We start from the raw sequence: 70475 nt of genomic DNA, 5'->3' as shown, positions 1-70475 counted from the left end.
AATTAGTATAATGACCAACATATCTGCCTTCTGATAGAGAGGTGAAGGATTCAGATTTCAGAATGAGCAGAGTGAGTGAGTGTGTGTGTGTGTGTGTGTGTCTATAACATGGCCAATGCAGAAATTTGGTTTGTTTTACTACACACATTTGCAACAGGAGTTCTTCTTTTTCAAATGGGGTTGGGGGTGGGGGTGGGAAAGGAGCAGGAGGGAGGGAAGGTAGATTTTTTTCTCTGATAGAAAAGATTTTTTTTAAAAAGTGTCACATTCAAGAGAATGACAATAAAAAGGCGCCTTATACAATTTGTACACTTTGCAAGCTTCGTAAATAATTATATAAATGAAATCTACAGATCACTTTTTAAAGTTATGACAAGAATAACCAACTCTTTTTGGCTTTAAATAATATTTTCCCCAGTTACATGTAAAGAAAAATTTTAACATTCTTTTAAAAAAAATTGTGTTCCAAGTATTCTCTTTTCCTCTCCCCTCCCTGAGACAGTGAGCAATTTGGTATAGGTTATACATATACAATCATTCAAAACATATTACTGTATTAGTCATGTTAGGAAAGAAGACAGAACCAAAGAGGGAAAAACAAAAGAAGTACCGAAAGTGAAAAATAGTGGGCTTTAATCTGCATTCACTCTCCATTAGTTCTTTCTTTGGAAGTGGACAGCATTTTTCATCATTAATCCTTTGGAATTGTCTTGGATCATTGTATTGCTGAGAAGAGCTAAGTCATCCACAGTTGATCATCATATGATATTGTTGTCACTTTGTGTACTGTTTTCGTTGTTCTGCTCACTTCACTTTGCAACAGTTCATCTAAGTCTTTTCAGAGTTTTCTGAAATCATCCTGCTCACTATTTCTTTTTTTATTAGTTTATTTATTTTTAGCTTTCATCATTCACTTCCATAAGTTTTAAATATTCTTTCCTCTCCCCACTCCCTCCCCAGTACAGCATGCAATCTAATATAGACTCTACACATACATTCCTATTAAACACATTTTCATGTTAGTCATGTTGCATAGAAGAATTATAATGAATGGGAGAAACCACGAGAAAGAAAAACAAAACAAAAAAGAAAATAGACTGCTTCACTCTGCATTCAGATTCCATAATTCTTTCTCTGAATGTGGATGACATTTTCGATCATGAGTTCTTTGGAGATGTTTTAGGTCCTTGCATTGCTGAGAAGGGCTAAGTCTATCAAAATCGGTTATTGCACAATGTGGCTTTTACTGTATATAATGTTCTCCTGGTTCTGCTCACTTCACTCAGCATAAGTCTTTCTAGGTTTTTCTGATGTCTGCCTGTTCATCATTTCTTGTAACACAATACTATTCCATTATATTCATATACCACCACTTGTTAATCCATTCCCCAATTGATGGGCATTCCCTCAATTTCCAGTTCTTCACCACCACAGAAAGTTTTTACAAATATTTTTGTACATGTGGGACCTTTTCCAATTTTTATGATCTCTTTGGGATACAGCCCTAGACTGCTCATTATTTCTTACAGCACAATAGTATTTCTTTACAATCATATACCACAACTTGTTCAGCCATTCCTCAATTGATGGGCATCTTCTCTATTTCCAGTTTTTTGCTACCACAAAAAGAGCTGCTGTAAATATTTTTGTGCAAATAAGTCCTTCTGCTTCCCCCTTTTAAAAAATCTCTTTAGGATACAGACCTAGTAGTGGTATTGGTGGATCAAAAGATGTGCATAGTTTTATAGCTCTTTGGGAATATTTCCAAATTGTTCTACCAGCTTTGTTTTTTTCTTTTTTTAATCCATTAGAAAAAGACTGCATTTTCCAAAGTGTGATGATATGAGAGCATTTTTAGATTATTGTGGAACAGACTGATGTAATGCTAAGTACTTTATAGATATTCAAGTTAAAAGAAGAAACTGACTTTTTTGAGGGTGACAGTGAAGATGAAGCAAATTCATTTTATGATACAAATTTCCTCTTGAAATTTTACATCCAAAACAAACTCAGTCATCACATTATTAGTTATTGTTGAGAGACAGCATGGTAAGGTGGATAGAGAACCAGCCTCAAAACAGGAAAGAGCTGGAATCAAATCCTGCCTATGACCCTGGGCAAATCACAGTTCTTCAACACTTTGAGAAACTCTAAGACTTAAGTTTCTTTACAGATATTAAATCATAGGTTCAATCCCTATTGTTATTTTTATGTGATAAATATCAAACTGTGCAAGATTTTATTTTTAAAACAATTATTTTGTTGCAGAAAAATGGGCTAAAACTGTATAGCTTTTATAAAAAGTGGACAGCATGACTTTTTTTAAAGTGAGTGTAACTACATAAAGTTCATAAACTACTGTTTATGTAGGCACTTAATAAATATTTTATGAATTTTAATGAATATTTTATGAATTTTGTCTTGTTGAATATGTGACGTTAGCTCAACCTGAAGAAAAACAATTGTACCTCCTTTGTACTATTTCAAGTGTCATTCCTCTTCACCCAGACTTTGAGTGCCTCAGGGGTAGGGACCATGTTATTAAACTCTTCGTATCCATTGTCACATATCCAAGTTCCCTGTTCGAAGAAGTTGTGCCTGGCTGAATGCTACCCTGACAGCTGGGTTTATTTCACTTTCACCTATAGGCACAGGTCTGCTTCTAACCCTGGCTTGTGAACTCAGCATCCAGTTAGTCTTGCTGCTGTTCCTGCTTTATTTTATTGAGTCCCCTAATTTATGCAACCCCTCTGACTTGAAGCTTAACATAAAACAACAATAACAACAACTAAGATCTTGGCAACTGGTCCCATCACTTCCCGGCAAATAGAGGGAAAAGAAGTGGAAGTTTCAGATTTTATATTCTTGGGCTCAAAGATCTCTACAGACAGCAACTGCAGTCATCAAATTAAAAGACATTTGCTGCTTGGACGGAAAGCTATGGCAAATCTGGATAACATATAAAAAAGCAGAGACATCATCTTGCCAAGAAAGGCCTGTATATTCAAAGCTATGGTTTTTCCAGGAGCAGTGTATGGCTGTGAGAGATAGACTGTAAGGAAAACTGAGTGCTGCAGAATCTAAACCTTCAAATTATGGTGCTGGGTGCACAGCAAGGAGACCAGTAAACACTTAAAGAAATTAATTCAGACTACTGGAAGGTCAAATACTGAAACTGAAGCTTAAATGTTTTGGCCACCTAATGGGAAGACAGGACTCTTTGGAAAAGATACTCATATTGGGAAAGATTGAAGGCAAAAGGCAAAGGAGATGGCAGAGGATGAGACGGATGGATGGTGTCATGGAAACAACAAACATGAATTTGGAAATAGTCAAGGATAGAAGGGCTTGGTGTGCTGTAGTCCATAGGATCACAAAGAGTCAGATGTGACTGAACAATTTATGCCTGTGACTAGGTCCTAACTAAAACTTTTTAAAGGATCTCTGTGTATTAGAAGTTTGTCTCTGTGCTCTGCTCCAATAGAAGTTAGCATTCTTTTTTGGGGTTTTTTTTTTTAGCTTTTATTTAGTATTTTATTTTTCCCCAGATACAGGTAAAAATAATTTTTAGCATTCATTTTTAAAACTTTCAGTTCCAAATTCTCTCCTTTCCTCCCCCTCTATTGTCCCCCCTCATTGAGAAGGCAGGCAATCTATATAGATTATACATATGTAGTCATACAAAACATATCCATAATAGTTATGTTATGAAAGAAAACATAGACAAGAAGAAACTCAAGAAAAATAAAGTTAAAAAAAGTAGGCTTCAATCTGTATTCAGACACCCATTTTCATCATAAGTCCTTCACAGTTGTCTTGGATCATTTTATTGCTGAGAATAGCTAAGTATTGCTGTTACTTTGTACACAGTACATTTCACTCTGTATTAGCCCATGCAAATCTTTCCAGGTTTTTCTTGAGAGCATCCTATGATTTCTTATAGTACAATAGTATTTCATCATAATCACGTACTACAACTTGTTCAGCCATTCCTCAATTGATGGGCCTCCTCTCAACTTCTAATTCTTTTTTTAAAAAAATTAATTAGGTTTTCAGCATTCACTTCCACAAGATTTTGAGTTCCAAATTTTCTCCCTAGTTTTCCCCTCTACCCACCTCAAGACATCGTGCATTCTGATTATCCCTTCCCCCATCTGCCCTCCCTTCCATCATACCCTTCCCTTCCCTCATCCCCTCCCCCTCTATTTTCTTGTAGGAAAGATAGATTTCTATACCCCATTGCTTGTATGTCTTATTTCCCAGTTGCATGTAAAAACAATTTTTAACATTTGTTTTTAAAACTTTTGAGTTCCAATTTCCCTCCTGCCCTCCCTACCTATCCCCACTGAAAAAGCAAGGAATTCAATGTAGGTTATACATGTGTAGTCATGCAAAACACTTCCATAACAGTCATGTTGTGAAAGACTAATTCTATTTACCTCCATCCTATCCTGCCCCCCATTTATTGTATTCTCTCTTTTGACCCTATCTCTCCTCAAAAGTATTTTTTTCTAATTATCCCTCCTCCCATTTGCCCTCCCTTCTATCATCCCCCCAAGCCCTCCCCCTTATTCCTTTCCCCCTTACTTTCCTGTAGTGTAAGATAGATTTTCATACCAAATTGAGTGTGTATGTTATTCCCTCCTTAAGCCAAATCTGATGAGAGTAAGCTTCACTCTTACCTTCTAACTGCTCCCCTTTGTCCCCATTGAAAAAGCTTTTATGTGAGAGATAAGTTACTCCATTCTATTTCTCCCTTTCTCCTTCCAATATATTCCTCTCTCACCCCTTAATTTTGTTGTTTTTAGATATCATCCCTTTATGTTCAACTCACCCTGTGCCCTCTGTGTATATGTATATAATGCCTCCAACTACCCTAATACTGAGAAAAGTCTCAAGAGTTACAAATATGATCTTTCCATGGAGGAATGTAAACAGTTCAACTTTAGTAAGTTGAACTCTGGTCTTTTCATCAAGAATGCTTGAAAGTCCTCTATTTCATTGAATGACCATTTTTCCCCCTGAAGTATTATACTCAGTTTTCCTGGGTAGGTGATTCTTGGTTTTAATCTTAGCTCCTTTAACCTCTGGAATGTCATATTCCAAGTCCTCCAGTCCCTTAATGTAGAAGTTGGTAGATCTTATGTTATCCTGATTGTGTTTCTACAATATTCATATTGTTTTTTTCTGGCTGTTTGCAATATTTTCTCCTTGACCTGGGAGCTCTGGAATTTGGCTACAATATTCCTAGGAGTTTTCCTTTTGGGACCTCTTTCAGGAGGTGATTTGTGGATTCTTTCAATTTCTGTTTCACTCTCGGGTTCTAGAATATCAGAGCAGTTTTCCTTGATAATTTCTTGAAAGATGATATCTGGGCTCTTTTTTTGATCATGACTTTCAGGTAGTCCAATAATTTTTAAATTTTCTCTCCTACATCTATTTCCCAGGTCAATTGTTTTTCCAGTGAACTATTTCACATTGTCTGCTATTTTTTTATACCTTTGGTTTTGTTTTATAATGTCTTGATTTTTCACAAAGTCATTAGTTTCCATCTGTTCCATTCCTGTTTTTAAGAAATTATTTTCTTCAGTGAGCTTTTGGATCTCCTTTTCCATCTGGCCAATTCTGCTTTTTAATGCATTCTTCTCCTCAATGACATTTGGGATCTCTTTTGCCATTTGGATTAGACCATTTTTTAAGGTGTTATTTTCTTCAGCATTTTTGGGGTCCCTTTAGCGAGCAGTTGACTCAGTTTTCATGATTTTCGTGCATCACTCATTTCTCTTCCCAATTTTTCTTCTACTTCTGTTACTTGATTTTCAAAATCCTTTTTGAACTCTTTTATGACCTGAGATCAATGCATACTTTTCTTGGAGGTTTTGGACGTAGGAGCTTTGACTTTGTTGTCTTCTTCTGTTTGTATATTTTGGTCTTCCTTATCACCAAAGTAAGATTCTTTAGTCTGGGTTCTTTTTCATGTTTTTGATCATTTCCATAGCCATTTCCTTGACTTTTAAGTTCTTTTGTCAAGGTAATTCCTTCCTTCCAGTGGAGGTGAGGGGGATGTACTATCAGCTGCTAGGTCCCCACACAATCTGTGAGCCTGGAGTTCCAGAAACAGTTGCTGCCACTGCTTCTGCTGCTGCTGTAGCTGCCTAGGGCTCCTCCATTCCCTCTGCTGCCCTGGGCTGGGGGCCAGACCACTCTACTCTTTCATACAGGTCCCGACAGGTTTTTTCCACTGACCTTCCAATTTGTCCTTATATTTTGGGTTTTTGAAGTCTGCAAACTACTATATGTGCCAGAGATTCAGTCCCCCCACCCACATACCTGCTCAGGTCCCGTCTGTGCCAGCATGGCCCATGCTAGACTGTGCTCTGTTCCTAGTGTGGTGTGATAGACACTTCTTGCCAGCCTTCATTAGGAATGCTTGAAAGGCCTCTGTTTTATTGAATGTCTTTTCCCCCCTAAGGATCATACTCAGTTTTGCTGACTAGCTGATTCTTGGTTTTAATCTGAATTCCTTTGACCTCTGGAATATCGTATTTCAAGCCCTCCAATCCCTTATTGTAGAAGCTGCTAGTTCTTGTGTTATCCTTATTGTATTTCTACAATAACTTGAATTGTTTCTTTCTGGCTGCTTGCAATATTTTCTCCTTGACCTGGGAACTCTGGAATTTGGCTACAATATTCCCAGAAATTTTTTTGGGATCTTTCAGGATGTGATTTGTGAATTCTTTCAATTTCTATTTTATCCTCTGGTTCCAGAATATCAGGGCAGTTTTCCTTGATAATTTCTTGAAAGATCATGTCTAGGTTCTTTTTCTTTTTTTATCATGGCTTTCAGGAAATCCAGTAATTTAAAAATTTTCTCTCTTGTATCTATTTTCCAGGTCAGTTGTTTTTTCCAGTGAAATATTTTACATTGTCTTATATTTTTCATTCTTTTGGTTTTGTTTGTTTCTTGATTTCTCATAAAGTCATTAGCTTCCATTTTGCTCCATTCTAATTTTTAAGGAATTATTTTCTTCCGTGAGCTTTCAGAACTCATGCTTTTTAAGGCATTCTTCTCATTGGCTTCTTTTTGGACCTCTTTTACCATTTGGTGTAGTCTGTTTTTTAAAGTGTTGTTTTCTTCGGTGTGTGTGTGTGTGTGTGTGTGTGTGTGTGTGTGTGTGTGTGTATCTCCTTTGCCAAACTATTAACTTGTTTTTCATGATTTTCTTGCATCACTCTCATTTCACTTCCCAATTTTTCCTCTACTTTTCTTACTTGATTTTAAAAATCCTTTTTGAGCTCTTCCATGGCCTTAGACCAATTTATAGTTTTCTTGGAAGCTTTAGATGTAAGAGCTTTGACTTTGTTGTCTTTTTCTGAGTGTGTTTTGATGTTCTTGTTACCATAGTAATATTCAATAGTCAGAGTCTTTTTTTCTGTTGTTCGCTTATTTTCCCAGCCTATCAGTTGATTTTTAATTCTTTGTTAAAGTAGCTGCTTCCAGGATGGAGGATTTACTCTTCCAAGCCTCAGGGGTTTTGTGCAGCTTTTTTTGGAGGTATTTCTAGAGATCTATATGTTTTCAGTTCTTTCAAGGTGGTATGATTTAAGGAGAGGTGTTTACTACTCTCCTGGCCTGTCTCTAGTCTGTGAGCAACCACAAGCACTCTTTTCTGCTTGAAAAACTGGAAAACTTGGAAAACTGTGGAACCGTGAGGTGGGTCCCCCCTCTACTGCTGCCATGAGCTCTGCTGTTAGTGCTCTTCCTTACCATGGGACTGCCACCCAGGGCTGCGACCAGGGTCCAAGTATGGAAAAAGCAACAGAGTCCTGCCTCAATGCAACAGAGACCCCTGTAATCTCCTTCTGACTAGTTCTTCAACTCCCTTACCATCTGTGGGCTCAGAGCTCTGGAAGCAGCTGCTGCTGCTGCTGATTCAATCACTCCCAAGACCTACTTCTGGTTTGACTTCCTTAGAAATACTTACATCTGTATCAATTATCTAGCATCCTGTCAATTTTAATCATTCCTTGCCTTCTTTTACTTTTATCCCACCAAACCAACAAAAAGATCTCTCTCTTTCCCTCTCCCAATAATAACTGAGCCCAAACAGCCCTGTTGTAGTTGGCATCATAGACAACACTATCCACATCCCTCTTGTTAGCTAATTTTAAATTGATAAACATTCTAATTTCATACTCTCATTCCCCTTAATTATTTACTGCATTCAAAGATCTCAAAGTGAAGATCAGAAAGTAGAAATAGCAGATGATACCTTGTTCCCTACCAATCACTATTCTGGAACCCCTGAAAAGGAGGCAATATCTCTTAATGCATGCCAGAGTTAGGAATTTTATTGTTTGAAAAAGGGAAAGCTGGAGAGTCATCTTTAGAATTGTTCAGTTTAGATGCTGGTTGGGAGCACTGTAGTATCTTGTTCCCATCTCTAGGCTTCTGAAGCCTCAGTTGGCTGCACTGCATATCCTTTAACCAGTGTTTTGGACATATTAGTTCTGTGCATAGGCCTTTTCCTCTCCAGTACAAATACTGAGATATAACTTAACAATCATTCATTTGGAAGTGCCTTTGCCAGCAGATGTAGGAAGTCCCTTAGTCCTCACCTGTAGCTGAGTGGTCCTAATTTAATAGGTTTCACCTGGAGATAAGCCACTTCTAGTTGCATTCAACAAAGACAGTGGCAATCATGTTTTCAGTCTGCACTCTTGTGTTGTGAAGGAAGGTTCATTTGTTCCAAAAGCATTTCTGTAAATGTTTATAATCAGTTTGCCATGTTCTCTGAGAACATGTATCAGTCCATTTCTTCTAGCTTGTCAAGGAAGCTTTTCTGTGACTACCTTGGAGTGACAAGCCTTATGTTTTGTATACATTATACAGGTTTGTGTTTGGACTCTTATTATTATTATCATTATTGGTTTCAAGGCCAAGTAATTTGTTTTTATTATCCAGTATTTTGAATTATTTATGCCTCTATCTTCACTCTTCCCTATGGATAATTGAGAGAAGACTAGTAAGTCTGCATCTACAGAGGTAGGACATCTGTGGCCTCAAGGCCACATATGACTTTCTAGGTCCTTGGTACGGGCCTTTGAATGAGTCCAGGTTTTACAGGACAAATCCTTTTGTTAAGGGGATTTGTTCTGTGAAGTTTAGATTCAGTCCAAGAGCTGCATTTGAGGACCTAGAGGGCCGCATGTGACCTTGAGGCTGCAGGTTCCCCAACCCTGACCAAGGATCATAAGATCACAGATGTCAAGGTGAAAGAGACCTCAGAGGTTGTCCACACAGTACCCTTATTTAAAGGAAGAGGAACTGAGACTTGGGGAGTATAATAGATGGTCCAGTATCACACAAGTAGTAAGTAACAGAGGCAGGATTTAAACACCAAGTCCTCTGACTCTGAGCTGCTGATCTCTCCCACTACACCACCCCATTATCTTTGGACTTTCATATGTTTGCAGGCCCAGCCCACCAGATTCTGAAGTCCTTGGGGTCAAAGTGCCTCTTCTTGACAGTCCTGCTTATCGGACTGGGAGCTCCCTGAAGTTTGGAGGCAGTGGAGCATCCGTCATGGAAAGGAAACTAGACTGGAGATTAGAAGTGCTGGGTTGGAATCTGTGTAACCATGGACAAGTCATGTAACATCCCAGTGCTACAGTTTCCTCCTCTGTAAAGTGAAGGACTTTAATTCATTGCAACAACCTTTCATTAAATTTCTAGCTGCCAGAAGAGGCCCCAGAAAAAATGTGCAGAGTAGATAAAATATGCTTCTTGCTTCATAAAAAGATGAACTGAGATACACTTTATGCTTCTAGAAAGAAAAGCTAAAAGAGGCTGCTTCTGCCCTTGAGAGTTTAGTAGGATGATAGGACACAGATGGACAGATAGCATGTATTCTGGTGTATCATAGGCAAGTCCCTTAGGGCAGTATAAGCAAAGGGTTGTGTGAGGTTTGAGGGGGAAAACGCAATGAGTTCAGTTCCCTCTGACAGTTATGAGAGGGTGACCTCTGCCATTTTGGGCTTGAGATGAGGGAGTTGGAGTAGATGGCTGCAGAGGTCTCTTACAGTTCTAGATTTTAGATTATTAGCTTAAGCAGCAAAGTACCTGAGCCCAATAGCTTGGGAATAGCAGTGGACTCCATGCCATCAGATATGCTTCCAGCCCAGCCCCCATAACCAGTATCAATGGGAGAAATCATTGTGGAAGTGGAGGTGGGGGCAAGCTTTATTGCCACCAGAAGAAATGCTGACCAACTGCCACCAGTTGTTATAAAGGCACAGGAACCCTGAGAGTGGTAGCACCTCCTGCACCACAAGTCCTGACTCCAGCCCAGCCTTCATAGCCATCATCCAGTGAGTCAACTCTTGTGTAGTTGTGAACCATCCTCACTAACCACTAACCAGCTGGGCAGCCAAGCCCACCTAGCTGAAGCAGCAAGGCACACTGAAGGACAGCAGGAGGCAGCACGTGTCAGGCAAGTCAGACCACTGCCACAACCTTGACTAGCATTTCTCCTCAGGTCTTGATGAAGTCAGTCCAGGACTTAGAACTGTGGGAATAGTAATACTTTTATCCATCATTCTAGGAAACAACCCCTATGAAGACACAGCCAGGAACTCCTGTAAGTGCTGCAGCCATACCTACTGAAAACTCAGAAAAGAAGGTTCATGTCACCATAGTTCTTGACCGTATCAAATGATTCAGCTTCAGAAACTGATATGACTTTATCAGGGGAAATGACATTAAAGAGGCATCACCATCTGCTCTGTCTCTGCACCCTAAGACTGAGACTTTTCCATCTGACTTGCCTCTGAAATCTTTCATGTATGTTTTCTGCCTCTTTAGAATGTAAGCTCCCTGAGAGCAGAGACTGTCTTCTGTTTGTATTCCCAGTATTTAGCATAGTGCTTACAGTAAGTGCTTAATAAATACTTCATTCATTCCTCTCTAAGGTTTCCTCTAGGTCAGATATTCTAAATCCTGGGATTCCATCTTCCTACAACCCTTAGCACAGGTTCTTCCATACTTACTCCTTGTTGATAAATGGCCTTAATTAGAAAATGGGGTCATCTGGTACCTGTCCCTATACCAGAAATTAACCCAAAGTCTTAAACCAGATTTGATTCCCTTATAACAAAATACTTACATCATCAGATCTGCTAAAGTGACAAAAAAGTAAAATGACAAATGTTAGCAGAACTGTAGGAAAACTGGTACACTAGTGCATTGTTTATGTTGGAGAGCAATTTGGAACTATCCCCCCAAAATTATAAAATTGTTCATACCTTTTACCCAGTGATCTCTACCGCAAAGAAATCAAAGAAAAAGAAAAGAACCTATATGCACAAAAATATTTGTGGCAGCTTTTCATAGGGGCAAAAAATTGAAAACTGAGAGGATGCTCATTCATTGGGGAATGGCTGAACAAGCTGTAGTATATGAGTGTGATGGGATACTATTGTGCTGTAAAAAATGATGAAAGGGATGATTTCAGAAAAACCGGGGGAGAATCTCATGAGTTGATGCAGTGAAGTGAGCGGAACCAAGAGAACAATTTATACAATCACAGCAATACTGGAAAGAAAATCAGTGTTGAAAGACTTAGTAAGTCTAGCACAGTAACCTACCACAATTTCAAATGATTTTTTCCTTTTTAAAATAATATTTTAGCCTTCCCCCAATTACATGTAAAAACAATTTTTAGCATTTGGTTTTTTTTTAAATTTTATATTCCACATTCTCTCCCTCCCTCCCTCACCTTCCCCGTCCCTGAGACAGTAATCAATTTGATATGGGTTATTTGTGTAGAATCATGCAAAACATCTCCATACAGGGACAAAAAAACATGAAAAAAATTAAAAAGTGGAAAAATAGTATGCTTTAATTTTCAGTCAGACTCCATCACTTCTTACTCTGGAGGTGGATAGCATTTTTCATCATGGGTCCTTTGGAATTGTCAGATCATTTTATTACTGAGAAGAGCTAAATCAATCATAGTTGATCCTCACACTCTGTTGCCATTACTGTGTACAATGTTCTCCTGGTTCTTCTCACTTTACTCAGCATCAGTTCATGTAAGTCTTTCCAGGTTTTTCTGAAATCATCCTGCTCATCGCTTCTTATAACACAATAGTATTTCTTTACAATCATATACCTCAGCTTGTTCAGCCACCATCTCCAGTTGATGGACATCCCCTTAATTTCCAGTTCTTTGCTACCACAAAGAGTGGCAGTAAATAATTTTGTACGAGTAGGTTCTTCCCTCCCCCCTTTTTTTAAGTTCACAGACCTAGTAGTGGTATTGTTGGATCAAAGTGTATGCACAGTTTTATAGCCCTCTGGATAGAGTTCCAAATTGATCTCCAGAATGGTGGAATCAGTTCACAATTCCACCAACAGTGTATTAGTGTTCCAATTTTCCCACATCCCCTCGAACATTTATCATTTTCCTTTTCTGCCATATTAGCTACTCTGATAAGTATAAGTTAGTATCTCAGAGTTGTGATTTGCATTTCTCTAGTCAATAGTGACTTGGAGCATTTTTTTACATGACTATAGATAGCTTTCATTTCTTCATCTGAAAACTACCTGTTCATGTCTTTTGACCATTTATCAATTGAGGAATGACTTGTATTCCTAGAAATTTGACTGTTTTCTATATATTTGAGAAATGAGGTCTTTATTAGACTCATTTCTTGTAAGTATTTTTTCCAGCTTTCTGCTTTTCTTCCATTATTGGTTGCATTGGTTTTGTTTGTGCTATAACTTTTAAATTTTAATCAAAATTATCCATTTTCTGTTTTATAATACTCTCTATCTCTTGTTTTGTCACAAATTCTTTCCTTATCTATTGACCTGACGTGTAAACTATTCCATGCTCCTCTAATTTGTTTTTGGTATCAACCTTTATGTCTAAATCATGTACCCATTTTGACCTTGTCTTGGTATACAATGTAAGATGTTGGTCTATATCTAGTTTCTGCCATACTGGTTTCCAGTTTTCTCAGGAGTTTTTGTTGAATAGTGAGTTTTTGTCCCAAAAGCTTGGATCTCTGAGTTCATCAAACACTAGATTGCTAATGTCATATGCTACTGTGTATTGTGTACCTAATCTATTTTACTGATACGACGCTATTTCTTAGCCAGTATCAGAATGTTTTTATGATTACCACTTTATAATACAGCACCTTCCTTCACATTTTTTCATTAGTTCCCTTAATATTCTTGACATTTTGTTAATACTTTTTCTAGCTTTATAAATTAATTACTTGGCATGGTGTTGAATAAGTAAATTAATTTAGGTAGAATTATAATTTTTAGTATATTAGTTTGGCTTACCCATGAGCAATTTATATTATTCCACTTGTTTAACTCTGACTTTATTTGTGTTGTGTTTTGTAATTGTATTCATAGTTCCTGAGTCCAAAGGACTCTTGCTAAAACATGCTCTCTGCCTTCTTTTCTTTCTTTCTTCTTTCTTTTTGGACATAGATGATGTGATATTAGATAATGATTATTTTCTATTACTAATGTATATTTATAATAGTTTTGGTTTCTCTTGCTTCTCAAGAGGTGAGGAAGAGAATGGGGGAGGGAGAGAATTCAGAACTGAAAATATAAAATTCAGTTTAAAAAATAACAAATTAAAATAGCTAAGCAAAAACAACTGGTACAATGACTATATCTGGCAATATTTGCAACATTTTACCCTAGTAATAGCCTGCCATTCTGCCCAGAGGAGGTAGGTATCTCACTATCTATTCTTTTGAGACCGTCATTAGTTTTTCAGTTGCTCAAAGTTCAACATCCTTTCAGTGATCTTTCATTCACACACACACACACACACACACACACACACACACTTATGTATGTGTAATTTATTTGTTTCCAATTACATGTAAAAACAATTTTTGATCTTTGTTTTTTTATAGTGTTGAGTTCTACATTCTATCTTTCCTTCTCTTCCCTCCCCCCTTCCTGAGAGGAAGCAATTTGATAAAGGTTATACATGTGCAATCATGCAAAACATTTCCATATGAGTCATGTTGTGAAAGAAAACACAGACAAAAATACCCCACTAAGAAAAATAAAGAAAAAAAAACAGTATGCTTTGACTTGCATTCAGATTCCATCAGTTCTTTCTCTGGAGGTCGATAGCATTTTTCATCATAGATCTTTGAAAATTGTCTTGAATCTCAGTGATCTTTCATTTCCATTGCTGTAGTCATTTTATATATATGACACTGTATGTAGATTGTGTGCGACACTTGGGATGCTGCAGTGGTGGCTAGAGTCCAAATTGATTTTTGATCTGGCTTTCTAAAGTCTACAGAATGGCAGCATGCCACCATATTTATCTGTCAAGGGGTGTAATATTTGAGTTGCTCATCAGATGGTCCAATCTGCTTGAACCTCTAGCCTTGTAGTCACCTTAGTTCCTTTCTGGGATACGAGTGTCCAGAAGTCCACAGTATCCTCTCTTGTATACCAGAGGGCAGCAACCTGAAGACACTTAAACCACTTCTACATCCCCATTCTTCTATACCCCACACCCATACCCACACCCTTCTACATGATCACAGTGGTTTCAAAGCAGTGATGCTGAACAATTTAAACCCAAGACAGCTGGGTTCAGAATTTAGCTAGGGAATGATTTGGAATGTTGTTCAAAATGTCAAAATCATGGAATCTGATAACTCTATTCCACATTTGATTCCACATTTGAAATCTCCCCTCATAATCAACAATCCCCTATATTTCCAAAACATAGGACCACCTACAGTGGTCATATAGTTTATTGAATATAACAAAAATGAAAGGACAGAGTTAAGTTCCCTTTCATAATAATGATAACCAAAGCTAACATACTGTGCTTTAAAGTTAGCAAACAATTACATGGAGCAGTCTACTTCTAGCCATCTCACATCTCCTCCTGCTTGCCCTCCCTTGTGTTTGGGATGAGGGGAAGTTTCTGAAAAACCTAAAGATCATGGAAAGTTGGATAAGGTGTGAAGGATCTGGGTCTGGGACCTAGCTCCAGGTGTTAGACTGTACCAAAGAAAAATAGAGAACTGAGAGAGAGAGAGAGAGAGAGAGAGAGAGAGAGAGAGAGCTGTCTTTTCCTCTAGCTTACCAGCTAATGAAATTAATTTAGGATATGGCTTACTTCTATAAATCTGATCTCTGCCACCATGGTCCCTGGTCAGTCACTTGAATTTCTGCCCATAACCACATTGGCAATAGCTACTAGAGTGGCCTAGGCCATCCCCCATGTCATGGAAACCTGAAGTCTTAGTCTGTGCAATGCATACAACTCCCTGTGGCCTGCATGTTGGGCAGCATGAGCAGCAGAAGGAAACAGAGGGAGCTAATTCTGGATGGCAGTGCCTGAATTGCATTCCCCTTCTATTGAATGACTTCATGCCCATTGTAGATGCATTAACCCTACGTCCCAGCCCCTTCTCCAGTTTCCTTTTGAAGGAGTGAGGGATGAGATCTCCAGGCTTGCTTTCTTCCCAAATCATCATGATCCCAAAATCAATACTAATTTAAAAAAGAGATAAAAGGGCATGGTGTGGGCACATATATGAAATCAGGACCTTATGTGTGTATATGCATATATATTCACTCAGCATCTCCTATAACTCTAATACTTCTCTGAATTTTTCAAAGTAGGATGATATTCTATTACTTTGATGTACCACAGTTTGTTTATCCATTTCCCCAGACCATGGACATCCATTCATTTCTAGTTCTTTGCTACTACAAAACATGCTGTTGATATTTTGGAATATGTATGGAACTTTGCTTCTGTTTTTAACCTCTGGGGGGTAGGGGGCTGGGGAACACTCCCAGGAGTTCTCATATAAAGTTATCATATATGAATTTGTATTATGTTGATATATATTACATGTGGTCCCAGACCACATATTATAATATATATAAAGATACATATTATATATATATATATATATTAGCTTTCCTGTTAGACTGAGTATCCCAAGGTCTGGGACCACATCTTATTTCTCTTTGCATTTTTTTACTATGCCTACCATAGAGTAGGTGCTCAACAAATGTTTGTGTCTAATTCCTAGTTATCTTCCCCAGGTATCTTCCTAGGTATCTTCCCCAGGCTCATCAGAAAAAACACAAAAACCAAACCTCAGATGAATGAGTATTCCTGATAGAAGCCCTGGTGTCAAAGTAATTTACCTCTCCTTACCATCTCCTGGGAAAACTAGTTAGCTGAAGCCCAACCAAAATGAGGGGTGAGAGATGAAGCCAAAGTTTGGGTCTTCTCTTTGTTTCAAATTCATGGTGTGGCCTTTGGACTTTCTTTGTATCCCCACTACCAAGCACAGGTGCTTGGCACATAGGAATCATTGATTAAATACTTGTTAACTAAGACAAGTCATTGTCAGGTTCCTCTGTGGGCCTTAATTTTCTCCAGTGTAAACAGGTGAGGAGCTAATATTTCTTCTAGCTCTTGGCATGGTGCTTGGTGCATAATAAGTGCTTGATATTAAATGCTAGTTGACGATCATTCCCACCATCAAAATTACAGAATTGCAGTTCCTACAATAGTAAGAGCTTCAGAGGCCATTTCTGTTAAATCACTGACCGATAAGTCATCCTCTCTACAAGACCTCCCCCATCACAAGTTCATGCAGTCTTTGCTTGAAGACTTGTAGTAACAGGGTACCCATTGCTTTCTGTGGCCACCCATTCCACTTCGGGTGAACTGTAATCTTTAGAAATTTTCTCCTTAAACCAGACCTAAATCTGTCCCTTTGCAACTGCCATACGTTGCTCCTAATTTTGTAATCTTGGGCCAACCAGGGTCTACATGACAGATAAGTCTACATGACAGCCTTTCGGTTATTTGACCTTTCCTCCTTGTGACTCCCTAAAGAACCAGCTTTGGTTTTATTGATCAGTTCTTTGGTATTTTTGGTTTCTAGTTTATATTTTTTCTCATCTAATTTGTGCTTCCTTGGGATTCATCTATTTGTTGATTTTGTAATTTTTAAAACTACACATTTGATTTGTCTTTTTTGTCTATTTTTTAATGTATATTCTGAGATGAGATTTTCCCTTGAGGACTGTTTTAGTGTGCCCCACAAGTTTTGAAATGCAGTCTCATTATTATTATTCTCTTTCACAGTTATTGTTTTTTTGATTTATTCTTTGACCAATTCATTACTCAGGATGTCATCAAGTCTTCTTAAGTCTGTATCTTTGTGTTCTCTGTAGCAATTATTTTTTTCTGCATGATGGCTTGTAAAGGATATGTTTAGTATTTCTGCTTTAAAAAAGCTTTTTTTTTTTTACATTATGTAAAGTTTCTTTGTGCCTTGGTACATGGTCTGTTTTTGTAGATACTTTTAGTTATTTTTTAAATGTACATTTTAAAATGTTGCTATTCAGAAGACACCTTTAATTTTTCAGCTTTAAATTCAACAATTTCTTCTGTTCCATAGTTTCTTTTTCCCCACTTCAAGACTTCTCTGGGCTAAGCATCTCCAGTTCTTTCACCACTACTGATTGCCCCCCTCTGGACATTTCGTGTAATGTGCATTCAGAAGTGTACTCAGCACTTCAGATGCGGTGTGACCAGGTATAGGACTGTGGGGGAACCACCTTCCACTTTCTGACTATTCTAGTTATAGCCTGTGGAGTCATTTTTTTTAAAGATCGAAGCTCCGACATGCTATGCTCTAGGGGCCTTTCTATCAGATCCTCTCTAGTTTATTTAGCCAGCAAAATATTGAGTGAACAGTTTTGGATAGGGGTACGAGGGAAGCGCGGGCGTTATGAAAAGATGAGCACCGGGGAGAGGAGAGTGAGTGATGATACCTTCTAAAATTCCTTCGAACTCCAAGAATCTGTTACTTATGTGCAGAATTAACCAGTACTGGCAGCTTCCTAAAGCTACTTAAGAGGCACAGAGCTGGAACCTTTTTGGAGACAGGGAGAATCGGAACACGGAGGGAGGGAGAGGGAGGAGAAGCGCCAAGGAGGAGGGATCATTCTAGTTGTCATTTATATAACAATAACGCAGGCGGTGCCCAGAAAAGATACGGAGTTTGGAGATCCGGTTGCCTGACGGTGCTTTCATTCATTCATTCCCCATCTCCCACTGTGTTCTACGTTCTGTGCTAGGCACCGGGGAGAGGCGGAGGAGGGAGGGATACCGAGAGCCGTGACACTTATTCTCAGTCCCGGGCGCTTGAAGATCCGCTCTACCGTGGTCTCCCTAGCCGGGGTGAGGATTGCCCAGGGAGGCCGCAGCTCCCAATGGGGAGGGACAGAGGAGCTGCGAGGGCACGCTGTCTGGGCGGCTCCCCCGGGGGCGGGGGGGGGGGGTGTCGGGGGTCGGGCCGAGGCCGGGGCGGAGTCGCTCCTAGCTCCCCCCCGATTGTTTCTCCTTACGTCTTCTCTTTCCTGGGTTCCCTGGAGACGGAATCCTGGGTTTGGGGTTGGGGCTGTGCCTGCCAGTCTGGGAAAGCGGCGGCTGCAGCCTCTCCGAGCCACAGCCCGGAGGGACTCGGGCGGCAGGTATGTGAGGAGGCCGGGGAAAGAGGGATGGGACGGAAAGGAGGGGAGCAGGGAAGCCTGTGGTGAGCAGAAAGGGAGAGCCGCTGGGGCTGTGTGCCCAAGGCCAGTAGCCCTGAAAGGTTCAAGAAAGGCGGCGCGTGGCGCACATCTGGGGAGGCCGTGAACGAAGACCGAAGGAAAAAAACCACCGGAGAAAGATGAGGGTAGGAGAATGAATTTTAAGAGGTAGGAGGTGGGGACGGAAAGAGCCCCGACTCTTGTTCTCCGCCCGTGCACTTGGAGATCTTCTCCACCGAGGTCTCCTCAGCTTCACAGAGCACACAGCTGGAGCGAAACGGGGTCAGGGGCTTTAAGGGATCTGAGCTTTACTCGGGGAGGTGGCGGCGGGGTGGGGGCTGAGGGGTCTCAGCAACCCCTAGGAACAGCCAAACCCTACACACCCGGCATCCGATCCTGAGAAAGGAGTTTTTCAGGAAATAGAGAGATAAAGGCCTAGATACATGGATCCCTTAATATTCATAAATTCAGAGACATATATGTCAGAGCTGTGGGGTCTCAGGACAGAGGGGATAAGACACAGGTTTAGCAAGGAAAGAAGACTCAGAAGACTAACTTGTCCAGCCTCTTCTTTTATGGTTGAGACAATGGAGGGCCAGAGAGATGAAGTCACACAGCCAGTTAATGCAACTGACAATTGAATACACCTATGTAAAAGACCCTAGGAGGCCTAGGTGGGCCTCATGCCTACCTCGGGGGACCAGGGAAGTATGGAGAAATTTCCAAGGAGTATAAGCTCTGGTATTTCTGAGCAGTACATCCTAGGGGGTCCTGGAAGGCCTGGGATATTTTTTCCTAGAACAAGATGAAAAAAACTCCTGGATGGGGTGAGGGGTGGGGTGGGGTGGAATGTGAGAAATGACTGGAGAGTGCGTGACTAGTAAAGATTTAAAGAAATGATAGTCTCAAGGTTCTTGGTGTAGGACATGTTTCACTTTACTAAAGCCTTCATGTTTCCTTGGGCCCTGTGTGGCTTGGCTCAGAACACTGTGTCCTGGCTCAGAGAGGAGAGACAGGACAGCATCCTTTCTTCCCTGGGACTAATGCCAACTTCGTGATACCTTGACCGAGGATGCAGCTTCTCTCTAGACCTCAGTTTCCTTCATCTGTTTTCTCCTCTTTGGCCCTGGTGTGCATGTCTTGTGTCCCTATGGGAGACTGAATTTTGGGAAGCTGTTACAGGCTGGTTCCAAGCTCCCTAGAGAAAAAGACCTGCTTCTGTTTTCATTCCTCATATGCTATGTGATCCTGAGCAGCTCTGCTAGTCTCTGTGTCTGAGCTTTATCTTTCTTGGAGCATGCTGTAATTAGGAATTGAAGAATTATTCAACTTTCAGCTATCTGAAATTATTAGAGAAAATAATAATTCACGTTTACATGCATTCGTAACAGCAGGAAATTTTTTAAAAAATCATTATTTGGTTTTAGAATACATTGTGGGATTTACTTTTAAAAAGAATAGCAGACTTAATAAGGTTCAGCATGGAGGTGAGCCAGATGTTAGGTGGCAGGAGAAAGCTAGCCAGGCATTAAATTCTCTTTGCCATTTATAATCCACAGAATGTCTATAATCACAATTCAGATAATTGAGAATTGACTGGATAAATAGTTCCTCTTTTCTATCTCCCAAGAAATGCATCCTACTCGTTAACCACTATATACCCCTGCTAGAGCCCTGGACACCCCCTTTCACAGACCCTACCCACTTCATATTCTCATATTCTCATATTCAGAAGCCATATTTATGCCCTGCCCCCCAAGGGCTTACCTCTATCAGAGGCCTCTTGTACCTACCTCCAGGGACCCTGTGTGTGGTTTAGGTGTTATCTCAAACAGAGATAAGGGTAAAGTGGGGGTTGGGATGGAGAACAAGACTGATGAGATGGTATGGAGTCCATCAGGAAGAAAGGACACCTGGAGGTCCAGTAGAATCTGGACAGTGAGGGGTGGTAGAGGAAAAGTTTGAAAGTAACATAGGGGAACAAGGAATAGGTCAACTTTTCCTCCTGGCTCTAGATATCAGGCAGCATAAGAGCAGCCAGCATTGGAGAGGGTGTCAAGAGAGGGGGTGTTTTCTGTAGAAAGCTAGATTTCAGTGAGCACCAAAAGGAAGGAATGTGAGAAGAGGTCTGGTCTAATCTGAAGTTTGTTAACAATAGAGGAGGGTTCCAGAGAGTATGGCAGAAAGGGATTGGGACTAGGGAGGGCTAGAGTCCCCAGGCTGGGAGATGCATTTTGGGACAGCAGGTTCCACTTGTGGGACCTGTGGGGATGACAGCCGGGGGTTGGGCTGGGAAGAGAAGGCAAGAGCTCCTTTTTCATGTTGGTGCCTGGGTCAGAGTTCTGGCCGTCCCATGCTGCCTTCATGCATACGTGCCCCGTGTACTCCATGTGCCAATATTGGACACCATAGACAGCCACAGCATTATCAGGGCATGCTAATGATATTGCTAAACTTCGCTTTAAAGGTAAGATAAGCCCTTTATAAGGGTACATTAAATGAAATGTTCAGGACCTCCAAAAAAAAAGCCACAAAGATGTTTTTCAGGGAGAGGAATGATTAACTTAGTAGGTCAAACACAGTTTGTCTGTGTCTGCCTGAATTGAACTGTAAGGTGCCCTGGACAGGGTCATAGTCAGGTAACACAACACTGAATAACTTGGACTGAGCAGTGACCTTAGCACTGGCCCCAAATCATAAAGTCAAAGGTGTTTCCTCATTTATCCAAGTGAGAAGGAATGGCATCCAAGAGTCTAGGTTTACAGTGTGGAGAGAAGAGGCCACTGAAGCACACCTTCATTTTGTTGCTCAGTTGTACCTGACTCTGTGATCCCATCTGGGATTTTCTTGGCAAAGATTGGAGTGGTTTGCCGTTTCCTTCTCTAGCTCATTTTGTAGATGAAGAAACTGAGGCAAATAAAAATAAATGACTTGCTCAGGGTCACATAGCTAGTAAGTGTCTGAGGCCAGATATTCCTGACTCCAGGCCTGGCACTCAATACACTGTACCACCTACCTAACCTTCATTTTACAGATGAGGAAACTGAGACTCCGAGCTGTTAAGTGATTTCCCCAGAGTCACAGGGCTAGCAAGTGTCAGAGGAGGGTTTGGAATCCTAGTCTTCCTGATTCTCAAGTGCCCTTTCCACTACACCAAGCTCATCACCACATGTAAGTAGTGGCATGAGTACTGGATTTGGAGTCAAAGGACCTGGTTTTGTCACTTTACTATTTATGTTTGTAAAATTAATCTATTGACAAGTATTTATTATCTACTACCTGCCAAGCTCTAGGAATACGAAGATTAAAAGTAAAAGCAAAAATAAGCATTTCTGCCCTCAAAGAGTTGACAAGGGAGTGTGACAAAGGCTAAAGTTCTATGAGGATCTGGGTTTGAATCCTCTCTTTGCCATTTGCCACCTGTGTTATTTTGGATGAAGTCACTTCCTCTCTCTGGGTCTGTTTCTTCATCGTTAAAATGAAGAGGGCTGCATGAGCTGACTTATAAGATCCCTTTTAGCATCTAAGTCAATGGTTCCATGATCTCTTCCAGACACAGAACCCTCAGTTCCTAAGAGGAGCACAACCAGTACCACAACAGTATTCCCTACTGCCTTGCTGCCTATTGGTCAAAGTGGATTCAGGCAGTGCAGAATGGCTTTTCCTTGGGCCCCTGCCCAACTGGAAGGGTGAACTCTGATCTGCCCGTTCCTCACATCATCATGCAATGCCGCTATGGGAAAGGTTATCTGGAACATCCATTATCTTTGATTACCATACTTCCCCTCTGGGGTGGATCATCATCTGGGCCCTTGCTTGTGAGCTGGCTTCTGCTGGGGGTCTACACCTAGGCCTTTGCTAATTTTCAAGGCTGTGGGCATCTTGGGGAACTTTCTGAATGAACCCAATGAGCTCTAGACATGAACCATGCAATTATTTACTGAGAGATGCACTTGGCAGCCTCTTTAAGAAGTCCAAACCTTGGCAGCATCTCAGGCAAACTTCCTCTTCCACCCTCCCCCATATCTCCAAGGGTTTCCATCTGACTGAGGAGAGGCTTTCCAGGAATCAGAGTTCTGGGTTTTCTTTGAGGCCACAAGACCCTAGGGGATCAGTTGGTGCCCCAAGGCTTACCAGTCACTTAAGTCCTAAGGGAGATTTGAATCCCTTAAAATAGCTCCAACACAACCTTCTCTAGGGTTTTGGTATGGATATTTGATGCCTATCCCATTTGCAAGGCTGTAAGGTACAGGAGAAAGGACCCTTTGATTATAGGTGCAGGGCCCAAGTTCATATTGTGGCTGAGCATTTGTCTGTGCCAAATGAGGGGGTTATCCACGCAATTATCAAGTGATTCCAGAAGCCTGAGGATGAAGCCTGCTATCCACCTCCAAACAGAGGATTCATGATGCAGAATGAGACAAACATGTTTTGTATATGGAAAATATGGGAATATGTTTTGTTTGATTGTACTTATTACAAAGATTTTCTTTTTTTCCCCAGTGAGAGTTGGGAGACAAGGAGAAAAAAATACTTGATAATTGAAAAAAAATATATAAAAATGAGGGGGTTTGGACAGGATGATCTGAGTTCTCCTTTTGTTACAAATTTACTCCCATTTGCATGAATAGATTGGAAAATGCTTCTATTTTCCTATCCTGTGAAAAGAGTGTTGGACTGAGAGAGAATCTGAAGGCCTGAGACCTGGGGCTGTCTTTGCTTTTTACTGCTGGGTGCTTTGGGGTAAGTCACTACTTCTTCATACTTCAGTTTCTCCATCTATACATTAAGCCGATGACTGTGAATGGCATCTGCCTCCCCTGACCTCTTTCTGATATGAAAAAAGGTGGGGAAGTTTTTCAAGGGTATTCTCAGAGGCTAGTAGAGTGGGGATAGGAACCTCTAGGCTGATCCCTTCATTTACCTAAAGTTGAATATTGGTGGGCAAGTAGTAGGGCTATCCTCAGCCCCACCCTGTGTGACATCACACAGGACATCTCTGATCCCTGCAAACCCCACCTGTAGCAGTTTCTCATGTCTTGTAGCAGTGGAGCATCCTGGGAAGTTGCTCGTTCCCCTGGCAGAGATCATCTGCCCTGGGCTTGAGAGAACCCTCCCCTTACCCCCAGGTGACCTTAGCATGCTTTGAAAGTTTTATCAGGATCGAAGGGTGAGACATTGGGCTGGTATATTTACTATATTAATTGCATGGCCCAGATGGGTAAGGGCAGCCAGGGCTCAGCAGTCAGATTAGTTTGAGCAAGTTCCAGGGAGGCATCCAGATGCCTTCCTCCACTGTGCCCATCATCCCATGTCAGGTATCCAACCCTTATGACCTTTCTACCAAGTCAGTGTTCATTTCACCAGCATCTAGAGATGGGACATGATTTTTATAAAACAGATCCTGATTGGAAGAACATCCACCATGAGATGGACCCCCAGTAAAGATCTGAAGGCTTTCAATCCCAGGGCCTCTCCTTCCTGAGTGTCCTGTCCCTGTTCTCTTGGGCTTTTTCCTGGGAGAAGAGGGTGAGGGAGAAGATTCTTAGATGTTTACTGGAGGCCCAAGGAGATGGGAGCCTAAGGAGGTGGGTGTGCCTACAAGGAAGGCCAGGTGGAGTAGAGGGCTTCTGGGAAATTGTGTATGTGTTAGGAGGTTGTCTCTGGAGCTTATGGGATAAATTCATAGGCTTGGGAGCTAGAATGCAGTCTAACCACCTCATTTTACAAAGAAGAAAACCAAGGCCCTGAGGGAGTAGCTGCCCAAGGTTCCAAGTTTAGTAGGAATTAGTAAGTAGCAGCTAGGAGATGAAGAACTCAGGGCAGATGGGCTAAGAAGATTAAAAAAATGATTTCAGAAAATAAATGTACTAACTTGTAGTCATGTTGCATCAGTGACAGGAAGTAAGATTGTGGCTGAGGACAGAGTCCTTTTCTGGGGCTGAGCCCACTGTGGTGGTTGACAGAGCAAAAGTCCTGGCCATCCCAGAGCTTGGTTCTGTTGCCTGGGGACAGAACAAATACTTCCAAAATGACTTAGTGTTTATAAAGCAAAATCTAAAAGTCATCCAAAGTAATGAGAGCAAACTTGGCCCTTCAGGGCTTGGGATGAAGAAGCCAAGTTTTCAAGAGGGAGGGACTTGTCCATCTCAGAGGAGGCAGGATATGGAAGCCAAAGAAAAAGGGTGTGAAGTGGAAATGTTAGGTTTGGATTCTAGCTGTGACCCCTGCTATCTGAGTGACTGTGGACCAGCAACCTTAACCTGTTTCTCAGTTTCCTTTATTTGTTAAATAGGGGTCATTGTTACACTACTCATGCATCACAGAATTGTGGTGAGGAAAAAGCTTTGTTCACTTGGCAGGGCTTTAGAAATGTGAGTTGTGGTTTTATCATCACCACCATCGTGATTATGGGGTCTGTTTTCTTGTCTTTGGCTCTGCTGTCTTCTCTAGGCTTAACTTCTATGGACCTAGGCTTCTTCAGTAAAATCAAAGGGTTGGGCTAGAACAGATGTTTGAGATAGCTTAAAAGTGTGCTCCGATGAATTTTTCCTGCTGATCCTATGAGCTCTGGAGGCTTTACTTTTTTATTTGTTAAATGAAGGGGTTGGGCTAGGTAGTTGCAAAGATCCCTTCCAGTCCCTGAAGTCTCTTTTCTAACACTCTGTCTTCTAAGGCCCCTCTCCACTCTGACATCCTGTGTTCTAAGGGCCCTCTCAGCTCTGACATTCTGTACTCTAAGGACCCTCCTAGCCCTGACATCCTGTGTTCTAAGGGCCCTCCCAGTTCTGACATCCTGTGTTCTAAGGGTCCTCCCAGCTCTGACTTCCCTTGTCCAAAGATTCCTTTCTGCTCAGACACTGTGTGCTTCAAGATCTCTTCCAAATATGATATTCTTTGTTCTAAGGCCTCTCCCAGCTTTGAAATTCTAAGGTCTATTCCATCTCTGACATCCTATGATCTGAGGTCTCTTACAGTTCCAACACTATTGTCCTGAGGGACTGCCTTGTTGTAATCTATGATTTTTGTGATTGGTGGAGAGGAGGAGGCAGAATGTTCCATTGAAAGGGAATGAAATTGGGCCAAGAAAGTGGTGGGTTTAGTGAATTTGAATTAGAGAGTAGGTAATAAATTGTAGTGTTTATAGGAAATTAGTTGGTTAGGAGGCCCCTCCCTAATGTCTGAATACAAAAAAAGAGTAGGGATCCATAAGAACCACCAAGAATAGTTTCCTTGATGTAAAATGGCCCAATCCAGAGAGATAGCATCCCTAATTCTATGTACCCATATTACTGACCTAAATGTGAGGATTTAGGATATAGAAGAGATGTAGGTTCATAATCTGGGTGACCACAGGATGGTGTCACAGTGGTCTAGACTGGGAATTTGGCAGATCTAGAGAAGATGACTCTTTTTTTTTTGACATATTGCCTCTGATAGACATGATGGAACTGATGGAGTTGGAGATGCAGGGCTGGGATAGATGGTTACTTAAGAGGCATCGATAGAGGTAATAGTTGAGAGAAGACCTAGTATAGAGACAGAAAGGAGGAGGCCGGAGGAGTCTTGAGGAGTGTTCCCATTTGAGGGGTGGGAGAAGGGAAGTCAAGGGGAGGAGACAAGTGACTATAGAGGCACAGAAATTCTTCCAGGCTACTGTAAGGAGTAAGTTATCAATAATGTCAAATGCTGAGGATAGATGGAGGTGAGGTTGTACTAACATGTCAATCCTCCTTCCTCCAAGCTTTTGTGGAGGCTGCCTCCGTGTGACCAGCATCCTCTGCCTCCTCATCTCTTGGGATCCCTAGGTCCCTTCAAGGCTCAGGTCAGATCTACTTTCTATGAAGGCTCTTCCATCTTCTGCCCCTTTCCCCAAATTATCAGTGTTCTTTCCCTAATCCTCAAAATTACATTGCTGGAGTTAGAGGATCTCAGTTTAAATTCCACCTTTGCTTACAACCTGGGTGACTTTTGACAAGTTTCTTTACTGATTTGGGTTTTAAATTTCCTCTGTAAAATGCGTGGGGTTGGATCAGATGGCCTCTTAAGATCCCTTCTTGTCTCTAAATCTATGGTCCTATGACCCAGGCTGTATCCTTCCTCCAACAGAGTATAAGCTTTTTGGGGGCAGGGACTATTTCTTTTTTGTCTCTGTGTCCCTAGGATGTGGTATGGGTCCCTCTGCACATGGGTGCTTAATAAATATGCCTTTTGAATTGACTATTTCCTGATATTGGTTGTACTGTTTTTCAGATAGAATTTCCTCAAGGGCAGGGACTATTTCCTTTTTGTCTTTGTATATACCCAATGCTGGGCATGGTGCCTGGCACGTGATGAGCATTTAGCAAATGCTTGTTGGCTGTTTGATTGAAGAGGCTGTAGGATTTGGAGGTGAGGAGGTCTTTGGTCTGCTAGAGAGCTCTTTCACTAAAATGACCTAAGGTATTGAGGGAGTGCCCATTCTCCTTTGTGTAATGTTCACCCTGACCACTTCCCTGGCTATTGTGCCTTGTAAACTTTGAAGTGGCATAGACACAGAGACTATTTTCCTGATGGCTGTCTTTGTTCATTTCCCACAGCTCTCTGCCCTCGGCCCCCACCATGGCCACAGCCGTAGCCCAGAAGCTCAGTCGCTTCTTCCCTAGTGTCCGGCAGCTGGGACAGATGCCCAAGCTCCTGGGGGAGCTGGCATCCCCCCTGCCAGACAGCACCGTGGGCCGGGCTGAGGTGCCTCGCCTCTTCTGGAAGCCATATATCTACTCAGGCTACCGGCCGCTGCATCGCACATGGCGTTTCTACTTCCTGAGCCTTTTCCAAAAGCACAATGAGGCCGTCAACGTCTGGACCCACTTGGTGGCTGCCCTGGTGCTGCTCCTGCGCCTGGCATTCTTTGCAGGCACCGTGGACTTTGTGGGCGATCCTCACGCCCGGCCCCTCTTCCTCATTGTCCTTGCCTCTATCACCTACCTGCTCTTCAGTGCCCTGGCCCACCTCCTTCAGGCCAAGTCTGAGTTCTGGCATTACAGCTTCTTTTTCTTGGACTATGTGGGCGTGGCAGTGTACCAGTTTGGCAGTGCCCTGGCCCATTTCTACTATGCCATTGAACCTGCATGGCATGCTCGCGTGGCAGCCATCTTCCTGCCTGCTGCTGCCTTCCTTGCCTGGCTGTCTTGTGCCGGCTCCTGCTATACCAAGTACCGCCAGTTGCCCGGGCTGCTGGGCCGAGTTTGCCAGGAGATGCCCTCAGGGTTGGCTTACGCCTTGGATATCAGCCCCGTGATACACCGAATCTATGTGGCCCAAGCCCTGGGTCAGGAGGACCCTGCTGTGCTCTACCACAAGTGCCAAGTGGCTTTCTTTCTTCTGGCAGCCGCCTTCTTCTCAGCCTGTTCCCCTGAGAGGTGGTTCCCTGGCAAGTGCCACATCTTTGGGCAGGGCCACCAGCTGTTCCATGTCTTTCTGGTGCTGTGCACGCTGGCCCAGCTCGAAGCCGTGGCCCTGGACTACGAGGCCCGGCGGTCCATCTACGAAGGGCTCCACCGCCGTGCCCCCCACAACTTCTCTGCTCTCTTTCTGCTCACTGTGGTCTGTAGTGTCCTCACTGCCCTCTTCCTCAGCCACCGTGTGAAGCAGGAGCTCAATTGCAAAGAAGACTGAAGGGCAATGAGGAGAGGTGCTGGGTGGGGAGGGTGGAGGGACCTGGGCCCAGCACCCAGCTCAGGAGCGAGGCGAGGAGAACAAGCAGACTATCATAGAAGCCCCAGTAAAGTTGTTTGTATCTGGCCATTGGTGAATCTAAGAGCCCCCTTCCCCCACCCCATCCCCAATGTCCTCCTTTTCTCAGTTCCAAAGGGGTAGGAGAAGACAGTAGATCTGGACTCTGATAGGAAGATGGGGTATGGAGCTTTAGGATGCTAGGACATTTTCTGTCTCCAGCCTTGCTAACCTTGGCAGACCCCTCAGCCTTTCTACCCTGTCCTATATGCATTCCTCACCCATCTCTCTCTTCATGGAGCTGGAAGAAATAGACTTGTAGGAGAGGTGAATGTGCTTAACTTGGTCACTAGTTACTGTGGGTGAGAGCTATGTCATGTGATTCCTGTCCCTTGGACAAAGGGGGGCATACATCTGGGTGGCAGGTTGGGTCAGACAAAACCCAGGGCTCTAAGACTGACTAGGAGATGAAGACAATGGGGAGCCACAGATGGATTTAAGAGTGGAGAATGGAGGTTCTAGGATGATGTCCCAAGCTCAGCAACCGTCAGTGGTCATGAGATTTTAGGAGATTCTTGGGATTGAGGCCTTATACTCTTTGGGTACCAAACCTTCCTTCTCTCCTAGCAAAGCTTGTGGGTATTTTTCCTCCACAGAGGGTGCTCCAGTGGGGGGTTGGAAGTGAACAGAGGAACCAGAAGTTGAATTGAAGGGTTTCATAACAGCAATACTGTCTGTCTGCCTCCCTGTGGACAGCCTCTTCCCAGCTCCCGCCCTCTCATGCCTTTGTTTTCTGCTAGGGCGTGGGGGAATGGAACTTTTTGTGAACTCCTTCCCCCTTGCACTCAGAGCCTTTCCTTGTGATCCAAAGGTTTTTTCCTCCTTTGGGCTCCAGGTCAAAACCTGGATGAAAACTTAAGGACAGACTGGCTGGCCTAGCCCACCTCGGGCAGCTGCCCTGGGTCTCCCCCTCTCCTGGACCCTGTGTCTCGGATGATCTCAGTTCTTGTCACTCTGGGCTGATTTAGGCTGACTTCTCCCTGAGCTGGGGGTAGTGGGGCTAGGGAACTGAATCCTCTAACCCGCCTTCCTCATTGAATGAGGAAGGAGGCCCAGAGAGGAGAGCACACCTGCCCACGACACATGGCAGTTGTTCTCTGATCCTCTCTGTCTTTCTCAGATACCCTCACTGAGGCCCTGAGAACTGATGTGAGGCCCTACAGCAGGCACAAGGCTGTCCTGGAGGTTTGGGGAGGCAGTGTGAGTGGGCTGGGGAGACTTCGGAAAGCTGCCCTGACCACGACTTCCTGCCTCCTCTCCTCCGGCCACAGCCCCACAGAGAGGGCCACGAGGCTGGAGGGAGGAAGGAAGCCTGGCCAGCCCCTTCCTGAGACGCTGGCCTGGCTGGGCGGCATGGGGCAGGCCTTCTTCTTTCGTGATTTTCCGGGCCGGTCGCCTGGACTGCAGTGGGCCTTAACAAATAAATATCAGCTGAATCTGAATCTGTCTCCTGCCTTAGCAGAGCCTTTGTCTGGGGAAGGACGCGGTGTTCGGCTCCGGCTGCACCCTGCAGGGCCCACAGCAGGGGTCCAAGCCCGGGGACTGCTCGTGGGGGGGGCTGGGACTCGAGGTAGTAGTGGGGGCTCTAGGGGGCGGTCCAGAGGAGATGAGGACCCTAAGGGCTATTTAGCTTCCAAATCTGGGACGCCTACGGGAGGGGTGGAGGTCCAGCGACAGGGGCGGAGCCTAGTGAAGCCCCGCCCACAGGCCCGCCGGGCCCGGCCCGGAGGAGGGGGAGGGTGGAAACCGGGCCCAGAGGCTTGGGGGCGGTAGAAGTAATTGTGGGCGGGGCCTTCAGTTGGCGAGGAAGAGGTCGTAAGTCGTTTAGGGACCGGAAGCACTGTGGGTAGGGGGCCTATAGGCGGGGCTTGGAGGAGTGGAGGGCTGGGCCGAGGGGTAGTGGATGCAGGGGAAGTTTCCCTAGGTAACGGGGGCGCCACTGGCGGCGTGGGGGCGGGGCCTGAAACAATGAAGGCGTGGCTCAGAGAGGTGGGCGGGGCCATGACGTCGCAGGGGACGCTGTATCTGCACGCGCTTTTCTCGTTGGGTGTTGCGCGCAGCCCCGCCCACCGCGCAGGCGCGAGATCCAAACGACTGTTGGCACGCGCCTGCGGCCTCGGCGGGAACGTCTGTTTGGAGACGCGGCTGACGCCCGGCCCGGCCCGGCCCAGACGGCCAGCCGTCAGCGACCATGAGGAGGAGAGGTCCCGCCGAGGCCGACGCCTGCGGCGTGTGGCTGGATGCGGCGGCGCTGAAGAAACGGAAGGTTCAGGTGGTTTCCGTGGGCCCTGCGTGAGGACCTGGGTGAAGGGCGGGGGCTGCCGGGTGACCCGTGGCGGAAACGGCCCAAGGCTGAGGCTCGGCCGGCGTGACAGACGGGGCTCAGGAGAGGAGGACAGTGTAGGGTTCAGCTGGTGAAGGAGTCAAGACGGGGAGAGGAGGAGAGGGGCTCGAGCGGGGGACCCGGCCTGGCAGAGAGTTGGGGGTCGCAGCGCGACGGAAGTGCCGGGAGAGGAGGGATGAGGGGGGAGGGGCTGCGTAGGTGGGTGACGGCCCCCTGGGGGCCGGGGGGGGGGCCCGTGGAGCTCCTGGCAGGGGAGTGGGCCGAGGAGCCGGGGAGCGGGGAGAACCGGGGCAGTCTGGACCCAGCCGCCGGCGTCTCGGAACGGCCGGAACCTCCAGAGAAGAGGCTGGGGGCCTGGGGGAAGGGGCAGAACCTGAAAGTGCCCACGGCAGCAGGGGGTGTTTCAGCTTCCTGCCCCAGACCAGTGAGCTGACTTGAGCGTCAGCTCGGTTCTCTGTATTTTCTCGTTGGCGCTTCTGGGAGAAGAGCATTGGGACCAGAGAGAATAAATACGGAGAAAATAAATAGACTTTAGGGAATGGGCACCATTTCTTGATTCGACAGTAATTATTTATGCTTGCAGAGTGCTTTAGTTTTAAAGTGTATTACGTATGTTATCTAATTTGGTTCTCGATCAGCCCGGTGAAGTGAAGTGGTTCCACTATTATTATCCCTATTTTGCGGAAAACTGAATTGAAATGAATGAAAGTCACATAGCTTTGGGTGATGAAATTAAGATTTGAACCCTGTCTTCAGTTTCTACTTCCACCAATTTCCCTTAATACTTTCCACATTTAGACTGACTTTATAAAAAGAAACTTTGTTTTCATAGGAGTTAATAATCAGTTAATCATCTTAAGGCATGTAAAATGTTTCATTATAAAGGCCTAGAGGTGTAGATAGTAACAAGCATTATTATCCCCATTTTGCAAATAGAAAATTGAGGCTTACAATTCTTAGAATTCCTTTGTTGATAGAGCAAAAAAAAACCAAAACAACTTTACAATGATCTTATGGAAAGTGTAATATAAACAAAGAAGTGTAAGGGCTAGGATTTTAGTTCAGTCTTCTGACTCAAACTGTATCCTGAATTTTTCACTGTTGTGGAGATATTTTCTAAAGTTATGTTTGTTTGCTTACTTGTACATAAAAGGAAATTGACTACCCACTTCTACCTTGAAAACAGCCTACATAAACTCATAATAATAGTATTTGGGAGCATGACTCCCAGTTCTAGTGCCCCAGGGTAGATTCATGTAGATAGGTTAAGTAGTTATTAGATGCTTATTACGTACTGGCATTATGCTGAGCCCTGGGGTATACTAATACAATTAAGCAATACTGACTTAGCCTCGAGGAGCTTATATTCTGATTGGGGAAGGTGACTTTGGAATGCTTCGGTAATGGTGAGGAGAGAGAGTACTGTGGGTGCTCTTTTTTGGAGCTTGACTGGATGTGGGGTGGAGACCTCAGTTTTGACCAGGTAAGGCTTTTAAAAGCTCACCTGTCTGAACCTTGGAAGCCTGGTGCTGAGTACAAGGCTCTTGTGGGGAGCAGGTGTGGATAGTGGTCAAAGCCTGCTAAGGAGATGGACAGGAAGTGGTAGGTGCCTGGGTATTGACACCTTTCAGAGCTAAGGGACATGGTCCGAGTTTCTGGTGAGGACACGACAGATTAGAGATGGTGGTTGGAGTAGAGAAAGCACAGTGATGAAATGGCCAGTAATTGGCTGGAATGTAGTTCTGGTGGTTCAGTCCACTCAGTTAAAACTAACTGTAGAACAGGAGAGTTGGATTGCATTGCTGGCTGGGCCATGGGCCTGTAGATGATAATGTGTGGGATGGCTCAGATCCCTACTGAAATCAATTACTCAGAGGCTTCTCAAAGTGATGACAGAAAGTTTATTTACTAGATTCTCGAGAATTGGGACAATCCTACACTAGTTCACCTGGAGTAGGAAAGCCGAAGACAAAGGCAGTGATTTATATAGACCCTAACGCAAGTCCCTCCCCTCTCACTGACCATTATTCTCATTAGCTGAGAATATGATCTTACATTCCAGACACGAAATCTAACCAATCCCTTTTGAAATGAAGACACTGAAGAATTAGGTAAACTTTATCCAATCATTGAGACCCTAATATGCTACACAGTTTTATATCCTTATGTGGAACTATTCTATTCTAAAAATATTGTAACCTTGAGCCTCTAGGTCTTACCCCTGGGAGAAGAATTACAATCTGAGAAGTCTTCACTAAACCTATCCACTCAATAACATTGCAAAAAGCATACTCTATAAGGTCTACTTGATGACCTGAGAATAGCATATGCAGTCCCTGCCTTGTTTGCCCTTTGAGATCTAGGATACTTTTAGTTTTTCAAATCACTTTAGCTAGTGAAAGTCAAAGTGATGCTAGGGACAATACCTATCACGTCAAAATTGAAATCTTTACATAGTCATGTACTGTTTCTCAGGGAGATCTATGACTTCCCCATGATTCTACCACTTAATAAATAGACCTTTTGTCTTTGTATGTCCCTAACGTGCTAGAAGCGTGGGTCAGTGGCATGGGCCATCTCCTGAGTGACAAATACCTGACAGAGCTTTTTGGTGACGTTAAGGAAGTATCCTTCACAAACCCCAAAACACAAATTACTTAAGAAAGAACTTATTTGACAAAAATTGCTGAGAAAACTGGAAGGCAGTTTGGTAGAAATTAGATGGAGAGCACCTCCTGGTCATCCAGGTTCTTAATTCTCTTCATCTTCCACGTAACTGCCAGCGTGCTAAAGCATGGACCTAGTCATGTCATTTCTCCTCTCCCCTGTAATAAAGTAGTAGCTCCACGTGACTTTCAGGATCAGATCTAAAGGCCTTTGTTTGGAATTGAAAGCTCTTCACAACTGAGCTCCGTCTTTCAAATCTTCTCGGATTTCCCTCGACATATTCTGTTACCTAGGCATACCGGCTTATCTGCTTGTCCCTCCTTCCTCCCTCTGAGCCTTTGCCCTATCTCTCTCTCATGTTTGAAATGCTTTCCTTGCTCACCTGTGTCCCTTAAAATCCCTGGCTTTCTTCAGTACTCCAAATGCCACCTTCTACAGGTAGTCTTCCCCTCTGTGATTACCTGCCATGTACTCATTATGAATCCTGTGTGTACTGTTGACCTGAAAACTTGGTTACAAAAAAGGCAACAGGCTAAATGCATACATTTTATGATTTAATTAATTAATTGATCAATTCCCCATAAAGAAAACGGTAACATAATGCATTATGGAGCCAGAAATGTTCTGGCTACCCAGTGCAGAAATCTTCTGGCTTATATACATTTTGCCATGAGAAAGAAACTCTCCTAATTAAGCAAACCATAAATTCAGTAAGACAGGACAATTAACAAAGCAATGTTGGTCAGGCCTTGGGATTCCAGCTGGGTAAGAAAATCCCACCAGGCTTCCTGTCCTAAACAGGCCTTTGAAGTTGTTATCTTAACAGAGTTTGACAAAAGCTGAAGTTACAACCCAAGGTATCTGTGTTTTTCTCTTACCACTAGGATGCTAGAAGAAGGGTCTGGTAAGGAAGTCCCATTTGCTTGACATCAAAAGGCATCCTCTAAGTTAAACAAAGGGGACTATTAGGTTCAGGCTCTTCTTAATTCAAACTTTGGCCCTTATTAAAGTCTAAAATTTATATTAAATATTATCAGTACCTAGTTATTTATATGTTATCTCTCCCATTAGAATGGGAGCTCATTGAAGATGTGCTTTTTTTGCGTTTGTATTCCCAGTTTTTATCATAGTGCCTTGGCCCATATTTAAATGCTTAATAAATGCTTATTAATCGATATTTTATAATAAATTCAATGGATATGTGACCTAAATACTAAAGGTCATACCATAGAAAATTAGAAGAGAATCAAATCAGGTACCTTTCGTAGCTGTGGCTAAGCCTTAACCAAACAAAGGAGAGAGAGCATCACAAAAGATACACTTAATTTCAGTTATGTGAAATTGAAAAACTTTTGCATGAATAAAATTCACGCAACTAAGAAGAGAAGCTGTTGATTGGAAGAAAAATCTTTGCATCAAATATCTCTGAGAAGAGTCTAATATGCAAGATAGATAGACAACAGAAATATATGACCAAGAGCCATCTATCAGTTGATGAGTGTTAAAAGGATATAAACAAAATGTCTTGAAAAGAATTGCAGACTATTAGCAGCCATAGGAAAGATGACTGCAACGCTGGTAGTAAGTGCAAGTTACAGCAACTTGTCCATCAGATTGGCAAAGATGGTAAAAGATGGAAGTAGTTAATGTTGAGGTGGTCATGGAAAGACAGGAATACTAATGCCTTGTTTGTGGAGTCATGAGTTGGGCTAGGCATTCTGGAAAGCAGTTTGGAATCATGCTAAGAAATGACAAAAATTTCCACATTCTTTGAGCCAGAGATCCCACTGCTAAACATATGATCCTGGAAGGTCAGTGATAAAAGAAAGACCCCATACACACATACATACAGGCCACATGCACATAAAATTACATGTGCATATATGTGTATATGTAAAACTACTTTTTTTGTAATAGCAAAAAACTGGAAACAAAGTACATGCCCATCATTTGGGGAAATGGATAAGCAAATTGCGGTATTTAAGGTAAGGTACTATCACTGTTCTGTAAGAAAGTGATAAATCTGATGGATATAGAGAGAAACTTGGGAAAATTTTATATGCAAAATGAAGTAAGCAGAGCCAGAAAAACAATATGCTCAGTGAGGATGAGGGGATGGGGAAAGAGAAGGAAATAAACATTTATATAGCACTTGCTTGTACACCATCATGTCATTTGATCCTTATAATGATCCTGGGAGGTAGGCATTAATTATCCCCATTTTACAGTTGAGTAAACTGAAGCAAATCACTGTGAAGTGACTTGTCTGAGAAGGGACCGAACTCCAGTCTCCTTGACTCCAGGCCAGCGCTCTAATCACTGCCATTTAGCCGCCTGCAACAATGTAAATAGAGTAAAAGCAATGAAACGATGAAACTGAATGTTATTAAATATGACTAAGCTTGACCCCAAAGAAGACAAATGAAAAGTCATGTCTCTCTGCCTTTGTAGAAGTGGAGAACTGTGGGTGTGGAATACTTTATAGAATTTCAGGCATTTTTAGAAATGCTGGTTAGTTTTACTGAATTGGTTCCTTCCCCACCCCCCCACCCCCCTTTTTTTTGGATTAAGGGATAGCTCTTTGAGAAAATGAAGGGGAAGAGATATATTGAGAAATGTAGCTGATATAAAACAAGATATAAATACAAATTTACTTTTTGAAAAACATTCTTATAAGTGATCACTTAACTAGTAGGTAGTAGAAATAGTTGTTTAACGTAGATCCTTTTCTCCCTTTTTATTTTTAAAAATTATTAACACCAAATAAAATGAGAATTTCATATACATAGAAGAGAAAACTTTTTTTACAAAAAACTCTTTAAGTGCACTGTTCTTTTTAAGTATATAATAAATTCAACGTGTAATTTTCAAAGCTTCTGCTTATTTTTTTCTTTTGGGCTTTCCTTCTGTTTTTTTTTTTTCTTTAGCTCCTTCTAGGAAAGTATTTGTAATATAATACATCATGCCAGCTTGGGAGGTGGAGAGGTATAAATGATACTTTGTGACCAAGTAGTTAGTTAGGTGTTAGAACAAGGAGCTGTGGTCCAGAAGTATTGGTTTGCTTTTCCAAGTTGTAGTATTTTCATGGAGAACTCCAGCTAGCATCTTTCAGATTCACATTGCTAAGGATAAGCATTATTAGGTCAGAAGGAGTAGCTACTGATCCATTGTTACTGTTGGGAAAAACAACTCAAAATACATGGTTCTGCTGATCATGGTTAATAGAATTAACAGTATCATACCTGAAAAATTCTGGTTTTGTAATCAACTAAACTTCTAAAGGAAGAAAACAGAACTTGGCTATATTGGAATAAACTGTTCCCTAGAAAACTAGCTGTGAGGCAGGTAAGAAGTACAAGGTGGTACTTGAAGCAAACTGCCCAGAGAATGGAATAAAGTCCACTGAGTGGACCAGTTCACTAGACTGGAATAGAAGGGTTGTAGAGTGCCTTGTTTCTAGGTGATGTTTTACATCTTCTTCGGGTCTGATGATCTTTTTCCTCCCCTTTTCTTCTTAGACTCGATTACCCAATCCCATCACCAGAATGCTGCCTCCAGCTCGAGGGGAGAGAGAAACTATTGTTGGTTTTACTCAAAGAAGAGCTCAAGCTGTGGGTACCAGGCAGACTCTCATTGCATCATTTTTCACTTCAAAGTCAGGTACTGACTACTCTGGGAGGCACTTGGAGTTCATTTTGTTTAGTTCTAGAATCTAAGGAATGGAAATATGTAGGGAGCTATTGTTTAATGAATGTAGCACACACTGGAGTTCAAGAACAGGCTCTATATCTTTATTAGGTATGTGACCTTAAGTAAGCCACTTAAGATCTCTAAACCTCAGTTTCCCCATCTGTGAAATGGGGGTAATCTCATACTGCCCTCCTTTTGTATTGATTTGCATTACCTTGCATTACATTGTGTATAGGAATCAAGTAAGATCAATGTGTATAAAGTACTTTGTAACCACAAAGAACTATAAAAATAATAACTGTTATCACTGTTATTCTGTTGTAATTGTTAGTGGTGTAGAACTAAAGTAGCAGGGCTTTAGTGCCAGTGCTGCCTTTTACTCACTCTCTCACTTGGGTCAATCATACTCCTCTCTGGACCACAATTTTCCCATCTCTAAAATGTAGGACTTAGCCTAGATGATGTGTAATGTCACTTTCAGCTATTAAATTGCTATTGTAGTAACCAGAAATAAACTGTGTCACCAGAAAAGAGGAAGTGTGAGCGTCATTTGGAGAAGTTTGTGCTGGTGACTTTACTAACCAGGAAACCTTTGGGCACATTATTGGTATTTTCATGGTGCCTACTAGAGTCAAAGGCCCTTCCAAAGGTAAATATCCAGAGATAGGAGAATGTTAGACCTCATCCTCGTCTGTCTGGGAGCCTGACTGCAGATCATTCATTGCCTTTTATCATTGTTTAGCCGTCTTAACATGCTTAGCGTGTCTGCTTGGGTTGTATTTGGAATCTCTTTCCATGAAGCCCTGAAGGACAAAGGGGAGCTGGTGCTCTCATTCAGTCTGTTCATAGAGGGCTGCCCCAAATAGGATCTTTGAGACCTGATGTCATGTGTGTGTTCTTGGCATTTCCTGAGAGAGCACTAAGTAAAAATATAGTCACTCTCACTATTTAGCAGAATACGAAATTTTTGTCCTGAAACTCACCTTAGGATATCAATAAAGTGACATTTACATTTTAATAGATGGCAACTGTATCTATATAGTTTTGGAGTTAGAAGGAACCTTAGAAGATAAACTATTTGGAGCTGGAAGAGAGATCATCTAGTCCAACCCCCTTCATTTTATAGAGGTAAAATGAAGCCTGAGAGAGGTAATGTGACTTGACCAAGGGCTCCCAGCTAGAAATGACACCTGGACAAATAAAGCAGGGTGTTCTGGCTTTTAGGCCAGCTTACTTTTCACCTTCCTATGTTTCCTGTTTAATAAAGGAAAAATAAGACTTCAGAAGTTTATATTTCATTGAAATAAAAAAAATAGTTTTTTAGCACAATGGAGATGCTATTTTTTATTTTTGGAAAAAATTTGTTTTTCAGAATAATCTTGCTGCCATCTCATTTGGTAAAATGGGAATTTTAAACATTACAATATTTTGATTTATTTACAGCTTTTTGGGAACATCTGTTATGTAATGTGAAGTGTATGTGCATCTTATGAAAAAATCTAGCTCTGCAGGCTGACTCTGAGCAGGCTTTAGGGATTCAAAGACTTCCTGTAAAATGATAAAGACTTTTTCATGGTGGCTTATTTTTCAAATGTTAAGCATCACAGAGGCCATGCAGTGGCTTTGATATCCCCACAGTGATTAGGATGTGTAGCTACATTTCAGTGAGACCACTATACTTTTTCAGATATATTGTCTTTCAGAAAAGGCCAGTGATGGTGGGCAAGGAAGGCCTTCACCTGGTACAGCAAGTCAGAGAAAGAAGGAACAGAAAAGAGATATGATGTGGTTGGATTCTCCTCCATTGGTCCCGAGGGATGAATGTGCCCAGTTACCTGAAACTGCAGCTGCTTCAGTCACTAAGGAACCTCAGGAACTTATCTGCCCCTCTTCATCTCCCAAAGAGGTATCTGACTGTTGCAGAGAGGCAAGATCAGCTGTGCTCAGCCAAGACCAGAAACTGCCTCTGCCGCAGTTGGACATTGTAGACTCTACTGAGGTGGGTTTTGCCAGCTCCCAGAATTCTGAAGGCCTTGGTGTGGTAGCCCATAGAAGAAAGGGTAGGAAAATACATTCTAGACAAGGACAAGAGATCAAGTGCCTACTGGACAGGGCAGATTTGGAAAGGACAATATTTTCCAAAGAAAATGAACAGTTTTCTGTTCTTCCCCAAGCCCACCAAGAAGGCAAAAGAGGGAAGGGAGAAAACAAGGAGCCCAGATGGGGAGGGGACACAGAATTATTGGAACAAAGACCCTGCTCCAGTGAGGCCTTTTCTTGGGATAGTGAGAAGTATGACCCAGACTTGAGAAGCCAGTTGTTCACAGAAGATTCCCAGGGCCAGAGGGTCATTGCTCACCCTCCTCGAGCTGCTCTCCAAGATATAGCCAACCTTCCAAGAAAGCCCCTTAGTTCTCAGGTTCAATGCCAGGGTAGATCTATCTTGGGCACCTCTCAGTTAAATTCCCAGCCTGATATGCTCTTTACCCAGGACTCTCAAGGTAACAGAGTTATCAGGCACTACTTTTGAAACTTCTCTTTTGGTGACCGTTGGGGTATCAGACCCTTAAGAGTTCAGATGATAGAAAAACACTCCAATAACCTTGTGTTGTGTAGTCAGTTGGTGAGTGTGGGTGGTGGTCTTGATGTGCGCTCTAATTCTGGATTGGAGAGAATGGAGGCAGTGCAGTGTTTAGCTTCATCTTAATTTATGAGCTTTCTCATTGTGAATGTAAATAAAAGAGGCACTTTCAATTGTTGAGGGAGTAGTTTTGGAAGAGACAGCTTGGCAGACACCCTTTCTGAGGGAATTACTGGTTTCTTAGCTCTTTTTGCAAGGGATCTAACCACATTGGTCTGAACGTGGGCTACATCTCCTAAGTCCAACTAATATTAAAACTGAGTGTGGCCTATTACTGGCATACCTTTTCAGTGTATGCCTGTCATTTCCTTTCAAAGAGATCTGTGGAGGGACTGACAGTTATTCAGAGCAAAACATTCAAGTTCATTAGTGCAGGCATTCTTACTCTACAAGGTTTGACTTGGACCTTTCAAGTGTTTTGTGGCCAAACTCTGGCTTGGTTACAATTTGGTTTCAACTCTGGCTATAATTCTATCAGTATGTCCCTCATCCACAGACCTGAAGCCTTGATCCCTAGAACTTTGTGTTTTTTTTTTTTTAGCCGTGGATGAGAACTGACTCCGGGCTTTGAAGATCAGTTGAAACTCAGGTAGAAAGTGTGGTCCATGTTCCCCTCTTAATTTGTTTTAGATAAACCAGTTTCTGGGATTGAAGATGTAAGCTAAAGTGACCACATGCAGAACCAAAACAGTTCAGGCACTTTGAAATGCTGGGGACCATGCCAGCCCCAGGGAGAATGCTTGGGTTTCGGAAATGTGCACATACAGCTTTGTGAGGCAAATTAGGGCATATATTGTGTGAGGAGGTTGAGGTAGAGATGAAGTGACTTGTCCAGTAGTCACAACTGCACCTGTGACAAGACTTCAAGCCAAATCTCTTATTCTCATTATTTAGCAATACCAGATTTGAGGAGTGGGAACGTGGTTCAGGTCCTAAGTACAAAGTCTCTAGTTGTATATTTCAGACTTGTATGTCATAGAACTGTAATCTCTTCTCTGTTCTAACTCCATGCTGGTCTGTAAATGTGTAGCTTGCACAAAGACAGCAAAACTTTTAAGTACAAAGATCAGAAGGAGAAAAGAAATTATTTTGGAAAGTTTGTTTTTTAAAAATGTGCAGTTAGTTTTATAGTTTGGTTTGGTATTCAATTCCAAATTGTTGAATGTTAAATCTGTAATAAAAGTTGTTTTTTTTTAACTAAATAGTCTCCGGGGCTCTATCAGCTCTAACATTCTGTGATTCTAAATGCCCTCCACCTCCTCATTCCTGGCTTCTACCATTCTGTTGTTTCTTAAGATCCTATAACAAGCTCTAGCAGGGTCTTTCTAGTAGTTAGAAATCAGTGGGGGGTGGCAGTGAGTGGGGCCTGAATTCTAATGATGGAGGTTGGCAGGCCTTTTCAAGCTTTGGTGATGCAATTGCTCTACCTTAAAAGAATGGACACAAGGTAAAAATAACATTGTTTGAATTGGGAAGGTCATCTCATTTTGATAGATCTGAATATTCCTTTCACCAGTGCAGATTGCACTCCATCTAAGTAATGCTGTTTCATGGCCTTTCTCTGGGTCCAGAGAGGTTAAATTTCCTGTTAGATTTAGACGTCACCAGTTCAGAACTCTAAAATTGGCTGCTTGTAATTTTTCCTTGCCAGAAAGGTGGTCAAGTTTTTTCTAAGATCTACTATGTGTCCAGGCGCTGTGCTAAGTGCTTATTGCAGAAAACAGGGGAAATGACTTGCCCAGAGCTAGTATCTGAGGAGCTTAACTCTGTCCAGTAGGTTTACTGAGGTTGGATTTGAATTCAGGTCTTCCTGATTCCAGGCCCAGAGCTCTATCCACTGCACCACAAGCTGCCTCTGGGACTGCACTTTGAGTCAGATATGCTACTCAATTTCAGCCATACTTAGATCACATCAAACTGCTCATTGGAGGGGGGTGGTAGCATATTCAGAACTTCCTGCTCTGTTCTAGGTGGGAGGGTGGTGGGGTAATAAAAGTCTGAAGTCTGCCTGGTCATGTGAAATCTGCTTTTAAGATCACTTGAGGCTCAAGAAGGGGCCTTAGTTGCTTAATCCTGCCAGCTAAATTATTTGCAGGATTGCAACTTGTTCCCAGCTCGTTGGTTTTTTTTTTTTTCATTTCTATTTATGCTATGTAGAAAGAAGATGGAAGGTACAGATTTGGTAGGGATGATTACTTATCACATTGGGGAAAATCGTTTGACTGAGGCTGTGGAAGTGACCTGGATGAGTATTCCCATGTGCAGAAAATAGCAAACACGGTAACCCCTCAAAAACTTTCTTTAATACCAGGTAGTGCTTCAACCCAAACACCACACACACGTGCACATACCTTTACTAAAGAGGTCCCAAGGAAGGCTGGGTCATGCATTAAGTGTATTGGGTGAGGACTTTGGCATGACCTAACAGGTTCAGGTATGAGAAAAAAGTGGCCCCAAATGAAGCACAGCCCCCTCCCCCCTCCTCGATGAGATCCCTCAATGGCAGTGGAACAAGACGTCAATGCCATGGTAATGAGGAGGCCACAAGGATCCTGGGGGGTAATGGAAAGATTTGGTTTCTTTACAGTATTACAAAATGTATTTTAAGAAGAAAAAAAAAACAGCCCTGGCCTGCCAGCAGCAGCCTGTTCATGAGTTGGAGCTACAGGACCTGTAGGAGGCCTGAGCACAGCTGGGTGTTGGTACATGAGGGCAGGGGGCAAGTCTTGGTTTATGACTGGTACTGAGAAGACCTTTTGGGGCTCCCCAATACCCTCATCCCCTGCAAGGAAGCAGCTGAGTCTGAGGAACATATTGCATGTACCCAGTTGAGACCAGGAGCTGGGCAGATAGTGCAGTGAAGCTAGTCATCGGTCTGGGGTCTATTTTCACATGAGGAGGAAAACAAAAACTCCCATCTTGTTCTTCTATGTAAAACAACATGCCTGATTACCTGCAAACCCGCAACTCAAAACTACCTTTAGAACGCTGTCCTTAAAAGTTCTGCTAAAGGTTTGAAGTATGGGGAAGCAGTTCAGCTTTTCTCTCTTCTCCCCATTTCTAGCCTGGAAGTGTTTTCCATTGTGGAAGGACATTTCTAACTGCAAGGCAGAAGTTATCTGTTGTGAGACAGCTTATAAAGAAAGAGCCATATATAGGGTGCCAGAAAGGGGTCATCAGTTTCCTTTCACGCTGATATCCTCTTCCTTCAGAGCAAACTTTCTCCTCAGCACCTCTGAAATGAGGACAGCTGGGTCTTCTTCCTTCATCAAGCTCCGATTCCTAGAGGTGCAAAGGGTAATTGATCAGCAGGAAGCAAGATTCAGAGGCTGAATGGGGTGGGGTGTGATCAGTCCATGCAAGGAGGTACTTATTGAAAACCCTACATTTTGGTATGCTGGCACACTACTACCCACAGAGCCTGCAGGTCCTTCATTAATTCTGCTGTCAGTTTTTGGTTATCTCACTGCTCATCAGTTCTTCCCTAGGGGACAAACGAGAAGTTGGCTCTCCTATGCTATTTTGCTTCTCAGCAATTTTGGGAAAGACTATGATGATGGCTTATTCCAAGGGGATCCTGGGAGTTCGCTTAATAAGGAGGAGAATGCAGAGAGAAATAAACTTCATATCATGGAGAAACCAATGGGGAACTGTGGTGGAAAGAAGTCTTAGTAATTAGGCAGGCCAGGGCCTTAAGAGATCTATGTTCAAAACTTATCAGTTTTACTGATGAGGATGACTTGCCCAAGGTAACACACAGAGTCAGTAACAGAGATGGAAATGGAACCAAGGTCTTCTAAATCCACAGACACCTGGGAAATAGATGCTTCAATTAAATATAACCTACATATGTACAATGAGGTTGCAATGGGTAACGGAACAGGTTTAAGACTAAAGCTATATGTACAACAAAGAAAAACCCCAAATAGCTTCTAAGAATTTTCTGAGAGTGAGCCTCGGCACTTGGCCTCAATTTGCTCTGCGGACATAAAAGAAAAGCTCACTGCCTTGGGAGTCTGGAGAAGGGGCAGAGGAGATAGTGTTGGAAGAAGTCTTAACGAAGAGCTACAGATCACAAGGTGTCTTCACAACTGGCTGGAGACAGGAGGTAAGGATGTGGATGGAAGGTCAGGGAGAGGCATCATAGCCAGACACCTGGGCCTCTACAGGTTTGTTCCCATAAGCTAAAGAATCAGACTTTAGAGCTAGAAGGTCCCTGAGGGATGAGGACATAGGCTGAAAGACCGATCTAAGATGACAGTTACTTAGCAGCAAAGCCTAGACTAGAACAGAGGTTTCCTGACTCCCTGGCTTTGACACCATCTAGTCTCTCCTGGAAAGACACGAGGGGTAGTGATGCTGCCCTGGTGCTTTGTGCTATAGTTATTTCTTAAAGACTGAACTGAGGAACATGTGAGCACAGAACCTCAAAGCTGGAGTGGACATCTAGTCCAGTTTACCAGGATCAAGAAGTTGAATGCTTGAGTAACTGAAAGCCCTGGAGAAGGGCTGACAATCCATATCTTCCCACACCTCAGAGCAGAGAAACAGGGAGACTCTAAGGTCTCTAAGACTCTAAGATGTGGTCACTAGAGCTGATATTTGTGTTTGGGTGGTTTTCTTTGTTACAAGGTAGGATTTGACCTGCATGGGGGACTTCAAGAAATGACAGTGATATAAAAACAAAATCAATAAAACATTAAAAAAAATATAAAGACTTTTAGGGTCTAATAAATGCTCTGGGAAAGTGTGGGTTGGTTTTCCCAGTTAGAAGTAGTTTAGGAAAGAAACAGATGAAGGACCCATGAGCTGCTTGCTTTGGGCAGGTAGAATAGCAGTCCCTTCAGAAAAGCTCTACTGCACAAAGTAAAAAGTGATTCTCCCCTCAGCCCCCAAAAGCAATTTTACTTGGCACAGGCTTTTCCACCTAAGTAGGTATTGCTAAACTGAAATAAAATAGTTCTGAAATCAATGATGCTGACTTCCTCAGGGTGAGTGAGGCTCCTTGGTTAGGAGAGTGTCCCTAGTCTCCTTTGCTTAAAGGTACAGAACCTCATACATTTTTCTAGTTGAGAGACCTATACAACACTATTCAAACAGAATTTTCAACTCTAATTTTAAAGAATGGTAGAGATTAGGGTTGCCTAAATATGAAAGGGAAGGGGTGGAGGGAGGAAGAGAGCAAGAGATAGAGCAGAGACGTAACTGCAGGAACATATGCATTTGAAAGGATAAAGAAGATGCGCAGAACAAGCCTCCCCATCAGTGAAATACTTAAGCACCGACTGGATAACTACCTGTCAGGAATGCTTGTATAACAGCTCTAAAGTCTGAGACTCTACTTCTATGGCCACTGGAGGTTTCAAGAGCCTGTGGGCACAGGGGGTGGCTGGCAGGGCTGCCAAGTGAAGGCTAAATGGCACTGAGGAGGACAAGCAAGACTGAGTTTCCCACCAAAGCCACTTACAGGTCCTGGCTTTGCTTCATCCGGTGAATGTCCTTCAGGATGCCCATCATGTCTGCAAAACTGCTAGCCTTTGAGAGAGACACACAGTCGTCGTCTTCAACCAGACTGCAGGCAGCTTTGGAGTCGGTTTTACAACATTCAGAGCTGGCAGAACAAAGCATGGGAACCGATGGAAGCTCAGGGCCTTCTAACTCGGCCTCCTCTGTGATGTCACTAATGACAAAGGAAGTTGTAGAGTGGAATGAAGATCCAAAACAAGGTAAGGGAGAAGAGACATTCGAACTTCCTGAAGAGAAGAGATCTGGTGTCAACGAAGCCGAGGCTGAAAAAGAAAACAACAGGTAGTCACGGGCACTGGAGTCAAGATGCAGCATGGGTTATCACTATGACAACATGATACTATGGGTTCCGCTACAGCCCAGGAAGAATCAGTGACAGAAACCTCTAGAAGCACTCTTCCCAGTTACTAAGGACAGGCTGACAATGAGCTTTTTAGCTAACACTTGTAGACTGTTCAAAATGGAAAGGACTTCACATATCTTCACTTTACCGATGAGGCCCAGTAAGAGGACACATAGCTAACTGGCAAAGCCAAAACATGAATCTCTACAAGAAAAATTTGGCATACTTTTCATGACACTGTTCCTCTTGGGGATGGTAAAGAGGACTCCCATTCCCTCCACATTTCTCTCTGAAAGAAGTCTCTGCTTTCAAATTCTAGAACCTTCAACCCAACATATTTAATGGGCAACTAATTATTTCAGGTCTGCTGGGGGATCCCTGTCATAAGGGTCATCCTGGCTATTTCTCTCCAACTAAGACACCCTCTAACTTCCCAGTATCACAGAAGAGAAAGAACATGAGATTTGGGGAGTAGGAGAGAATGTGACTTGTAGGATATGGGAAAGAAAAGAAAAGCTAGATACAGCAACTAGAGAGATCCACATGGTGTTTCTGGCTATTTTAGCTTCGTGGGATCCTTTCCCCTCTTGACTCTGTGCGCATTGTGTCTAGATGAGCCCACCTCTATAAATTTGAAGCAATCAAGAGAAATGGTGTGATGGGGACTGGATTTCAAAGGGGCAGTGGTAGGGAGGAGGTATGTGTAGAGAGACCAGGATATAGGTATCTAAATAACAGAGCTGACCAAGGGACAGAACCACTGTCAAATCCGAAGTTTTGGGTTGGTCTCTTGAAGAGTTCAGCTTGTACTCATATTGTGATTGGGAAGATGGCCTCCAACAGAGTGAGGTGACCTCAAACTTGTATCCTTGTTATGAAAAACTACAAAGATGGGGATTATCCAGGCTTCAGGAAACCCATCAGAGACCATCTGTTCTGTGACTACCACTGCTGAAAGGCCTAGCCTCCTTCTGGGGCCCAGGACTCTGATTCTGCTTCTTGGATTTGGTTATCTTGTTCCTTGGCAGCTTTTGGAGCTCTTACCTGCATCTGCTGCCACAATCTTGGCAATCTGACTGCGCAGATGACTTAGCTCATCTTGTAGTTCAGTGGTTCGGCTCAGGGCTGGTAGGCCAGGCTTCTTTAAGGCTAGGAGCCTCTCCTCTGGCCCTCGAAGGTTGGGTACCGAGGCATTGCGCTGCATGACAAACAGTGGGCTGGGCTTCCACTTATGCCGTAAGGGCCGAGTGTCACTCCTGAAATTTTTGGGGAAAATTTTAGGTAGCTGGACCCATTCCACTTGGATCTAGAAGTCCAGGTATTCCTGCTCATGCCTCCACCCTCAAACACAAACTATTCAACTCCACCTTCAAACACAAAGTATCCAACTAGAAAGAAATGAGAAGAGCTTTGAGTCTTTCCTTAGGCCCCAGGGCTTAGGTAACATAGGGCCCTGCTGCTCCCGCTCCCTCCTTGGTCCAAACTGCTTCCAGGGCAGCCCCTCCCAAATTCATTCTTTACAAAATTGCTCTTTTTCAGTACTTTGGAAAAAGGCTTAAGGTTGAGGTGAAGACTGATTGGTATTCAATAAATAAGTCCAATCACTAAATTAAAAGTTGTATACTTCCATGCGTAATATCCACTTAAGTCACATAGACCAGTGTGTCTGCATTTTGTTACGTCATGGTCATATTATTATTAATAATGTTTACATAGCCCTTTTAAGATTTGCAAAGTACTTTACAAATATCTGATTCTCACTTGGTGGGGGGAAGTGAAGGGTGCTATTATTATCCTCATTTTACAGATGAGGAAACTGAGGCAGACAGGGATTAAGTGATTTGCCCACAGTCCTACAGCTAATAAGTATCTGAGGCTGGATTTGAACTCAGATCTTTTTGACCGTAGGTCCAGTACTCTACCCACTGTACCATTAACTGCTCAACGACTAGAAAAAACTAGCTTCTAATAGTACCTTGAAATAAGATACTAAGAGGGGAGAAATGCATAATATTAGAGCTAATATTGTTCTCCTTGACAACAACCAGCTTTTGGTGATGATAATATAATATCCTAGAATTGATGAAATTCAGAAAAATGTTTAGCCATCTAATTAAGAAAGAACCCCCTAGAATGCATTTTTTATTAAAATTCTATAAAATGCATTTCTGATCCATGGAATACTACACTGATGGCTAAGCTGTGTATGAATTAAATTTCCCAAGTGTCACTTTGAGCTTGTCACTCTGCCACTTAAAAATCTTCAAAGGTTCCTCGCTGCCCAATTCCAACCTCTATGTTCAGATTTCTCATTTTACTTCCCTTCACATATTCAGTGTTTCAGTCAAACTGTAACGCTCTCTCCTTCTATTCCTATGCTTTTGCTCACAAGCTTCAATGTGTGGAATGCCTCACCTTCAATTTCTGCCTGCTAGAGGACACTCCCAAACCACCCCTTTGTGGAAGCGGAAGGTCCACAGATGTTACATGTTTTCAGAGTTTTTCCATGTATTGATCAGTTATGCTTTTTTCCTTTTAAATTCTATTTGCTAAATGGGATAGCTCTATGGGAGAGGGTGGGTGAAAGATACTGGACATAGCTATGATAATGTAAAAAACAGAAGACATCCATAAACTTACTTTAAAAAAAACACACACAGAAAAGCAATTTCTTGAAAATTCTCAGAGCACTTTGCCCAGGCCTCTTTTATGCACTTCTTTCATTCACTTCTATATCACAGTGTACCACTTATTTTCCCTCTCTTAGACTCGAAACTCTCTGATCTCCAGCAATGAGTACAAAGTCTTTACAATGTTTTTTGAATTAGTGAGGGCCCAGAACTATCTCTCTATATGGCAAAGAGGCAGAGAACCTAGATTTCTCATACCTTTTCCAATCAAATTCTAGGCTCTGCTACACCAAGGCCTAGTTCCCAAGCTTTACCTGACTCGAGCATAGGTTTCCTCTTCATCTGCTGCTATCCAGGCAATATCAGCCAAAGTAGGGACAGGGGGCACATCGCTCAGATATAGGTCAGAGATGTTCGGCAGTGTCTATGGAAAGAAGCAAAGAGGCTCCTTGGTGGGGCTGGACCAAGTAATCTCATCATAGAAACAATCAATCAAGGTCATTCTGATGACCTTTTCGCTGAGAGAGAAGTCTGGTGATAGCACTGATAGCACAGGTGTTCAGTAGTACCACAACATTGTTATTTTCACCATTAAGAAATAGCAATAGCTTGTCACCTCAACAAACACTTCTATTTAAATACGTCATTGTTTGAACAGTATGTCTGGACAGCTGAATCTACTTGCCACAGGTGAATATGGCTTTACACAAATATAATACTGTAATTAAGGAGGATTTTGTTACTCCTTCTTAGAGTTTAGCTTCTCTAGCCATGACAATCTTTAGTAGCCAGGTGCTAGGTAATAATTCTCATGATCATGGTTCAAAACAGTTTCCACGCTTGTGCAGTGATATAGGGATGAGGCAATGTAAAATTGCGAGGCTACTGCTGGCAATACGCCTTCTTTGTCTGTCGCCTTATAAAGCCGGCAGGCACTGCTCAGTAAGTGAGGACCCCGCAGGCTAATATGACAGTGTAATGCTGTATGTGCCTTGATTGGCCCCCAACCTCCACCAGCTCTCGCTGGCTTGTGTGGATTCAGGGGACTGCACAAACTGGAATGCTGTGCTTGTCTCAACTGACCCCATCAGTTGAGGTAGCTGCTCCCTTTCTTGTCAGCCCCTCTGATAAGGGTGATTGGGGACCCTGTAGGAGTTAGTGCTCCCATTATCAGGAACGAACCCATTGAGGAGACCAGAATAAAGTAAGATTATCAACCTTCCAAAGCAGTCTTCCTATCTGCCCAAATCAAGAGGAAACCCATTAGAGGCTGGAGTCCAAAACTCCAGCTATGTTATTTGTGAAACAAATATATACAAAAACTCCTATTTACACAAATGAAATTCTTCACTATTTGACAGACCTGTGATCTCCTCGATATGAGCATTTCCTTCAGTGGTGCAGATCACAGCTCGGCGGTGTCTCTGTCCTGCATGTCTCCTGTCTTGGTGCTCATGTACCTTTCACAAAGGCTTGTTTGTCATGCTGTGGGGCCTTCCTGAATATGCCCGCTGTCTGCTCACTACCCTTGGAGCTTATTACATGACTGGCCCACCTTCTTTGGTCGGCCATCCTTCTCTCTGGTGATATCCATGAAAATCACCTGACAAAAGGTCACCTCAAGATTCCTTAAAATAGGAGACTTGATGTAAACCATGCTTCCTATTGGTCTATTCATGAACTTTCTTTGTAAATCAGGATGCAGCCTATATAGCAAAGACAGATGCATGAGTTTGACAGGTTTATAACAGACAGCCACTGCTCAGTGACTTCCAAACATCAAGTGGCCTCTGGACATTTCAAAACATCCAACAGAACATGTGTTTTTATAAGAGACAGAGATATAGCCCCTCAAGTACACAGTGCTCTCACTGCTTTCTTCAACCTTTCTTAACACCCCTCCAAAAACAAAGAATCTGCTCTCTGTTCCATTTTACAAGGCTGGGAAGAGAAACCCAGTCACCTGACTCTGGCCAAGACCAGATGAGGCACAGAACCTTGGCCAGAGGGTGGGAGGAGTGGAGAGCGGGCTGAATTACAGTCAGTCGGGTTCCAGGGCCAAATGCTGCTGTGGAGGTGCAAGGTTTGGAGAAACCCCTCAGGTGCTGAAAACACCACCCACTTCCCCTGGTTTCCCTTTCTTCCTAATGTCATTCTTTACTCAACAGCTGTTGATGACTTCCAGAGAGCCTGGGGATGGGGGAGGAAGGTAAGATCTGCTTTAGAACTAGCTAGGTAGGAGCAGGAAGCAGCTGGTAAAAACTACATGCTGTATTCCCATCCCAGATGAGCCTTCAAAAACAAACAGGCCCATCAGAGAAACTCCTCCTCAGGGAAGGGAGTTCAACAGAAGTTTACTTAGAACAAGTTCTGAAGCCCAGCTTAAACATAAGCTCCTCCAAGGAATCTGCTTCTGATTCTGTTGGGTCACTCTTGTACTCAAAACAGTGAAGCTTGTTTTGAGGCCAAACCTGAAGATGGAAGTCCCTCAACTTATTAACACAAACAGCCCTGGGGTGTGGGGGTGATGTAGCTTTCCCCTAGTCCTGGCTTGAATACATGACTTGCCCCTCTACAAAATGCAGATGCCTATCTCACAGGTTGTGAAGAAAATACTTCCAAACCCTCAAAGCATACTAATATTCATTTCAGTTGTTTTTCAGTCGTGTCTGACTCTTCATGACCCCATTTGGGGTTTTCTTGGCAAAGGTACTGGAGTAGTTTACCATTTCCTTCTCTAGCTCATTTGACAGGTGAGGAAACTGAGGCAGACAGGTTCATGTGACTTGCCCAGGGTCACACAACTATTAAGTGTATGAGGCCAAATTCTGACTCAGGAAGATAAGTCTTGCTGACTCCAGATATTAGACCTTAAAGCTGCTGCCTCAGCATAGCTCCTCCTACCACCAACTAACCTTGATTAGTCTCCTTAATTCCCTAGTTGGGCTGTCAGTAAACTCTTATTACTGAATCAAGAAGCTTTAGCACAGATTTAAAGGGAAAGGATCCTGTAGTGGCATTACAGGAGCTAGAACAGTTTTTCCTCTTGACCCTGTCAAAGGGATCATCTGATCAAGCCCGACTGTCCTTTGCCCCCTCCAACCATGAGAGCATGGTGAGGGTAGGGAGGGAATGCATTGCTAAATCTCCTTCTTTCCTGTTTGTTTTGTTACTGACACTGTTTTACATTAGCTATTTTCAGATATACACCTGGGTGTGCGTGTGGGGGGGGGGGGGGGGGCGTTCCCCCCAATACATATACTGAGCCCTTCTTTGAAACAGAAAAACAGCTAAGCAAACCCAAGGTGGTGTCTGCATCTGACGGTATATGTAACATTCCTCATCCTTCCTACATTTGAAAGAACAATGGGAAAAGCTCACACACCTCTGAAGAGGAATTTTTACATGTCAGTCATCTCTAAAGATTTTCTGGCTCCTCACTGGGGCTGTACACAGGAGAGAGAAAACACCAAGGCCTGCACTGAGCTGGCTCAGCCTTCCCCAATGACATATTTGTGACATGCTTGGTCAGGTACTGGTCAGGCTCTGTGCAACTGGGCTAACTGGTCTTGATGGAAATCAAGCATGTGGCCTTGCTTTTCCTGGTCTCATGGTCTAATCTACTAAGCTGAGGGGCTATTCTGACAACGTAATTTCTCCAGTGTTCACCTATGGCTCTGTCTCTTTCCCTGCCATTTCCCTCCTTCCTTACATTTCTTAAAAGTGCTTTGCCTTTATCACACTTTCTCTTGTATCATACTTATTTGTAAACCTATTGTATCCCCTCTCCCTGCCCCAATTAGGTCAGGAGGACATTTAGAAGGACTGTGTCCTTTTTCATCAGTGCTGTTCCTAGCAATGGGCACTGGGCCTTGTTTGATGCTTGCCAAACTGAACTGCGAGTCACTGAATTCTTTGATGAATTACGTGTATACTTTAATCTCTTAGGGCTTGAGGATCCTTATCTGTACAATGTTGGGGCTGGTCTAGATGGCTTGAGGCCCTTTCCAGCTCAAGCTATGCTTCTGTCATCTATGACAGTGCCCTGGACCATGTATTCCTTGCAGATACACATGCTTCAATATCCCTAACAAACCTCCTAGCTTGGGACTCCCTGTTAGACTGTCCTAGGGCCTGACAAGGGAGGCCCTGAATAATGGCCAGTGTTTTACTCCTGAGGTCAGTGAGGCCAGAGTGGCAAAAGCCACAGGGAATCTCAAAGAGGGAATCCAGCCCCACTCCACAACATACCTGTCTTTAACTCCCATTCTACTTTTGGATAACTCTCAGAGGAAGCTTTTCCTTAAGCATGATTAAACCTGTTTTTTAATTCAACAAGCTTTTTACATGTCTAATATATATGGGGCACTTTGCTAGGCCAAGAGGATTCAAGGACTCAGGAAAGTTACATTTTACTGAAGAGAAACGTGAATACAACAAAATACAATGTTTTTCACGAAGAACAAAGTACTAATATGGAGGGGAAGCAGACAGGGGAAGGTCAGGCAAGGTCATGTGCTGTTGGGAACTGGCACCTGAGTCACCCTCTGGAGGAAGCCAGGGATTCTATGAGGCAGTAGTGAGGGGAAGTGTGTTCCAGACCTGGAGGACCCTTTGGGTAAAGGCAGAAAAGGAGAGGGACTGTCCTGTACTTAACTTTCATACTTCCACATTCTCTGCCCCTCAATGGGATATAAGCTCCCAGAGAGAGAACTATTTCTCTGTACTCCTGAATTCTAGTACCTAGCATGGTGTCTCATATACGGCAGTAACTTAATAAAAAGGCAGCTGGAGCTGGGCTATGGAGGGCTTGAATGCAGGGCTTAGTTTGTACTTTCCCCAGAGGCAGTAAAGTTGCAAAGGAAGAGGGAAGTGGGGATGTCCCATGGTCATATCTCGAATTAAGGAACAAACCTTTGGCAGCTGTGTCTAAGAGGGATCAGAAAAAGGAAATCATGGGGACGGGGATACCAACTGGGTTACTACTGCCCAGCGTGAGCAAGAGGTGCTAACGGCCTAAATTAGCACAGAGACTGTAGGTATCGTTCTGTCCTCAACTCACCCTCATAGCCAAGCTGCTGCCCAAGTCTGTTGATTTTATCTTTGTAAAAGTCTCTGGAATTTGCTCCCCTCTCTCCTTTGACCTGCCACCTCTCTGGTGCAGGCCTTTATGGCCTCAGACTTGGGACTGCAATAGCTGATGGTGGACCAGACCTGCTTCAAGTCTGTTCTCACTCCAGTTCAGCCACCATTTAGCCACTGAAGCGACCTTCCTAAACTAAAAGTCAGATCATGTCACCCTCTTTCCCCACACCCAACTCAAACTCCAGGGGCTTCCTATTACTGCTAGGAACAAATACAAAATGCTTGGTTTGGCATTCAGAGACCTTCCTAATCTAGCTCCCTCCTCCCTTTCCAGACTTCTTACACCTCACTCCCCACCATACTCTTCAGTCCAGTGACCCTGGCCTCCTAGCTGTTCCATGAACAAGACAGCTCATGTCTTGCTTCTGGGCCTTCTCTCTGGCTGTCTGCCATGATTAGAAAATGCTCTCCATTCCTCTACTCCAACTCCTGACCTTCCTGGTTTCCTTTAAGTCCCAACTGAAACCCCACCTGCTTCAAGAAGCCTTCCTCAATCCCTCTTAATTCCATTGCTTACTTTCTTTTAATTATTTCCACTTTTCCTGTGTATGGTTTGATTTGTAAATATTTGTTTGCATTAGATGGTTAGCTCCTTGAGGGCTCTTTTTGTATCCTCATGCCTAGCACATAGCAGGCACTTAATAAATGTTTACTGAATTGAACTGAGTGAAAGGGAGAGGATGATTGTGAAAGATGCCATGAAGGTAGGACTGACAAGATCTGACAGCTGAATGGATATGGGGGATAAGACAGAGGGAAGAATTACAGATGGCTAGTTCACAGCTCCAACAGTGTATCAGAGGCAGCTGGATCTGGAGTCAGGAAGACTGGGGTTCGAATGTGACCTCAGACTTCCCTAGCAGCATGACCTTGGGCAAGTCACTTAATCTGTTGGCATCAGTTTTTTCAACTGTAAAATGAGTCTAATAGTAGTACCTGTCTCCCTGAGTTCTAGAGATAAACCTGTAGTGCTTAGCACAGTGTGCCACACAATGGGGAGCTAATAAATGCTCCTTCCCCAGTCCTGTGTTTGTCTTTTCACACACCCGATCTAACAGCGACTATTTCAGTCTTTTTTCATCACTGGCCAATCTGATGTTGAGTTAAAACCTCATTATTTTAACTTGTACTTATTATGATTTGGACCAATCTTTCATGTGGTTGTCAGTAGTTTGAAATTATGTTGAGGACTGTCTGTTCATATCTTTTCACTACTTTTCCACTGGCAAAAGACCTTTGGTCGTACATGTTCATGTTGAACATCATTCCTTTATCAGAAATATCTGACAAAAAGATTTTGTCCACAGTGTCTCAAGGATCACTGACAGTGCTGGGTCTTTCAGAACTCTTTCAAGACTAATAAGGAGGTTAGCGTTAACGGTCCTGGGTTAGGTAACAAACTCATCCAGGACATCCAGGTACTATTACCTTAACTTGTCTTAGGTATAACTCCATAATACACAGTTTTGTTCTCTTTACCAGTCTGAGGAGGACAAGGAGGAGAGCTGGGCTGCAAGCCTTGGGAACTGGGAGGATACTGGTGCCCTTGACACTAATAGGAAGTTTGAAAGCAGGGAAGGTTTGGGGAGAAAGAAAATAAGTTCATGTTGAGCTTCATGTCTAGAAGACATACAATTGGAGATGTTTAATAGGCAAGAGGAGATGCAACACCAAAAGTCTGAACAAAATCATCACTATTTTGAATTACATGGTGAGCAGCACACCTTGAAGCTCCCTCCTACCAAGAGTCGCTAGGCTTATTATACAAATAGTTCTTGCTTTACATAAATTTACATTATGCAAATTCAAAGGTCCTCTACTTCAGGAACCAAAGCTGGTCTGGCAGGGCTGCAGAGGGGGAAGTCTGCAGAATTGTCCATTTATGTTCATCGAAAATGGGCTGTATTCTAAAGGTAGGTAGGAAAGAAATTATTTTATTTTAGAAATAGGGAAAATGAGATGCAGAAAGAGCCTTATTCCCTCACAAAGGGGTCAAGAATAAGTAATAGTAGATGTTTGCACAGCACCTTAAAATTTATGAGGTGCTTTACAAACATCATCCCTTAATCTTCACCACAATGCTGTGACAGGTTCTACAAGTGTTCTCTCTATTTTGCAGATGAAGAAACTAAGGCTTTGCTCCTGGCCACCGAGCAGGGAGTTCTACGTCTCTCAGGGTTTCAAGTTCACTTTTCCACTATACCTGTTGCACTTCTCAGTTTAACAGGGACAGAAACCAGGAGATCTATTCAAAGGTGGGGGTCCATGAGTAAAGAACACTGGATACTTTAGATTTTTAAAAATGTATTTATCAGTCTCGCTAAATTTTTTCTTTATTTTTCTTTCAGAAAAATTGTTTTAAAGGATGTATGTCAGGGAGGGGGGAAATCTAGGTAATATAAGAAAAAACCCACTAAAATCTGTTTTCTAAAAAGAAATGGGAAATGATAAAATATTGTTCACGGAATCACAGATTGGAAGGAACCCAAGATATTACCTGATCCTTTCTCCTTAGACCCAGAAAGGTGTGGGGACATGATGGAAACTTAACAGACAATAAGGGCCAGGATTAAGAGCCAGGCCTCCTATCCGATGGCCCAGTGCTCTTTCTTTATCATGCTGCCCCACTTGACAACAAGACAAACTTGATTTCTTGCCAGTGTTCATGCCCCTTTACCTGAAAGGAAGCCCTAGGACACGGCTTCAAGGGCAGGTTAGTCCCAATCCTCCGTACTACACTACGAGCAGCTCCATGTGGTTTGCTCTGCCAGAGTGGGACAGTCTATGGAAAAAGAAAACCACAACAACTCAGTTACTTTCCCTAGAGTCTGGGAACAAGGTCGGCTCACAGGAGAAATCAATTCTCAATAAATTATGTTTGCTCAGGATTATGCACAGAAATATTTAACTCTTGCATCTGAAATCACCTTTTTTTATGCTTCAACCCTATGATATAACATATAACATATAATATGATATAACATAGTATCTGCATATGCATAAGCAAGCCAGTATGGCTAGAGTCTGTGAGGAGTAATATGTAATCTGCCCAGAGAAAGGCTGTAAACAGACTGTGAAAGCCTTTACATGCCAGACAGAGGAGCTTACGTTTTATTCAAGGGCAACAGGGAGCGACTCAAATTTCTTGAGCAGGGGAGTGACATGGTCAGACTACACAACCGGATACAGCTGTGAGGATGATAGAAGGGACGAAGGAAGAATCTCCTGGGTAAAGAGAGGAATGGTGGTGTCCTCAACAGAAAGACTGGGTTTAAGGAAGCTTAAATTTAACCTTACTTTTAGACATGTTTTGTTTGAGGTGTCCAGCAAGAGGCTGGAAATGCAATCTTAGAGCTCAGAATAAATAAGTGTGGGCTAAAGGATCTGCAATCTATCCAGGCGTGAAGATGGGACATGGATGTTTCTAGAAAGATAAACCAGGAGGGATCAGTGAGATTATGTGCAAAGAGAATTAGGGCAGAGAAACGTCAGTAAAGCATATGGAGAACTATTCAGAAGAAAGGGCTGGCCAATAGTGCTAAAGATGCAGAGAGGTCAAGAAGGTTCAGGAAAGGCCGTGGAATTTAGCAATAAAGACAGCCTGAGTGGTAGTTACAGAATACACCTGTGCAGGAGAGAAGAAATTAGAGGCAGTGAAGAGTAGTTTTTTTCCAGGAGTTTGACTGTGAAAGGGAAGAGACAGAGGGTGACGGTATTAGGGGACAATAAGGTTTAAGGAAGGAAGAGGGTCTGGGCAAGCTGTAGGGCAGCAGGGGAGAAGTCAATGGATGAGAAGAGACTGAAGAAAGGGGATGACGGGCTCCTGGGGGGCAGGAGGAGACAAGGACAGGGGCGAGTGTCGGCAGTCCGGGCCAGCTCTTCTTCTAAAGCTGGGGCCAAGGAGGAGAGGATGGGGCGCCCCTGTGTGAAGTACGGAAGGGTGGCAGTGCTCACAGCCCCCCGGCCTCCCCCATGCTTCCTTGCGCCCCCCTGCCAACCACAACTTACGGAAGCTGTTTCCATCTCCGCTCTCACAGCCGGCTCCCACCTGGCGGGGCTTCCTCATGTTAGGCCATCCCTGGGGACAGCGGCCTCCGACTGTAAAGCAAGCGTCCCCCAAAGGGCATTTAGCGGAGACGAACGACCAGCGCGGGCTCCAGCGGCCGAGGCCACGGAAGGTGGGCTTTGCGCAGGGCCAGGCCGCTTTACAGAGACCCCCCCGGGAGGCTGCGCCTTCCTCCGGGGCCCTCAGCGAGCTGCCCTCGCCGGGCTCAGCGCCTCCGCCGGGGGGCTCTCGGAGACTCGTTTTAAGAGTCTCCACCGATGGGACACGAGAAACTTGTGCCACGGAGGGGGCTCGGCGGCCCTCGGGGACCCCGGCGCGCCCCGGGCCACGTCCCCGGCTACGGCAGCCTCGGAGCCCGCCCCGCGGCCCTTCCCCCACGGCCCCGCGGTCACTCACCGCGCGCAAGGTCAGGGCCGGCCCCGCGCCCCCTCCGCGCCCCCCACCCCCCGGCGCCCCCGATCACGCAGCGGCCCCGGGCAGCGGATCGGGACCAGAGGAAGGAGCCGCCTGCTCGGTCTCCCCACGGAGCAGCCGGGAAAGGCGGCGGGCAGCGGGCCGCGCCGGGGGCACGCACGGCGCGGGGTGACCGGCGGGCGGCCTCCCTCACCTCGCGGCTCCTCCTCCCCGAGTCTCCAGGACGCGGCCCGCCCGGCCCTGCCGCTCACTTCCCCTTCCGCTCGCCACCGTCCCGCGGAAGTGCCCCTTCACGCCTGCGCATTGCGATGTCCTCGCCCGCTCCCGGGCGCTCGCCGCTCCGGGTGGGGGCCGGACCGTGGCGCGTCCCGCTAGCCGACGTCTGCGGTCGCGCTCTGGAGGGAGGAGCCGTGACCCCCGGAGAGAGGAGCACGTGGGGAGTAAACAAGGAGGCGGGGCCAGGCTCGGGCTAGGCCACGCCCTCCTAGAAGCCACGCCCCCGGATCGGCCCCGTTTTCCTACTGGCGGCTCGGCCCCGCCCTCGCTCAGCTACCCCTGGGCCTGGGATGGAGGTTCTCGGGTGGCAGCTCCCGTTTGACCTTCTTTCCCTCCCACGTGGGCGCTACCCCCCGGGGGACCCCTCTCTCGGACGGCTCGCACGGCTCCGTCCTCCTCGGCCACGTTGGCCAGCTGCGCCTCGCCCGTCCCGGAGAGCTTGCCCCCGCCCCGCAGCCCCGATCCTCCCCTCCCTCTCCCCTCCTTTGTTACACGTTCCCCTCCCCCGGTTCCCAGCCTCTCACCCCCCGGCTTCGGGCACGTGTCGCCCCCGGGCTTCGTGGAGCCGCCCCGGCTGGCCTCCCTGCCCCAGCCTTCCTCCGTCGGCCCGTCGAGCTGCCCGAGGCCCGCGGGGGTCCGAGAACGCGGCCGGGGCCGTGTAGGCGGCGAGTGCCGGAGCCGGAGGACTGCCGGGGACGTGGGGAGGGTGGCTGGACTTCCTTCTTCGTCGTCCCCGTGGGGGGCGCACCTTAGTGTCGGGGCACTGCCCGAAGGAATACGAAGTGTGATCGTTTATCCCTCGGCTGGCCATCCTGATGCAGCTGGGGACCTTGGCCTTTTCCAGCTCAGTCTGACTGAGGCAGCACTCATCAGTGATGAAGGCTAGCTAAGAAGTGAGACAGAGAGTGGCTTCTTTACCTAGTGCAAGAAAAATCAGTCTTTGAGGGGCAGACCCTCTGGGTTCTGTCCAAAGCAGAAACACTTGCTCTTTACAGTTCACTCCGAGCCAGTCTGGGCCCAAACAGTGACCAAGTTGGGTTGGCCAGTCGGTGAGAACCAGAGTGATTTGGGTTAAAAGCAAAGTCCTTCAAAAAGTTTCAGTTGTCAAAAATCACATTCTTTTGGGCAAAGTACCTGAAGGTAAGGATATGATAGCCTATGTAGACAGAGAAAAGAAAAGAGAAAAAAAGGAGCAGTGTTGCCCAGTTGGCCCGTTACAGCTGGGTCCCCACTGGGGGAGCTCCTCTTTTTACTCACCGAGGTTGTGGTTGTGTCCTTTATTCTCTGAAGGGGACTGTGACACCAGGGAGGTGAGGCCACGCCATGAAAGTGAATGGAATTTACGTGAGAGAGGACTGTGCAAAGTCACCAGCCTCACTTTCTCCTCCTGAGCCATCCTTCAAATCATTGGCAGAATAAATCTTAATGACCATCAATGGTCCAGTGGACAGAGTATTGGACTGGGAGTCATAGAAGACTCAAGTTCAAATCCAACTCCAGACATTAACTATCTATGTGACCCTGGGCAAGTCAACCTGTTTGCCTCAGTTTCCCCATTTGTAAAAATGTGGATGATACTTTTACTACTTATTTCACAGGGATATAGAGAGAGCAAGCCGCAGAGCACTACAGAAGTGTGAGATCTTTTCAGTCCTCCTCTTCACATGCCTTACTAAGTTACTCAGCAATCTAGTCATTGGCTTGTTCTCTGCCAGATGAGTGAGATGAGGAGATTGTAAGGACTTTTCATAATAAAAATATGGGGAATATTGGATTTTCTAAATACAGTTTCTCTTCCATAAGCCCTCTCTCCCTGGATACCTGAGTTTCAGGTATCCAGGGCTTGTGGACAGTCAGTTGGTTCCCCCCCCCTTACCAGCTACCGGTTTTCTTTGTAAAAGTGCTGTGGGCTGTACTCGAAACTTGGAAGTTACTCAAATCTCCCTTTTGTTTGTTGTACCAGTTCCCTTTTCTCCCCCTCCCTACTTTTCTAATGCCACATCAGCAGTAAGTTAGATATTAGATGAGGTAATTGTGTTGGGATAGGTGAAGATTTCCCTAGTTTTTCGTGCTTAGATTGTGAGCCCGCCTCCCAGCCAATGGAGAGGTGGGGTAGTGGGGAGGTGGGATTCTCTGTGTTAGGGTATAAAAATCGTGCTTCAATTTCTGTAAGTTGCCTCCCTCCACCAGATTCCCCAACCTGGTGGAGGGACGTCCCTTTCTCGAGAATTGTAATAAGTCTTTTTCTTTCTGTGTAACGGGACGAGTTAGAGCCAACCCCTGTCCATTGCAGGATGCCACACTGAGAGCCTGCCTAGAAAACCTGGGGGCTTGTCAGTAGGGGTGGAACTAGATGGATTTCAGGAGGAAGGGTCTCGTCTTTGTTGGCAACATGGCAGTTGTTTGTCCAGTTCCGGATGTCCAGTGGAGAAGACACCCATGTAAGGAATAATGTTAGGTGATAGGTTCAATGTATAGTCTTAGGAATGTTCACGTAATTAAGACTATATATGCATGTGAGCTAGCTGGAATAAACGGAGTTCTCACCACCTTGTCTCCCACCTCATTTCATTACTCACTAGATCAAGGCCTCTTGCTGGACAAGAGCCTTGGGTCAGGGTTTAGGGATCCCTGAAATGGTCTCGGGGACCCCAACAACTGGCACCCATACGCGGGGCAGAAAAAAATCTACGGAACACAGTGCAGGGCCTAAAGTGTAGTCCTTTAGCAGGGGAAAAGACACACCTGCGTGCCCTGAGGAGCCTCGGGACCGGGACCAATCCGAGACGAATTTTGGTGCACTCAACCTCAGGAGGACAAGGAAAGGAAGACAGCAATCTGTGAGTAACCTGTTCATAGAGCAGTGAAGTAAGAGAGAAAAGAAATCTTACTACGGGGCTAGTAGAATCAATAGAGCCGACAGAGAAACTTTTGTTAAGATAATTTACAGATCAGCTAAGACACAGGGGGTCATCATTCAATTGAAAGTGATCAGGGAGTTCTTAAAGGAAGTAGAAAGAATTTGTCCCTGGACAAAGGAGAGACCTCTGGTCTCTATAAGCTCGTGGAAAGTTGTAGGAGAACAGTTAACTAGCTATGACTCCGAAAACCCTGGGGATCTGGAGCTAACAAGTTTCCGTATAATATAGTAAAAGCGGCCCTTCAGGCTGCGGATGGCTGTTGTGACCAGCAACCCAGGCAATTCCCAGCCTCCACACAAACAACGCCTTCCGTTTCACCAGATTCCTCCCCCGAGCCATCCCTTGCGAATTCTCCCAGTCCACCTTCAATTTATCCTAATTTAGGACAGCTTCAGGAGCAGAATCGGAGAGAGGAGGAGAGAGAAAGAATGCAGCAGGAGATAGATGAGCTAAAGATTACAGGACTTAGAAGTGGAAACGAAAAAATCAGTGAAGTTCAAAGAGGAAGCGAAAGTTTCTGCCAGAAAAGAGGACACTGAAACAAAGAGAAGAGCAGAAGTTAGTGGGAAACAAAGGGAACTGGCACGGTCTCCAGGGAGACAGAGCGCAAGGGAGACACCTAGTGGACAGGTAGAGACATTGCAAAAGGAAAAAATTCTGGTTAAAGGAATAGAGACATCTGATGGACAAGTAGAGGTATTACAGAAAAAGATTTTTTTGAAGGAATATGAGGAGACCCCTAGTGAGTACTTGTCGCCATTACATCGAGCGATAAGGAAATTACAAAAGGAAGGTAAAGACGAGGTTCTAGAGTATCTTGGCTTTCAAAATGTTTTCCCCGTATTAGAAACACCTAGAGATGATAATAATCCGGCACAAAGGACACACTCTATGGTGTCTCCATATGTGATAAAAGAGGTCAAAAGAGCCATAACAGACTATGGACTTAAATCACCATATGTGAAATTCAGGATTAAAGATTTGGCCTCACATGTACTTACCCCCAATGACTGGAAGCTTGTTACGAGGGCCATCCTCACGCCAGGAGAGATGGTAATATGGTTAGGGATGTTTTCTGAAGAATGCAGATTAATGACAGTACACCATAATCCTGATAACCCTCAAAATGCTCAAAGATATTATGAGATGTTATTCGGTGGTGGACAGTATAGTACAGATAGGGTACAAATTCAGGACCCTGTGGAATTATGTGAGCGGCTAGCACAATGTGTAGAGAGGGCTTATGACAAGTTGCCACTTAAAGGCGAAAGTAAAACTTCATTGAGTGCCTTAAAGCAAAAACCCAATGAGCCTTTCGCTGACTTTTGTGCAAGAGTTCAAGATGCGGTGACAAAGATCATGGGGGAAGTAGAAGGGACTGTAGTTGTAATCAAAAGGTATCTTGAGAAACAGTTGTAATACAGACTGCAAAAAGGCCATGACAGGATTGAAAAAGGATGCTGGGCTAGAAGAGATGTTACAAAGATGCGAGATAGTGGGTAGTGAGGTCTATGCTGCACAAGTTCGAGCCTAGGCATTTCATGATTTGAAAAATAGGCCTACTGAAAAATCAGACAAAAAATGCTTTCAATGTGGCAAGTTGGGACATTTCAAAAAGGATTGCAAAGTAAGGCCGACACAAAGTGGGGGAGCAAGACCCAAGACACCCTGCTCAAAATGTAGAAAACCGGGGCATTGGGCATCAGAATGTCGTAGTGGCCTGCCTCAGCAATATTTAAACACTCTAACGGGCTCCTCCCCAGCCCAGGAACAAAGGGGAGGAATGGGCTTTCTACCGCCGTCTGCCAACCAATGGCAGGACAATCCCAATGCCAGCATGATGGCACTCCGCCAGAGATATCAGGAATTGGTGGGAATGCGTGCTTTCAAATAGAGGACTTACATAGTGCTGGATATTTTTCTATTAATCCAATGACTACAGTCATGGTTCCCATACAGGAAAAAATCAAGCTCAAACCAGGTAGCATAGGAATATTGTTAGCACCCGCAGGTCATGAATATACAGGTATGATACCCATAACACATATGTTTCCACCTGATATGGAGTTTCAATATATTCCAATGATGAATACTACTAATATGGAGAGTTTCTTAGATGCAGGACAAAAAATAGCAGTGTTATTACTATTTCCAAAAATGGCAGATTTGCAAGTATTCTTGACACAGCAAATTACTCTGGAGAGGCCACAACTTACAGTCATTACAGAAGGGAGGAGATGTACAGGCCTCATGGACACTGGGGCTGATTGTACAGTCTTTCCTTTAGATCAGTGGAATTCTGTGTGGCTTTTAGGGCAAGCACAAAATTTATATGGTATAGGAGGTGTTCAGGCAGCGGTCGAAGCAAAACGGCCATTGAGGTGGGAATTTGAAGGAAAAACAGGAAAGGTTTGACCACATGTATTACCAGGACTCCCAATCATTTTATGGGGTCGAGATCTGTTGTCACAAAAGGCCTTACCATATCTACAATAGAAAATTTTTAGTGGGGCCCCCTAGAATGGCTGCACAACCCATACCTGTTCCACAATTACAATGGATCAATGATGAACCCATTTGGGTTGACCAGTGGGCCTTGACTGATGATAAAGTAGCAGCCTTAAAGGAGATTGTCAAAGAACAACTTAGTTTAGGACATATAGAGGAATCTTTCAGTGCTTGGAATTTACCTGTGTTTGCTATTAAAAAGAGATCAGAAAAATGGAGAATGTTAACAGACCTAAGAAAAGTTAATGCATCCATGCTTACTATGGGTTCATTACAACCAGAACTTCCTTCACCAAATATGATACCAAAAGATTATAAGATATGGGTTATAGACATTAAAGATTGTTTTTACAGTATTCCTATTCATCCTCTGGATCGGCAGAGATTTGCTTTCTCCATACCTTCAATCAATTTGCAGGTATATGCCTATATGAGGTATCAATGGAAAGTACTGCCACAAGGTATGAAGAATAGTCTTACATTGTGCCAATGGTATGTGAATGAAGTGCTTCAACCTATGAGAGAGAAATATAAGGAGGCCATAATAATACATTACATGGATGATATTTTGGCAGCACACAGAGATGGTGAACTGCTAGAAAAAATGTTACAGGAAGGGATACAAACTCAGCAAGCATGGGCTACAGGTAGCACCAGAAAAAATACAGAAGACACTACCAATTGATTACTTAGGGTATAAGTTATCAGACAGAGAGATTCAAGTTAAGTTTCCAAATTTTGATATACAAAAGGTCAAAACTCTGAATGATTTCCAAAAACTGATAGGAGAAGTTCAGTGGTGCAGGCCAAGGCTTGGTATCTCTACCTCTGCATTAGCACCACTATATGAATTATTGAAAGGCTCTGCTGACCTTAATTCAAGTAGGGATTGGACCCCTGAAGCTCTTACATGTATTAAGAATATTCAAAATACTCTCATACAACAAACCACTCAAAGATATGACAAGGGAGAGAAAATAAATTTAACTATACTTTTCACTCCAAACTTACCAACTGGGGTTTTACATCAGCAATTAGGAATCCTTGAGTGGATTCGTTTACCACAGCTAAAGAACAGAACATGTTCTCCTTATACAAACCTAGTGGCTAAGGTTATTTGGAAAGGCATACAGAGAGCACGAGCTCTTAGTGGTATGGACCCTGCAAGTATTTTTACTTCTTATACCTCTCAACAATTGGAAAAATGTTTTATGGAAGATGCAGATTGGCAAATTATAATTGGACAGGATTATCATTATGGCAATCCTGTGCCATTTGCTGATCAACTCACTGCATGGCCATGGTCTTGGTCAGACAAGCATTCTGAGTCGCCTGTAGTAGGGATCAGTGTTTTTACAGATGCCACAAAACATCAACGAGCATCTTTATACATACCATCTGAAAAGAGGTTACAAGTGTTTGAGACATCATTTACCTCTACTCAACAAAATGAACTGTTTGCTGTGCTTCAAGCTCTTTTAATTGATGTCCCTATTAATATTATCACAGATAGTAAGTGTGTATCAGGGTTCATACCCAATTTAGAGACTGCCTATATTCCTACACATCAGGATTCTATCACACATCTTACCTTAGAAACACGAAAGGCTATTAGAGGTAGATTTAATAAATTCCATGTTTTACATATTCGATCACATTCTAATTTACCAGGCCCCTTAACTGAAGGCAATGCAATTGCTGATGAAGGCTTGCAAGTTTTTCATGCGGAGTCATCTCCAATATTAGCTCATTCCAAATTTTATTTGTCTGCATGATCTCTTAGACATTTATTTGGCATAACAAAAAGGGAAGCAAGGCAGATTGTAAAGGCATGCACCCAATGTGCTCTGTTTCTTCCACCACCACCTATACACCCAAAAAATCCTATAGGTGACTGCCCAAATGATATTTGGCAGATGGATGTCATTCACTATTTGTCATTTGGACGTTCTCAATATATACACGTATGTGTAGATACTTTTTCAGGCTTTCTTATGGCAACTACTCGCTCTGGTGAAGCAGTCAAAGATGTGACAACTCACTTACTAGCATGTTTTGCTAATCATGGAGTGCCAAAATGTTTAAAAACAGATAATGGCCCAGCCTATATATTAGCTGCATTTAAAAAATTCTGCTATGAATTTTCCATCTATCATGTTACTGGCATTTCTTATAACCCTACAGGCCAAGCCATTGTTGAAAGGGCAAATCGTTCCCTCAAGGTTTACTTGCAAAAACAAAAAGGAGGAATTACACAAGGCCCTCAGGCATCTCTCAATTTAGCCTTATACACATTAAACTATTTACACACATTTGGGGGTGCAGGCTTTGAATTAATAGATAAATCAAATGGTTCACAGCCAAGAATGAACTTCACTGGATTGATTGCAGGATTACCGCTCTGTCTTCAAAAGAAGGTTGATGGACGATGGACTGGCACTGCATGGGTTTTTAATGATATAGCGGCTGATATGACATGGTGTGCAAACATAACTCTGGGACATGAGACTTTGAGTTATTGAGGGGACTCTAGACTCTTTCACCTATGGACTTGGGTCATTGAGGGACAAGATATGGATCTAAAACGAGAAACAGGTTTAAGAAATAGACCATATTGTACAAAAATGGATGGGGCACGAGACATGGGACAAAAACGAGAAGTGATTTTAAGATTTGGGCCACAACGTGGAAAGAGGGATGATCCCAATGTCTCCATTTATCATAATTATTCAGGTTTCGTACCATTTGAAGATTGTCAGTCACATCAATGTCAACAGACTGTGTTACTCTTAGAGCATTATAATGAGAGCCTAATTTCTTGTCACAACCTATCATCTTTTGGGCCAGATCGCTATGTCTCAGGATATCCTAGTCCTAGATATGTTACTAACAAGGGTTCTTATACAGAAGGGATTGAACGGGTGATTGCCGCTATTGGGGGACAGACAGTACAAGGTTTTGTAGGACCATCTATTATTGTAGCACCAAACGGTACTATAATTACAAACCATATTAGTCTTACAGTACGAGTGTGTTTAGAATCATCTCATGCCTTTAGGTGGGATCGTGCAAGTCAGTCTACACTCGTGCCACATATGAATATGGCAGGGATATTCAATTTAACTTGTCCGAATTGTTCGGTACATGAATGCATGGGGCCACAATTGGATAAAGGAAGGCTTTACATCATTGCTAGGCCAAAGTATGCACTCACAGTAGTGAAAACACAAGGATGGTATCGCACTCCGGCTGACAATATTATGTCAGTATTAGATCAAAAGATAACAAGTATGATGCGATTCAAAAGCTGTATCTCATGTGTAGTGTTAGGTATAACCTTATCAGTTGAGCTAATTGTTAGTTCTACTGCTCTCACAATGTCTGTCTCTAACACACAGAATGGTGTCCAAGAAGCGAATGCTCTTCGTGGTCTCATGCGCAATGTCTCAGAAGGATTTCAACGTCAGGCTCAAATGGATAAGGAATTTTACAATGCTATTCGTGCTTTACAGAAAGCGATACTGTTCTTGGGAAATGAAGTTGCATATCTAGAATTACAAGCAAAGTTACAATGTGATTATAGGTACAATACTTTTTGTCTTACTTCAAAACAATATGATGCAACTGAAATAGCATGGGAAAAGATTCGGGCTCAATTACAAGGTGTGGTCAATGATAATATGACCTCAGAGCTCCAACAATTGATTCAGTTGGCAGAATATATCAGTCAGGCTTCCCATGAAGACCTATGTCCACAAAAAACAGCTCAACATATCTTAGATTTTTTCCAACATGTTGATCCCTGGCACTCACTAAAAACTTGGCTAATTTCATTGGGATCAGGATTACTAACATTGCTTATATTAGTTGCCATTATACCAATACTGGATATTGTTAGATATTGTTGATAATTCATAATTCCCTCTTCTCCACCAAGCATACCATGTTGGCTATGAAAGAACAACTGTACCAAAACAAAAAGGGGGAATTGTAACGGGATGAGTTAGAGCCGACCCCTGTTCATCACAGGATGCCACACTGAGAGCCTGCCTAGAAAACCTGGGGGCTTGTCAGTAGGGGTGGAACTAGATGGATTTCAGGAGGAAGGGTCTTGTCTTTGTTGGCAACATGGCAGTTCTTTGTCCAGTTCCAGATGTCCAGTGGAGAAGACACCCATATAAGGAATAGTGTTAGGTGATAGGTTCAATGTATAGTCTTAGGAATGTTCACGTAATTAAGACTATATATGCATGTGAGCTAGCTGGAATAAACGGAGTTCTCACCATCTTGTCTCCCACCTCATTTCATTACTCACTAGATCAAGGCCTCTTGCTGGACAAGAGCCTTGGGTCGGGGTTTAGGGATCCCCGTAATGGTCTAGGGGACCCCAACATTTCTGTTCTTGTTGAGAAGCCTCTTCATTTATTTAAGATTTTGAGTAAAGGTCTTTTTATCCTACGCACAGAGAATACTCTTTTCCCAACTGGCCCAGTTGGATTGCTCTTCATCCCTAGCACAGTGCCATCTATATTGGGAGGGGTGTTCAATAGATGTTCCGTGTTGACTTGGATGAATCTAGAACCATTTTAACTCCTTCTTGGTCCAGGTTAAAAGGACAGGGTTATGCTTTTATACCCTTTCTTAAGTGATATATTTTAGGCCCCAGGACATAACTGTAAGGATACCTCCATCCTTTCACTTTTCTGCCACTGCTACTAGTCCAGGGGCTGTCACAGTCCTCATCTGGGAGCCATTACCCCCATCTCAGGTGTCCCAAAATATACGAAGACCTGCCTTACCCATAGGCTTTCATGGTATACCATGAATTGTTCATTTTCAAGAGTGCCATCTTGTCCCAAGTGTTCTGTGTTTCAAGCATCTATCCCTGCCTCTTCCATTCTGACTCAATGAATTTTGGTCCACACTGCCTGCTCCCTGGATGCATCCTCAGCCTCAGAATTCCAAACCAAAGTTATGATTCACTCAATCATGAACTGACTTTGAATACATCTTCACTTTGTGTGTGTGTGTGTGTGTGTGTGTGTTCGTCCTTCGTTGCCAAAGAAGACCATGCCATCAAAGAAATAATGACATGACTTGCACTTGACTTTGTTTTGAGTGAGGGAGGGCTGTGCAGGTCACCAGCCTCACTTCTCCTCCAGAGCCATCTGAATCCAGTGACCAGATGTTCATCAGGATGACTGGAGATGACCCAGGATGGGGCAATTGGGGTTAAGTGACTTGGCCAAAATCACACAGCTAGTGAGTGTCAAGTGTCTGAGGTGAGATTTGAACTCAGGTCCTCCTGACTCCTGCACTGGTGCTCTATCCACTGCACCACCTAGCTGCCCTAACATCTTCATTTTACAGATGACAGAGACCCACATAAAAGAATAATAATAATTATTATTTATATGGCATTTTAAGGTTTGCAAAGTGCTTTAAATGATATTTCATTTGATCCTTGCAACATCCTTGTGAGCTGCTATTATTATTTCTATTATTTCCCATGAGGAAACCGAGAGAGGTCAAGTAATCGCCCAAGGTCACACAGGTAGTAAGGGTCTGAGGCAAGATTCAAACTCAGATCTTCTTGACTTCAAAGTTCAGTCCTTTATCTGCTGGAATATCCTAGTAGCCTAGGAAAGGCAATGATTTTCCCAAGTTCACAACAAATCAGTGGCAAAGTCAGACCTAAAGTCTCCTGCTTCCCAACACTCCATATTGAAGTTTCTGGGGTATGTTTTTTTTTTGTTGTTGTTGTTTTGGTATGGTTTTAGAATCCAGATCAAGAACATGCCTGGAGAAGACTTTAGCCCCATTTGGGTAGGTGAGAGGTAGGCAGTGAATGATGCCAAGAAGTTGAGGACACAAAAGAATATTTAATTCTGAAAACACTGAAACAACTGAAACAATGCTGATGAGGAAAATGGAAAATTGTGTCAAAAGAGTGGGGTGGAAAGTAGAAAACATCTTACATCCTAACAGGAGACAGAAGCAGGGTCAGAGAGCAGAGGGAGAATGCACAAGTTTGACATGATTCTGTTAGAATACAAAGAAAGAGGAGTCAGGGAATGGACCTGTTGAGGGTTAGGGGTGGTGGGGCCCCAAAATAGCCACACATGGGTCCTGCCTGAATGAATTTGTCCCAAGCCTTCTTTTAGCTAAAGACAAGGTTTATTAAAACACAAAGAGGTGATTCTAAAAATCCATCACAGTGGCCAAACTCTTATGGAAACTCAACGTTGGCTAGACTTATGGGCACTTTCACAGAAACAAGATGGATCTCATATACAGAAAGATGTGGGAAGGGTCTAGGAGAGGTCAAGTGGTTCTGGGTAACTGGAAGACAGTCTAGGGAGGGTCTTGTGGGAATGGGGTCTAGAATGGGATCAAGGGTGGGAAGCAGTTGGAGGCAATCTGCAGGTAACAGACAATGAAGGCTGAGGTTCAGTTAAGGGTAACAGAGAATTGGGTATAGCCGATTCTCTGATGAAAGGCCAGTTGAGAGGATTATAGTCTCAGGCTAACAGCAGGTAAAATGGGCAAGAGTTCAAGGGGGTTTTCAGAGCCTGTACCTCCACAAGCCCACTCTTCAGGAGGGTGGGGAAGATAACATTATATAGCTTTTCACATTGCTTTGATGCTTACTTGCTATTTGTCCTTCATTCTCAAATAGGACATGACATCAGGAAGGTGATGCCACGACATGAACTGATTTAAGTGAGGGAGGGAGAGTGGAGCCAAGATATCGGAGTGAGAGCAATGACTCACATAAGCTCTTAAACAAACTCCTTCAGATACCTCTAAAAAGTGAATCTGACCAAATCTTGGAGGGGCAGAATCCAATAGGAGACAGACTGGAAGGTCCACAGGAAGGATCTATTTCGTGGGGG

At 43.5% G+C, this 70475-nt stretch overlaps 3 protein-coding genes and 1 long non-coding RNA gene across 24 annotated transcripts; 2 read left to right on the top strand and 2 right to left on the bottom strand.

The window, feature by feature from the left end:
* Positions 1–18098: 18098 nt before the first annotated feature.
* PAQR7 (progestin and adipoQ receptor family member 7) lies at positions 18099–29850 on the top strand. 16 transcript variants are annotated; one of them, XM_072609381.1, is made up of 5 exons: positions 18099–18284; positions 21669–21805; positions 23266–23377; positions 26379–26459; positions 27214–29850. In XM_072609381.1, exon 5 carries the CDS (start codon positions 27236–27238, stop codon positions 28289–28291), a length of 1056 nt encoding a protein of 351 aa, XP_072465482.1. In that variant the 5' UTR covers positions 18099–18284; positions 21669–21805; positions 23266–23377; positions 26379–26459; positions 27214–27235; the 3' UTR covers positions 28292–29850. The 16 variants fall into 16 exon arrangements, with proteins under 16 accessions (XP_072465482.1, XP_072465487.1, XP_072465478.1 ...); XM_072609377.1 differs by lacking the exon at positions 26379–26459 and having other exon boundaries at positions 18100–18284; XM_072609383.1 differs by lacking the exons at positions 18099–18284; positions 26379–26459 and adding an exon at positions 18508–18577.
* Positions 19550–24596, bottom strand: LOC140504450 (uncharacterized). The gene is made up of 2 exons (XR_011967107.1): positions 24510–24596; positions 19550–19934 (listed from the first exon to the last, which is right to left on the bottom strand). It is a non-coding gene; the product is annotated as an uncharacterized lncRNA (long non-coding RNA).
* Positions 29851–30467: 617 nt separating the features above from the next.
* On the top strand, positions 30468–67055 carry AUNIP (aurora kinase A and ninein interacting protein). 3 transcript variants are annotated; one of them, XM_072609396.1, is made up of 5 exons: positions 30468–30680; positions 36938–37079; positions 38813–39108; positions 55514–55649; positions 66978–67055. In XM_072609396.1, exons 1-4 carry the CDS (start codon positions 30600–30602, stop codon positions 55616–55618), a joined length of 624 nt encoding a protein of 207 aa, XP_072465497.1. In that variant the 5' UTR covers positions 30468–30599; the 3' UTR covers positions 55619–55649; positions 66978–67055. The 3 variants fall into 3 exon arrangements, with proteins under 3 accessions (XP_072465497.1, XP_072465496.1, XP_072465495.1); XM_072609395.1 differs by lacking the exon at positions 66978–67055 and having other exon boundaries at positions 55514–56078; XM_072609394.1 differs by lacking the exons at positions 55514–55649; positions 66978–67055 and having other exon boundaries at positions 30473–30680; positions 38813–40952.
* MTFR1L (mitochondrial fission regulator 1 like) lies at positions 42032–58205 on the bottom strand. 4 transcript variants are annotated; one of them, XM_072609397.1, is made up of 7 exons: positions 58068–58205; positions 57403–57492; positions 56072–56176; positions 48564–48673; positions 46664–46875; positions 45218–45539; positions 42032–43032 (listed from the first exon to the last, which is right to left on the bottom strand). In XM_072609397.1, the coding sequence occupies exons 2-7, from the start codon at positions 57415–57417 to the stop codon at positions 42927–42929; spliced, it is 870 nt and encodes a 289-aa protein (XP_072465498.1). In that variant the 5' UTR covers positions 57418–57492; positions 58068–58205; the 3' UTR covers positions 42032–42926. The 4 variants fall into 4 exon arrangements, with proteins under 4 accessions (XP_072465498.1, XP_072465500.1, XP_072465499.1 ...); XM_072609399.1 differs by lacking the exon at positions 58068–58205 and adding an exon at positions 57857–58060; XM_072609398.1 differs by lacking the exon at positions 58068–58205 and having other exon boundaries at positions 57403–57833.
* Positions 67056–70475: the final 3420 nt, after the last annotated feature.

This window comes from Notamacropus eugenii, chromosome 5 (assembly GCF_028372415.1).
Source record: "Notamacropus eugenii isolate mMacEug1 chromosome 5, mMacEug1.pri_v2, whole genome shotgun sequence".
Classification (NCBI taxonomy): domain Eukaryota; kingdom Metazoa; phylum Chordata; class Mammalia; order Diprotodontia; family Macropodidae; genus Notamacropus; species Notamacropus eugenii.
Note: the sequence above shows the minus strand (reverse complement) of the source record. Positions and strands in the feature narration are given on the sequence as shown.

Excerpts from the sequence above, each read along its gene's own strand:
- AUNIP (XM_072609394.1), top strand. The coding sequence starts at position 30,600 with ATGAGGAGGAGAGGTCCCGCCGAGGCCGACGCCTGCGGCGTGTGGCTG. Across the intron at positions 30,681-36,937 it reads TGAAGAAACGGAAGGTTCAG|ACTCGATTACCCAATCCCAT; the intron begins GTGGTTTCCGTG and ends TTTTCTTCTTAG. Across the intron at positions 37,080-38,812 it reads ATTTTTCACTTCAAAGTCAG|AAAAGGCCAGTGATGGTGGG; the intron begins GTACTGACTACT and ends ATTGTCTTTCAG.
- MTFR1L (XM_072609397.1), bottom strand. Across the intron at positions 48,674-56,071 it reads GTCCTAGGGCTTCCTTTCAG|ACACTGCCGAACATCTCTGA; the intron begins GTAAAGGGGCAT and ends TTCTTTCCATAG. Across the intron at positions 46,876-48,563 it reads GAAACCTATGCTCGAGTCAG|GAGTGACACTCGGCCCTTAC; the intron begins GTAAAGCTTGGG and ends CAAAAATTTCAG.